The 72,089-nt window shown below is 36.6% G+C and overlaps 3 protein-coding genes across 4 annotated transcripts; all 3 read left to right on the top strand.

The window, feature by feature from the left end:
• The first annotated feature begins 30,041 nt into the window (after positions 1 to 30,041).
• On the top strand, positions 30,042 to 30,584 carry LOC145007048 (uncharacterized). The gene has a single exon (XM_078966052.1). The coding sequence runs from the start codon at positions 30,042 to 30,044 to the stop codon at positions 30,582 to 30,584; it is 543 nt and encodes a 180-aa protein (XP_078822178.1).
• A 3,103-nt stretch (positions 30,585 to 33,687) lies between these two features.
• On the top strand, positions 33,688 to 36,574 carry LOC145037356 (glucan endo-1,3-beta-glucosidase 4-like). Of its 2 annotated transcripts, none has more exons than XM_078986003.1 (5): positions 33,688 to 33,924; positions 34,304 to 34,428; positions 34,594 to 35,811; positions 36,026 to 36,053; positions 36,298 to 36,574. In XM_078986003.1, exons 2-5 carry the CDS (start codon positions 34,365 to 34,367, stop codon positions 36,425 to 36,427), a joined length of 1,440 nt encoding a protein of 479 aa, XP_078842129.1. In that variant the 5' UTR covers positions 33,688 to 33,924; positions 34,304 to 34,364; the 3' UTR covers positions 36,428 to 36,574. The 2 variants fall into 2 exon arrangements, with proteins under 2 accessions (XP_078842129.1, XP_078842136.1); XM_078986010.1 differs by lacking the exon at positions 33,688 to 33,924 and adding an exon at positions 33,965 to 34,199.
• A 5,346-nt stretch (positions 36,575 to 41,920) lies between these two features.
• LOC145007043 (uncharacterized) lies at positions 41,921 to 44,321 on the top strand. The gene is made up of 4 exons (XM_078966047.1): positions 41,921 to 42,057; positions 42,461 to 42,609; positions 42,709 to 44,008; positions 44,069 to 44,321. Exons 1-4 carry the CDS (start codon positions 41,921 to 41,923, stop codon positions 44,319 to 44,321), a joined length of 1,839 nt encoding a protein of 612 aa, XP_078822173.1.
• The last annotated feature ends 27,768 nt before the right edge of the window (positions 44,322 to 72,089 follow it).

Raw genomic sequence — 72,089 nt, 5'->3', positions numbered from 1 at the left:
TCTACCGCTATCCCGAAACTTAGGAAAATCCTAACTTCCTCATACGAAGTCGGATTTTAACGTTCTTTTTATGCATGTTCACGGTTTAGTATAATCTACAACTTTCGTTTAGATATCTAAGGCTTAAAATTATTTTATTGAAATTTCTCTTTTTACATTCGTCAGTGTTTTACCGGTTTTTGACTCGAATTTTAGATTGGTCATAACTTCTTCGTTATAACTCGGATTTTAGTGTTCTTTACATTTCTGAAAACCTTAACACGATAACTATCATTTTAGGCAACCCAATAGAGACTTTTGAACATTGTATCTTTGGTGCTAATTTCATTATATCAAAAGAGATTATAATTCTTGACTTTTTAGGTCATTACATTGATTCGAAATATCGGGTTCTCACATCTTCCCCCAGTTACAGGGAATTTTGTCCCGAAATTTAATGTTAGATAAATATTTGTGGATTAGGGAAAGAGATGCGGATACTTTTGCTTCATCTGATCTTCACGCTCCTAAGTGTATTCAGGTCCATATTTTGCATTCCAGCGGACCTTCACAATGGGTATGCGACTTTGTTTTGTTCTTTTAATTTCCCTATCCAAGACCTCTATTGGTTCTTCTATAAAATGAAGACTCTCGTTGATTTCGATTTCGTCTAGAGGAAGGACAAGGGTCTAGTCTGACAAACATTTCTTCATGTTTGATACATGAAAGGTAGGATGTGCTTATTGAGTTCCTGCGGTAGTCGAAGTTTGTATGCTACCGTCTTTTGTCCGCATAACTCTTTTGTCTATCTCTTGAAGCCTTTAGTCATTCCTGAATTTGAACAATCTTCTTAGTTGTTTCTTTTATAATTTTCGGGCCTGTGAGGGCGCTGTCGGGTACTTGTCCCTTGGCTAGTTGCGTGTCACCCACTTCAGCTCAACACAGTGGTGATCTTCACTTGCAGCCATAGAGGGCTTCGAATGGAGCAACTTTAATACTGGAGTCATAACTATTGTTATACGAGAATTCGACTAGTGGTAAATGGGTATCCCATGCTTTACCAAAATCGATTACACAAGCTCTTAGAATATCTTCCAAGGTTTGTATAATCCTCTCACTTTGACCGTCGGTTTGTGGATGGTAAGCGGTACTCATGTCTAGTCTCGTTCGTAGAGATTTTTGCAGCGACTGCCAGAATTGCGAGGTGAATCTACTATCTCTGTTGGAGATAATGGATATTGGTACTCCATGTAGTCATACAATCTCTCATATGTATGTTCGAGCTAGCTTCTCCATCTTGTCGGTTTCCTTGATTGGTAGAAAGTATGCGGATTTTGTCAATCTATCGACGATCACCCAGATGGTGTCAAGCCCACCCGTTGTCTTGGGTAATTTGGTTATGAGATCCATGGTTATCCGCTCCCACTTCCTCTCGGGTATTTCAGGCTGTTGTAGTAATCCCGAGGGCTTTTGGTACTCTACCTTGACTTTGGTGCAAGTCAGACATTTGCCTACATAGGTAGCAATCTCTGCTTTCATGTTCAACCACCAATACAGTTTCTTAAGGTCCAAATACATCTTGTCTGAACCTGGATGCACTGATTATCAAGTTTTATGATCTTCGTTCATGATAAGGTCTCTTAATCCACCAAACTTCAGTGTCCAGATTCGATCCACGAAGTAACGAACTCCATCGCTCTTGACTTCAAGAATTTTGTCCATTCCTCTTAAGGCTTCACCCGCCACATTCTCTATTTTCAAGGCTTCCTTCTGAGCTTCCTTTATATGTGTGGAAAGGTTTGAATGGATCATCATGGTTAAGGATTTCACCCAGTGGCCCGAGTATTCCTTTCGACTAAGAGCATCAGCTACCACATTCACTTTTCCTGGATGATAACGAATTTCGCATTCGTAGTCATTTAACAGTTCAACCCATCGTCTCTGTCTCATTTTGAGTTCTTTTTGATTGAGAATGTGCTGAAGGCTCTTATGACTGGTGAAGATCGTGCATTTCGTGCCATAGAGTTAGTGTCTCCAGATATTTAGCACAAAAACGACCGCTCCTAGTTCAAGATCGTGTGTAGTGTAGTTGACCTTGTGCGTCTTGAGTTGTCTTATGGCGTAAGCGATGACCTTTCCTCATTGCATTAGCACACATCCAAGACCTTGATTTGATGCATCATAGTATACCACAAAGTCTTATGTTCCTTCCAAAAAGGACAGTATAGGTGCGCTGCATAGTGCTTGCTTCAGTGTTTGGAATGCAACGTCTTGTTTTTCCTCCCAATTGAAAGTTACACCCTTCTGGGTCAAGGTGGTAACTAGTTTAGAAATGTTCGAGAAGTTTTGTATAAATCTTCGGTAATAGCCAGCAAGGCCCAAGAATTGTCGGATTTCCGTTGGGGTTCTTGGAGCTGACCAATTCTTAATTGCGTTGATTTTGTAAGGGTCCACGTGTATCCCTTCTTTGCTAACCACGTGACCTAGAAAATCTACTTTCCGAATCCAAAATTCGCACTTTGAGAACTTTGCGTATAATTTCTCTTTTCTTAGTGTTTCCAAAATTTGTCGGAGGTGTTGACTATGTTCCTCTATACTCTTCGAATAGATGAGTATATCATCTATGAACATGATCACAATTTTTTCCAGGAATGAACGACACACTCGGTTCATTACATCTATGAACACCGCCGGTGCATTTGTTAATCCAAAGGGCATTGCTACAAACTCGTAGTGAACATAACGAGTTTGAAAGGTTGTTTTGGGAACATCTCCTTCCAAGGCTCATGGCTGATGATACCCGGATCTCAAATCGATCTTTGAAAAAAAACTTGCTCCTTGGAGTTGGTCGAACAAGTCGTCAATGCGTGGTAGGGGATATCGGTTCTTAATAGTGAGCTTGTTGAGTTCCCGGTAATCAATGCACAAGCGGAAAGATCCATCCTTCTTCTTTACGAGCAGGACTAGTGCTCCCCAAAGTGAGAAGCTCGGTCTGATGAACCCTTTGTTGAGTAGTTCGTTTAATTGGCTGGATAATTCATGCATCTCAGCTGGCGCTAGCCGATACGACAGCTTAGTTACTCGGTTAGCTTCGAGAATTAAATCGATTCTGAACTCGACTTGTCGTTCTGGTGGAACTCCTGGAAGAACTTCAGGGAAGACATTGGGAAAACTACAGACTTCGGGAATGTCTTTTATGTCTTTCGTTTCTTTTTCTTTATCTACCACGTGGGCTAAGAAGGCATGGTACTCCTTACGTAGGTATTTCTGAGCTTTGACACAAGAGATGATTTGTAAATTAGTACCGAGTTTGTCACTATAAATGACAAGAGTTTTGCCGTTTGGAAAATTTAGGAGAACGACCCTTCACTACTAGAAAAACAGTCTTTTACGACGCTCATTGCGCGTCGTAAAAGGTTCAGACGACGCGCAAGTGCGCGTCAAGGAAGGCCCTATCATAAAAAGAGACGACGCGCTTTTGCGCGTCGAGACAACGTGCATTTACGACGTGTAGTTACGACGCGCATTTGTGACATGCAATGCGTATCAAGGAAGACCATGTCATAAAGGAAGATGACACACATTCGCGTGTCGTAACCTTATGACGCGCATGTTAATGACATGCAATGCGTATCAAGAAAGCCCCTGTCAAGAAAGGCCATGTTATAAATGAAGATGACATACATTTTTGCGTATCATAATTTTAAATGTTTTAAAAAAATATATTTTTTTATAGATTTACTAATTTTCAAATTAAATTTGCATTTAATGCCTCATAATAGAAAATAAAATATCATATACAAAAAATATAATCCATTTCATAAAATTTAATGTCATAAAAAATATCATATACAAAAAATAGAATCCATTGCTTAATATTTTATTACAAATTTGACATTTATTTGTTTTCATACTTTGACAATTTGTGCTGCTGCTGATTCCGAAGCCAATCCGCGACTCCATCACTTGAAATTACAAGCCGCCCACCAGCTTCTTATTGGTTCTTCTTTTTAAAATGCTACTAAAAGTACCAAACTTCTTACTAATTGTAGTTTAAAAAAATGATTATAAGACTGCATTTTTATTTTCAGAAGGCAGAAAAAGAAGGAGATACCTATATTGGCGAAGCTTCATTATTTGTTCTGAATTCAGGTCCACATTGTCAAGTGAATCATTTGATATTGAAATGAGCATGTCCATAATTATTTACAAATGATTCGAAGCTTCAGGACAAAGTCCTTGAAGTTGATTGATGATGCAATTAAACAACTTTAAGTTACATTGTTTATAAAGGCCTTGATTTCAAGAATTTTTCTTAGTTTAAAAAATTATCACGCGCTTTGGCATGTTGAGACCAATTGTCCCTTGTAGGCTTGTCCACATGATTAGAGCCTCCACCAAAGGTTTTTCTACTGAGATTAAACCACAGAAAATAAAACAAATAAGAAAAGAAAAAGAAAAAGATAATTGTTTACCAAGATCTTCCCATGAATATGAAGCAGTTGTACAAGGAGGAAGACAACACCATGAAGCATCACCACCTTCAGTTTGCCAAAAATAGAAGGGTAAAAACATACTTCAGTTTTTAATCCTGCCATGTAGACCCACCCAATTTTATTTAGTGTTTCACAAGATTTTGATTTATTCAATTTGTATTTCATATATCAAGAAAAAAAATTACCTGTATTGGCTGGAAAATGAATTGGGATGAAAGATGACATCAAAACATGAGCTTGTTGTTCCACTTCTTACTTCAACTTTTAGATACAAATATTTTCCGGTAGTTTCGTTTTTCAAGGAAATGTGGATGGACTCTCCATTGGTATCCATCGATTTTCAACTAAATTTTTTACCATGAAGGAAAAGTAAGCACGTGATCGATCAATCAAGCACAGCAGTGATATAATATATTCATAATTTCATATCTAGACCTTCAATAATTCAACTTTGACGGGTGCCTGCCATTTAAATATTAAGAACTTTTTCTTACTAAGACTCTTCTCTTGATAAGGTCGTGGTTGTGCTTGAGGCTTTAATTCCATCTCAACATCCGGATGTATCTGCGCAATTTGCTTATTATGAGTAATTATCAACTTTGTAGAAAAGACTATGGGGTTGTTTGGTTGTTTTTCACAACTAGCTATACATGATTGTTTCTTTTTTACTTAATCTGGAAAGAACGCCTTAATGGGTTAAGTCAAAAAGCTTATGAAACCAACCGTTTACCTATTTTCCCTTTTTATTTTTCCCACCTAAATCCTCTGATGTTAAAACTGATGAATACTGTCTAAAGCGATGAACATTGTGAAAACTGTTTGTTTGAATGTATGGGTAATAGTTAACAGTTAGTCTGTTTACAAATCATATTGCTAAATGAACCAAGAATGTCTGTCATACAAGTATGTAAGAGAACTAACAGTATCATTGCAAAAATCATACTCCTCCAACATGGGATAGTTTAAAGCATTTGGCAAGCACCTCTGCTTTACATTTTCAACATGTTAAGTAATTAATTTTCTTCAATCAATGATGTAGTAAATCTACAAATCACTCTTCGACCTTTTTTTAAGTGAGTAATATAAATAAGATGCACTTCATGAGAAACGGATACTTCGTATCATATACTATACCTGAGTGGGGTCAATTTCAAATGAATGAGCTTATTATTCTTCAACTGCAACTGCCACCTGCAAACACCAATCATATAATAGAATTAATAATTTAATATTTGAATATCCACACATGTACAATATGTTGCTTACAGATTAAGAACATAATAAGCATTCTTGCCTCTAGGAAAGGAGATTCAACTAGGTAACGATTCTTTTTCAGTACAAGCTTTACTTTTCCATAATTGGATGTTGAAGCATGAGTGAAATCGATCATCTCTTTAGGGAGATTGGACTTTGAAAGCTTATTCAACACAGCTATTATGGTTTCAGTTTCTAGACCCACTGACACAGCTGCATAGTGAAACAGTAAGACACTTCCAAAATACCAATTTAAAATAGAATAATCAAATGGTGACAATGATGAATATAAATTTAATTTCTTTGTAGGATTTACAGTTCATCAAAGATACCACACTGCTTTAATACTCTCCCTAGAAACCGCACCTTCTGGCCACTTTAATTTAAATCTTCTGAAGTATTTTTCTATACCATGGCTGAAACAACCAGTAGAAAGAACAAAATCATATTTCAATAATTATATTGAACTTTTTTTTTGCCAAAATAGGTCTGATCTTACTTGTCTCTTTGAACCATATGCTCTGGTAAAGGTCCCAGTACCCTCTCCATCATTGCCAAGTGTTCTAAATTATCATGTGTCTGAAATAAAGCTTCACCATGAAAGATTAATTTCATCATATCTTGTGTAAGTACACGATGAAATGATATATGTAAATCAGTTTATAAACTTACTGAAAAAGGAAGAAGAGAAGAATACAAACCGTAAATTATTCAACAAGTATGCAGCCAATACTCCACATGTGACATGGGTAGCTCCATCCACTTCCTGTGATATTGATAAATCAACCCTAAACTATGCATATCTGCCAAGAAGGGTAATAAAGCTGCTATGATTTTGTTACAAGAAAGTTGGATGTTAATATTTTTCGAGTATAGCTAAATACCTGGATTCCAGCCCATTGTTTCTTGATATCATTCGTTGACCTATCTGACTCGTTTATCCAACCCCATAGTATCCTCCTATTCTTCACACTATCAAAAAATGTCTTGGATGCAGAGAACTTTCCATAATCGTATCTCTAATATGAGCTACTTCCAGTAAGACCTTTATCATCATATATAGATCTATGCCAAATTGGAAGCACATAACTTAAACATGATTGGGGATATTAGTAGCTTAAACATGTGTAGTAAAGAGAGATTAAACATATACATATAATCAATTATTTATCAACAAATAACACATAGATTATAACTTGCATTACAAATAAATAGATAGATTATTAACATCATTCTAAAACAATATCAGAATAATCAACATGAATAGATAACTTTTTAGGTATGAAATAGTTCAAATCTACAAATTATAATATATATTACCCTCATTTTTCAAGAACCAAAACTATTTCAAATGTGGGGAAACATGAATTCCTCTGACCAATTCAAGAACCAAAACTATTTCATACCCCCATTTTTCATTAATTTGGGGAAACAAGTGTAGTTGTTTATATATTAAACCATGTTGACTATGTAAACTTCAATTACTGCACCTGAAAGTCATAATTCAGGTTTTTTAATTAAGATTTATAGTTGACCATGATCTGCTAGATGAACTGTAGTCTACCCATTGTCCTTAATTCAATAAAATTAACGTGATCCAAATTGTGACATAAATCATGAGGAAGAAATAAACTCAGAAGAGATCTCGAAAAACTTTGTTCTTTGGGTGAGTGCTCTTCTTGTCGTTGCAATAACAATATGCTCAAATCTGAGTGTGACCTTTTAGAAACTGATAAATCTCCAACAGATCTTAGCAACAATAAGCTTTAAAAAGCACTAAACAAGGAACAATCGAAGTATGCACATACATAATACTCCTTTAAAGAAGATTTGTGAAAGGATGAAGAGACTTGACCCAACATTTATTATACCTGGTAAAGAAGAAATAATGAGCTTTGCTAAACCCTATCGCACCTATTAATCTATGTATCCTCACAAAATCACATAGGGAGCATGGAGCGATCTCAGAATTCTCATAGGTCTCGTCAATCTGGCCCCTCAGCCAAGAAGAAATCCGATACTGATAAGAAGAAACGAGGCCTCACAGCGAAACCCTAAGGTTTTTTTTGAATTTTTCTTGATTTTACAGAACAAGATAAGAACAAGCATGGTGTGGAATTACAAGTAAGGCTTTAGAGGGGTGAATAGGAGGATGAGATCATAGAAGCGAAGAATAAAGAAAGGGCAGAGATAGTTAGAGACAGCGACGGAGGGCGGCATATGACAATGATAAACTTCATCATCTTCTTCCACTGTCTGGCAGTGTGTGATTCGCGGCGACGACGTGATTAGGGAAAGAGGGAAACAACCATTGAAATAGAGAAACAAAAGGTGAGAGTCGATTGTGAAGATGAAGAAAATAAGGTAGAAAAGAAAGGCGGGTTTTCAAAATTTTAGGGTTTCGTTTCCCCCCGTTATCTTCTCAAGGAGCATTTCCTTAAATTTATAAAGCGACACCTACAGAAGACGCACGTTTAAGATAAAGCACCCTCCGTGTTTTTAATTTTTTTTTTCTTGAGACACTAATTTAAGGGCACGCAAATATGCGTGTCCACTATCTTTCAAATTTTGGAAGTCTGACATTATTTTTAAGGACACCCAAAAATGCGTAACGTGAAACAGCGAGTGTCATTGCTTGCGCGTCATTAAAGGCTGTTTTTCTTGTAGTGCTTTCATGAAAAAGTATATCGGCATGGCGTAGGCTGAGCCAATCCATACCGATGATGACATCAAAGCTCTTTATGGTGATCGTAATTAGATTGATTTGAAAAGAATGTTTGTTTAGAGTTAGCATGCAGCGTATGTACATATCGTTTGTGCTTTCTGTTCTACCGTTTGCCATTTGTACTGTGAATATCTTATTCAGTGATTGAGGGTTCTGTTTTAGTACGTGCTTGAATTTATGACTCATGAAACTCCTCTCTGCACCGCAATCAAAGAGTATGCATGCATAAGCATTATTGAGGAGAAACATACCCGTAACCATCACTCATCCTTCGTTATGCCCGATTGTCATCACTCATCCTATGCCCCCAGCATTCGTTGCCTTTGGGCAGTCCCTCTTGTAATGTCCAGCCTCACTGCACCCAAAACACGCCTGGACCACACCGACTCCAGGGACTTGGGTGATTGGTTGTGCTGGTGCCCTACAGAAACGGGAAGTGTGCCCTTTCCTATTGCAGTTGTTGCAGTGCATCTCTCGACAATTTCCGTTGTGATGGAGATTGCATTTGCTGCATTTCGGTAGGTTCCCAACATATTGTCTTGCTGGTTTAGAGGCAACAGGAGCAACAGTGGGGGTAGTAGCGGCATGGACTACCACTACTTGTTTCTTGGGAGGTTCTTGTGAAAACTGACTCTTCCTCTTGTTCCAAAATTTCTTCTTGCTATTGTTGTTGGTACTATTGTTGTTGTTGTTGTTTCCTAGGGTTTTCTCTGGGGGAGTAGTTGAGAAGCCTTGGAAGACTCCATGGTCAACGAGAGCTTGCGCCAACTGTTTGGCACTATCGAAAGTGATTGGTTTGGATCCTAGTACACTTCCTCGAATCAGGGGTGACAGTCCCCAGATGTATCTCTCGATCGTGTTGCTCTAGAGAAACCATTCCTGGGAAAAGGATTGGCAAATCACTAAACATATTGGTATTAATGTCTGAGCCTACCATAGTAAGGCCCCAAAGTTCCTGCTCTAGCTTTTGTACTTCGCCCCTCGGACAATACTCTTGCATTAACATTTGCTTTAGATTCTACCAGCCCATATAATTTGCCACTACCAGAGTTAGTGACTTGACATTGCCATTCCACCACGTCAGAGCTCTTTTGGAGAATGTACAAGTAACAAACTTTACCTTGCTCCCTTTTAGACATGCACAGATCTCGAAAACCGCTTCTGTTTTCTCTATCCATTGTGATAGAGCCATTATCCATCCGGATCCATTAAAAGATATGGGCTTGCTATTGGTGAAGTCCTTGAAGGTGCAATCCCTTGAACGACCCTGGTGTTGGCCATTCGTAGAGCTATTTACTCCCCCTACGGACCCATTATTACTCATCTGTGCCATTGCTGTTGTGACTGTAGCTGTTATAGCAACTATCAAGGCGACATTATCCATTGATGGAGGTGGTGGTGGTGGAGGTGTTACGTTGTTGCCACGATGTGTATATCTACGAGGCGACATTGTGCTGCTAAGAAATAACAATGAGAGACCATAAGTCTTTGATGATCGAAATTTGAATGTTAGAGGGTTAACTATTTTCAATTATTCATGATTTAGGCTGACTAACACAAGGTTTCGAGTTTGATTCATATTTAGAGTCTATATAATAGTAGATAAACTCATGAATTGGAGTGATATGCAAAGGATTAATACCCAAAAGAAATATTTCATTATATATTAAACATATGCTTGGATTACATTCAAAGTTAGGAAAAATTGACCTTTCTAAAGGTCTTCGATTACAAGAAAGTTAAAGAAAAGTAAGACTTTTAGCTGATAGCCTATTCTATATCAAAATTTGGGAGTTCGGCAAGTACTACTTGCGACGCGGGTTACGCTTGGAGCTTGACTTCGCTTCCGATTGCTTTGCTTCGATAAGACGCCTGTCAAAGGCAGCTTGATGCTCCCTCATCTCTCTTATCTTAGAGAAAGCTGCAGCCAACTATTCCTAGAGGGTGTCGGTGTGGAGATGAGAATTTTCTTGCAACATGTCCAGGCAACGGATGTCAGCAGTGTTACCTTGAACCTCCACGTTGACTTCGCGAATCCGGTTCTCTTGAACTCCGGATTGGTAGGACTGGTTGGCTAGCTTTCCCACCACTAACAGGAGTGCTCTGTCAGTTGAACTTCCTCCACTGACCTCGTAGAAATCCCAACACATACCATAGGGAGGACGTAATCCTTGCTGTCGGCTCCAATGGTGAATGTGACTTCCCCAGACAGGAGTTGGTCCTTGAAAGTTTCCCCTAAATGCGAGAGGTTGGGAGATTGGTGGGTTGATTACTTCTAGCTCTGAGTCTGTCCCAGAGTCTTCACCTTCATCCTCCTCCATGGGTTCCTCATCTTCTTCGGGGTCATCCTCTACCCATCCTCTATTGCCCTAGTTCGGGTAGTAGGGATCCTCGGGTGGATAGAATCCAACCATTTCGACTATACGAGAATAGGGTTATAAGAATTGTACAAAATTTGAAACATGTAACTATAAATATGTAGGTTAAACTATTGAATTTACTAAATACTCCTATAGTATTTAAATTTGTGTGTTCGATACTAGTGTTATTTTGGTTAGTTTTGACTTTTTGCTCACTACGACCATTCCCTGACATACATTAGTCCGATCTTGGATAAATATAGTTGATCAAGCTATATTCGTCCCAAATCTGATTACATATTCTGAGGACTAGTCGTAGTGTCCAACTTGTCTTAATACTTCTTGTATAGTTCTAACTATGAAAATGACTCGTTGTATGCATATATTTGTGCTTTTACGACCCAAATAATTTAAGCTAAATAAAACGAGGTTTAGGTGTAAAAACTTTTTGTCAAAGAGTTTTAGTCCCAATGAATTTATAGTTTGTATATCTTATGTGGTTCGATATACTTAGTTCACTATAAACAATGCTCTGATACCAAGCTATCACACCCCCAAACCAGAACGGCGGAAGCGTTCGAGATTGGATGACTTCATGTGGTACTGTAACAATTGAATACATAGCAAAGAAAGTAAAACAACCATCATATATATAATTTAAAAGTTACATCGTTAAATGATACTGGTTTCAAAAAAATTACAATATGTTGACAAAATGAGTTTTAAACTGACGACATAGCATCACTTCTCCAAAAGCTGAAGTCTACCTGTATTACTGAATCCCTGAAAAATACAAGTAGTTTTGAAAGAGTGTCAACACTTAAGCTGGTGAGTTCATAAGCGTTTATGTATAAAATTTGTAAGTTTGGTATAAAATCACTGAGTTTACTTCTGAAAAATTTAATATTTTTCCATGAGTGTGTGGTAGTTTAAAAGTTCCAAAATTGTAATGCATTAGTAGTTGTCAAGCCTTGAATAATAGATTTATGTATGTATAAAATCAGTAAGACATTTGATAACCCCATAAATCATTGTGTTTTTAATACTCCATGTGAGTTTTATAACCATGCTATTGACTTAGGCTGAATGTAACAACCTTCTACAGGCGTTGGAATGTTATGAAGTTTGTCACCCCAGACCTGCCGGTCTAACTGTAGCTAACTTTTTAGGTTCGGGATTGTTAATACCGTATAGATCTATACACAAGTATCACACTCTCCCTACAAGAGATTATGGTATATAATACAGGACTTTAACGGCATACTTGAAAGTACGTGAAGTTGAATGTCTCACAAAACTTAGTATCAAATGGATTTACGTATGAAAAGTCCATTTGTTCTTGTATATGAAAGTATTTCAGTGATATAGTACCTATAGTATGTAAAATCTCATGATTTCCTTATAAACTATACCTATTATAGTTTTTCCAAAAGTGTATTTCGTTTGTATGGTAAACCCTCGTGTAGTGTCAACTTTGTACGTAAAGTATAACATTTGTAATAACATTATTGAACATTTATACTCAAAATATAAATAAAGTGTTTAATATTTATATAACAACATGTTTCATTTCAAAATGGACAAAGTGTTATCGTGATATGTTGCATGAGAACGTTTTCGTCTGATAGTTATAAATCACATATGATTGATTATAACACAAAGTATAGCAAAAGATTGATCTTATTCACACGAGGATAATCATTTGTTTACTTGTATCCCCCCCCCCCCTGCCCTTATATGTGTATAAAAGCATTTACAAAGCATTTGAAAACATAGTTATAGGGGTATGAACTCACTTGATAGATTGAAGAAGGTGAGATGAAAACCGAGCATAACTTTGACCGGAGAAAGTTGATTTCTCGGGATTCTTAGAAATCCCGGGAGTGTAAGACATTCCTTCGGAACTTGAATGTGAAGACCGGGGCTTCGGGATGGCTTCGAGGGTTAAAACGTAGAGCTTTGGCACGAGAAAGAACGAAAATGAGCACCTAAACCCGAAACCATCGGTTTCTATTTATAGGGGTGAATTTTGAGGATTCACGTCGTGAGCATGGGTGGCTCACATCGTGAGCTCGACCAGTCTCCTCCTGTAGAGTTGACAACTCGTTGATAGGCTCTAGAACCCATCATCCATAGGTTCATGTTGTGAATGTATGGCTTACGTCGTAAGCTGGCTGATAGCCTCGAGTTTTGTGTCTTGAACTTGTAAAATCCATAACTTCCGCGTCTGAGCTCCGTTTTCAACGTTCCGTATATCCACGCGTAGGTGAGATACAACTCTCGTTTAGAATCCGACGGCTAGTTTTGAATTTATTTTTAATATTATATTTTTAATAGGTCGGGATAGGAAAAGTCCGTTAAAACTCAATAACTTCTTCATCCGGTGTCCGTTTTCGTCAGACTTTTTACCGTTGCGCTACTATTGTTCAGATCTTCGATTCTCATTTAGGGTGTTTCGGCTAAAAATCCCTCGATCTCTATTTCGAGTTTTTAGTTGTCTACCGCTATCCCAAAACTTAAAAAAAATCCTAACTTCCTCATACGAAGTCGGATTTTGACGTTCTTTTTATGCACGTTCACGGTTTAGTATAATCTACGACTTTCGTTTGGATACCTAATGCTAAAAAGTATTTTATTGGAATTTATCTGTTTATGTTCGTCAGTGTTTTACCGGTTTTTGACACGAATTTTTGATTAGTCATAACGTCTTCGTTATAACTCGGATTTTAGTGCTCTTTACATTTCTGAAAACCTTGACACGATAACTATCATTTTAGGCAACCTAATAGAGACTTTTGAACATTTTATTTTTGGCACTAATTTCATTATATCAAAAGAGATTATAATTCTTGACTTTTTAGGTCATTACATTGATTCGAAATATCGAGTTGTCACATTGACCGTGATAAAGATCACAAAAGTCTTCTCAAGAATGCAACGCATAATCTCAGATGAGATGAACTCCCTAGTCTGATCATCAAGTTGTTTGGCTCCAGAACCTGAGCCCGAGCCCTCTCTAGCACCAGAACTACCAACTGATATGCCTTGCAATGTTAAAATACTGAAAATAGACCATATAACCCATCAGAATAAGCATAAGAATACATCAATGGATCACAATCCCTACTAGCTTCTTGGTTTCATTTCAACTCTCCTTGATTCGGGCACGGATCCTCTGCTTTCATTAGTACGAGCCTATAGTACCTTCCACATATATCCGTACTTTCCTTAAGTGTTTCCTTGAATCCACCAAGTCACCCTAAATCCATTCAAATAACCCTCAGCAAAATAAGTGAAGAGTCCAGTTAATGGTTTGGTCTAGGCTTTCAGTGTATTTTGTTTGGCATGAGTCTGTAATACTGTTTATGAGCTATTTATCGCATTTTGGATTTTTTGTGTGTTCACGACCGTAAACAGGGTTTACGGCCGTAAACTCTGTTTACAGTCGCAAACTCAGGTCGCAGTCCAATTTAGTATAAATAATGGAGGAGTAGGTCTTTTGTTGTTGTTGATGCCTAGCAGTTCATGGCCGTATTCCGAGTTGCACCTGATGATTTATTGAATATAAACGTGTGCAAGCTCGGTTTCTTTTCATCTTGTTCTTATTCTGTTATTGTTTGTTGTTTGATTGCTGGTAAAGATCCTTATTTGGACCTTACAATTGGTATCAGAGCAGTAACCGGTGTCAAGCTTCATTCAATCAAGATTTGGGGTGCTTAAGCTGATATTCTTATTACTTGAACATTGGTTTTGGTTTTCTAGGGGTTAAAGGATTGGAATCTATTGCAAAAAACGTGTGTTTGAGAGCTTTCTGGGAGTTTACTGCCAACCGTAAACACTATTTACGGTTCTAAACTCAAGATCTTCATCAACCATAATCTGTAAATCTACAAAAACCGTAAACAAAGGCTTCAGGAATCTAAGAACAGTAAAAGAAAAAACCGTAAACTCGCAAACAACATACACATTAACCGTAAACTCGCAAACCACATACACATTAACCGTAAACCTAGTTTACGGTCATAAACTCATCCACCGTAAACCTTGTTTACGGTCGTAGTCATCTGATTTTAATCATTATCAACCGTAAACACCTTTGTGACTTTTTAATTGCTTTAATTTCACATGGAATCTCAAAACATGACAGTACATCAAGAACTTGACTCCATCATAGGAACAACTTCTCAGATTCCTCGACCCTTGAATGCTGAAGGCTTTCCAGAATGGAAATACCGAATCGAAAAGTATATTAAAATGAAAGACTTCAAGATTTGGTGTAGTATACTTAGAGGACCAATTCGAATCACTACAGTAGTGGATGAAGTCATTGTCGACAAACAAATTGAAAATTATACAGATGAGGATTTTGAAAGGGTTGAAGAACAGGAAAAAGCCCTTGCTACGCTTACAATGGCATTATCTCCAGAAATTGCTCAGGGTTTCCGTGAGTATACATCTGCGAAGGCACTTTAGGAAGCTCTAATTGAAGTCTACGAGGGTAATGAGGATATGAAGCAGAGTCGTCAGGACATGCTTCGACAAAAATTCAACATGTTTAACTATATCCTGGGTGAAATCTTGAGAATCACCTTCAAAGGTTCATTATTCTCACTACAGAAGTGAGTTATGCAGGTGTTTCAGTAACAAGATCAGAAATCAACAAGAAATTGTTAAACTCTCTTCCAAAATCCTGGGACATGAATGCCTCAGTGTTTAAGAAAACAAATGACTTAAACCGGCTGAGTTTGGCAGAAACAATGGCTATCATCAAGGCTTGTGATCTTGATGACAAGCAGAGGGAGATTAATCATGTTAATTCTTATTCCACTGCAAATCCAGGGATCCAAACCTCAAATAACAATGCTTTTTCAAGCTTCACAGTTGCACAAGCTCCTAAAGTTACACCAAGTACACATGTTCCACAAGCTCAACCCTTCACGACTAATCGATCGAATCAATCTACATCCTATGTTCCCCTTTCCATGCCACAAGCTCAAGTCTCTCAACCACAGATCATGTCTCAGCAAGTTAATCTCAATGTTGGATCATCTAATGTTGTACCTTCTCAGTATCATGCTTTTAGCTCTCAGATGTCAAACATGAAAGAAAAGGAAGAAAATATGGCTCTTGTCACGGGATTGGTAAACTGCTACAATGCTTTCATGGCTGGAGAACTCTTTCCATAACTTTCATTTGCCGATCTTGATCAGATTCATCCTGAAGATGTAGAAGAGATGGATATAACCTGGCAAATGGCCATGGCTATGTTTAGGGCAAAGCAGTTCTCCAAGAAAACTAGCAAAAACAACTGGAGTTTGAATTCTGACAAAAAGGTTGGGCTTAACAAAGGCAAACTTCGCTGCTATAATTGCCATGAGCCAGGGCATTTTACTAGGGAGTGTCCAAAGCCTGAAAAAAGGGAAAATGTCGATCAAACAGTGGTGCTAGTTACCTATGTCCACAACAACAACAAAGGATCCTCATCTACCAACCAACCTCTGAATCTGGAAATGGTGGCCCAATCCTTTGATTAGGAAGATCAAATTCAAGTCCTGAATATCTCAGGACCTGAAAATACCTTTCTGGCCCAGATCAAGGATTGCAAAGAGAAAGAGACGGAGGCAGATCCCGAAGAAGAAATGATGAACCTCCAGTTTGCCTTTATGGTGCAGACAACTTCTGAGCCATCCAAGCCCGAGGTAAGTGAATCTGGTTGCTCTTCATCTTGTGCTATTACTGTGAATCTTGTTATTTATCAGAACATTATCCGAGAGTTCTGGCAGACGGATAAGATGTCAAAAGTCAACGGAGAGATGACAATTGAAGCTGTGGTTAAAGGTTGCAAGATCAGAATCATGGAGCAGTACGTCAGAGATACTCTGCTAGTTAATGATGAATCCAATTTTCCCACTGAAATTGGAATTGATGAAGTACAACGGGTTATTGGGAAATTGGGATATGAGGGTACCTTTCCTCCCACAGTGAAAAAGCTCTTGCCTCCTTAATAGCGATTCCTGGCACACATGTTTGTGAGCTGCATCTCAGGTAGGAGATCAGGAGCTGATGAAATTTCTCTCAGGAACACAGGGGCGATTGTCTCTTTGGTTGCTGGCATAAAATTCAACTTCCCAAAGTATATTCTTGATGAGTTCCTGGTGAACATAAATGCCATGACCCGGGGAACCAGAGATGCCTTTTTGCTATATCCAAGGTTTGTTCAAGTGTTCATTGACAATCAATTCCCATAGATGATCAAGGATGGTGACAATTTGGATATAAAATCCTTGGGTCCTCACACTGTTGGTCGTATTAAACAAAATCGGAAGGGCAAGGTTGTTTTTCAAGGATTACATCCTTTGGTAAAGTTTGGGAAATTTGCTGAGCTTCATGAAACTTCCGAGTCTCATGGAACACCTGATAAAGCTTTATCTGAGCCCACCTCCTCTAAAAGGGTTGTTTCTGAAGATGTCAACACAGTTTCAGATAATGATGATGACAAAACTCCAGCTGTAAATGCCCAAGTCGCTGAGGAACACGGATTACATCCTGTTCAAGGGAATTACAATGAGGGGTCGGGGACTGAGACTGAGTTGTACGAAGATCTCGATCTCACAGGATTCGATAATGATGAAATTACCTTGAACTTCGGTAGCAATGAAGATATTATGATTGGAGAAAACCTCGATAGGCTGCTTGATAATGTCGATGAAGTTGCTCATCCGACAACAGAGATGTGACAACCCGAAGTTGTCCATCACCGAAACCCATTTCGTCCGTAAAACCCGTCTATAGCGGTTCGTTCCAATTTCGTTTTTGGGCTAAGTTATTTAAACGTATATGTTTATTTTAATCTCATGAATGCTCAAATTCCTTAGAAACTCATGAAAATGGCCCAAAATCATTGAATTGAAAATTTCTAAATTCTATCCTGCTGGATTACAATAACTTAATCGGGTGCAACCAAAAGCCCCGTTTAACGTCGGTATCGGGTAGAATTCCACCGTGTCCCGAACTTACGACTTATTTAAAGCTCAAAAGACTTCATTTGAGGCCTTTCCTCTCTCTCACTACTCTCTCTCTAACCTCTCTCCTCTAACTCAAGATTAAGGTCCAAAAACATCAAATTCAAGCCCCAAATCTTCAAGGTAACCACCCTAACTCCTAGTATAGCATCTTAGACCTTCAAATTTGAGTTCAAATCATGGTATAGGACCAAAGTCATGTGTTTACGTCCCTGGAACACCCTTGGGCCGTGAACACATATAAAATGGGGTTTGGAGCCCAAAAACCCTTCCAATCGACCTTTGGGGCTTAGTTATGACTTAGGGGCTTACCAAAATGGACTTGGAACACCTTGAACATCGATTTAGAGGAGTAAACATGAGTTTACTGCCCAAGAACATTCTTGGGCCGTAAACTCCATATCATGGAGAGTAAGCTCCTTCTAAGGTGTTAAATTGCCATTTAAACACACCAATAGCCTTGGAATAAATTCTAGAATCAACCACAAACAAATTGGAAGCCTTAAACTTAATGAAAATCCCACCCTTAGGAGTTCACGGCCGTAAACCCCCCAAGGATGGGTTCCTGGGCCGTAAACTCTTAATACATGGTCAAATGATGCCCTAAATTCCATCCAAGGCTTGTAGAATGAGTTTAAATCACATGTGATTAATCAAGGATCACCAAAACACATAAGGAAAGGGTATGGGGGAGTTTACGGCCGTAAACTCCTAGTTTACTGCCGTAAACTCCATTAAATGGTCCCTAAGTGAGTTTAATCCATTCCAATGCCCTAGATGTGATCCTAGCTAATTTATCCAATTGATTCAAAGCCATTTTGCACCATAAAACACCCCACCATGAGTTTACGGCTGTAAAATCATGGGGAATGGGACTTAGAATGAAAAATCTAGTATGAGTTTACTCTTGAAGAGTAAACTCCATATCCAAGCCATATGTGTCCTTAAATGCCACCCGGGTCCCTCCAAACGCTTGTAATGGAGTGTTTTCGCGATTAGAAGTGTTTGTCCCTAACAAATAAATAATTCAAGTCCTAATTAGATACAAATGTGTATCTTTTCATAAAACATAGGAATCTTGTGCGTTTGCAAACCCAGAACTGACGTTTAGGATCCAAACCGATGCATTCCTCAACCGGTGAGTTCATACCCCTACCCTTTTTCAAATGTTTTTCAAATGTTTTCAGGGGGGAATACAAGCAAAATCACAAGGAAATATTGTACTTAAATTTATTATTTTCTGTTCAATTGTTTCATATTTTGAATACTTTTAATATAGAAAATCATACTAACCATTTGTTCGAATTGTAGAGTGAATTGTCAAACTAATTGTGGATTCCTTTAATAGATGTTATAAACTAAGTTTCATATTATGTTTTGTATAAGGAATTTTACTAATCATAAACTAAGATTAATATGAATATAACTAATAGGATAGAACGAATACGAAAACGCATAGGATTAGGAATAGGACTAGGAAAACGAATACGAATACGAAATAACGCCTTTGGATTACGCGAAGACTTTGAATATACAGCTTGTATACCCCTTGGTGTCACCATAGTTTCGAAATTAATTTGATAGTACGCCTCTGGATATCGATTATCGACAGAGTTTCGAAAATACGTCTAAGGTACCCTTTTGGAAATCACCAGAACTTCGAAAATACTGTTAATGTGCGCTTCTGAGTGAATCCAAATATTCGAAAATACCTCTAAGTATAGCAGATAATCAACAATCGAACGTAAGGATAACTAAGATATCAGATTACTTAACTAATACTATAAGTAAGGTAGTTACTAGCACATTGAAATCTAAACTATGAATTAAGTATAAAAAGGATAGCTAAATACTTAGGAAAATATGGGATTTTCCAGGAATAACGTAACAACTCGTAAACGAATTAAGTAACAAAATGATAACTAAACTATTTTTACATAAGAAAATATGGGATTTTCTTGGATAACAACTTTTTCAGAAACCAAAAAGGGAACTCATTCTTTTCAAAACAAAACCGCTTATGAACTCACCAGTTTATGTTGATTTTCAAACTGCTTGTATTCTCAGGTCAGCATTAGACAGGTACATCGCCACCTTTTGGAGAAGACGGAGCGTTAGAAGACTCATCTTTGTTTTTGTTCATATGATATATGTATAATACACTTGTATAACTTTTCCTTCAAACAGATGTAAACGATTCTATGTAATGTAATGTTTTGTGTTTACTGTGTTACTATGTACATTGGATTTAATACTCAACGTGGAGTCCGCCCCGGAAATGTTTCCGCCTTTGGTTTTCGGGGTGTGACAAGAGACAAGGGAAGAAGAATATGTTCTTGAAGCCGCACCTCCTCTTACCAATCCATTAGTGGAAATAGCAATTCCTATGGTTACAGTATCAGGGATTCCTCCCCCTGATGATGTCTTACCTTCATATGAGCCAGTGGAAAGTGATCACACCGCTACACAAAACTTTCCTCCTCTGAGTAAAAGATGCAGACTCATAATTAGACTGGCAACTCAAAGTGTTACAGCTCCACAAATGACTCAAAGTGTTACAGCTCCACAAACTACTCAAAGTGTTACTGCACCACCAACAACTCAAAGTGTTACACCTCCACCAACAATCACACCTATCATGGTCTCAATTGAACCCGTCAGTGAAGGTCCTAGTACCTGCTATGAAGTTGGTGGCTCCTCATTCCCAACGAGTTTCTCTCCCTCCAGGCCAGAGGATGATGCTGCCTCAATTAGGCTAACTAGGTTCTTGGCAGAAGAACAATTCTCTATGACTCCCCCACGCGGCAAATGAATCTTTATTAGGGGTGATAGCACATGAGAAGAGACTCCCTCACTTCTTGGACTCCAGAAACATATCAACGCTCTGAATCAGAAAAATGTTGATCTAAATCAAAGAAATATTGAGCTGGATATCAAGGTCGCAGACCTTCAAACTGAATACACAAAGCTCAGTACTAAAGTGGCCGGTCTTAATGAAGATAATGTTCTAAAGACAAAGCAGATTACTGACCTTCAGACACATTTTGGCTTGTTAACTGCCAGCTACTACGAGTTGAAGAAAAAGCTGGAAGATAAACTTGGCGATGAATTCAAGTCATCTGTTGACGAGCCACATATTTATCTTCCCAATCAAGATTCTCCCATTGTTCCTCGACCTACCAGAACCACCACTATTGTGAACCGTTTTAAAAAGGAACCGACTCAAGCTCCAAGTGCAATAGCACTAAAACGTGCCAAATTGGACAAGTCTGATGACAAAGGTCAACTTTATTCAAAAGGAGCATTGATCATAAGGCTCCCTGGGATAAACAACAGATCACCATTACGGATCTGGGCGTGCATCGTTTCAGAGAACTCTATGGTGATAGGTCAGGAATCATCTCGTGGGGATTCCATGACGCCATGAATATGTTTTTTGGTGAGAAGAAAGAGCGGCGATAAAGAACTATACAAAGATGCTCATGGCTTTCATTCGTTTACCAAGATTGATCTTATTGAGCTGTCCAAAGCTCCCTTATCAAATCCATCAGGGAATCCCAGGGCAAGTTAGTTCAAATCTTTTTTGGAAGATCAAGTGGCCAAGGGATTCCCGTCAATGAAGATTGCAGAATCTTTTGTCAAAGTCCACAAAAAGGTCATTGATCCCAAAACCAGTCAGCCACTTCAGTCAGTGATGTGGCCTGCTACTGCTCAAGTTAAGCACATTCATGTTCTTCAAAATTACTCAGACAGTTCTCTCGCATCCATGCTATATTGGGTGTATGATGAATCCTCAAATGTTGCTGTCATCAAGCTTAAGGAAGATTGCATCCGTTTGTGTGACAAAAAGGGATTTGCTTCAATTTGGTGAGTGGGACATACATTGTCTTAAGGCTCATCAGATTGTGGTGGCTGAAGATCTCTTTGAGCCCGCTGCAAAAGAATACACTTCGATGGTGGCTACAGTTATGGAAAAGAGAATGTGGAACGGAGCGATGGGAAGATCTGATGTGCTGGTGGTCGACAAGAGCTGAGTCCAAGCTAGCACCAAACCAAGGGGGAGATTGAAGAGTCCAATTAATGGTTTGGTCTAGGATTTCTGTGTATTTTGTTTGGCATGAGTCTGTAATACTGTTTATGAGCTGTTTATCGCATTTTAGCTTTTTTGTGTGTTCACGACCGTAAACAGGGTTTACGGCCGTAAACTCTGTTTACAGTCGCAAACTCAGGTCGTAGTCCAATTTAGTATAAATAATGGAGGAGTAGGTCTTTTGTTGTTGTTGATGCCTAGCAGTTCATGGCCGTATTCCGAGTTGTACCTGATGATTTATTGAATATAAACGTGTGCAAGCTCGGTTTCTTTTCATCTTGTTCTTATTCTGTTATTATTTGTTGTTTGATTGCTGGTAAAGATCCTTATTTGGACCTTACAATAAGGCTCCCAGTACTAGATATAATCCTAGGTTTTCCTATGGTAAACTTCACACCACTCTCCGCCATCAGTTGCAGAAAGAACTCACGCTAACTCCCTTAATTATGGAGGCTGTGAGCTTGACAGGAAATCAATGTCTGAAGGATGTCAATTTCTTGGTGATCGGCTGGTGTCATGGCAGTGAAAGAAACAACATATAGTCTCTACCTCAACAGCAGATGTGGAATATGTAGCCGCTTCTGCTTGTTGTTCTCAATTTATCTAGATACAACATCAGCTTATGGATTATGGTTTGAATTTTCTAGAAACCCCCATTTTTTTGCGATAATGAGGCTGCAATTCAAATTGCTAAAAATCCTGTCCAACACTCGAAAACCAAACACATCGATATCAAAGTGCACTTTATCAGAGATTGTTTTGAGCGTTCGCTCATTCGGTTGGAACAAGTTCCCACTACTAATAATGTGGCGGACCTGTTCACAAAACCGTTTAACAAAGCTCGATTCGATGTGCTTGTGGGATTTATGAAAATAATACGCTTTCAGGACTAACTTTTGTTTTAGGATAGTTTAAATTTGCGCACTTATTTTTCATTCTCACCCATGCACAAATTTAGGGGGAGAAATAAACAAAAACCAAACAAAAAAAAGAAAAAAATAGTGTCCTTTCAGCAAAGCATTTTTCTGTTGGTGTTGTGATGGGAAGTGATATAAACTTGGTGATAACAGGTCATTTGAATTTGTGTAAAGTGCAAAAGTTAAATTGTCTAGGCTCTGTCTCAATGCGTTGGTAGGCACGAAAGATTTAAATGGACTTGATTAGGATTAGATGAACTTAAGGAATCTAATGACTTGACAAATCTTGACCTAGATAGATCTGTTTAGCCTGACAATATGATGCTCGGATAGGTTGAGTAGGGAGATATACATGAGAATCCATCGGTCACACTAAAGTAATCTGTATCTATAATTGTGGTTCAACTCTTCCTTGATGTACGAACTTTTTCCTTAATTCCGATATTGACAGGGCGATCAGGAAATATCGATAAAGTAGGTATGTAGGAAATTATTTTCTTGCTTTCTTTCTGTCAGTAATATGTTGCTTCCTCTGCATGATTGAAATACATCCGACCTCGACTGCAACATATGTAATTCTATTTTTGTGCATCTTCTATCTATGCTATTCTTTCTGTCTGTTACTCATATGTTGTATCCTTTGCATGATTAACAATCCGACCTGGTACACAGTATATGCACCATTATACTTCTCAATCCTTCTAAATATGGCCACTCATATGTTTCACCCTCTGCGTGATTAGAAGATTCGATCTGGGTGTACAACATATGCATTATAAATCTGTCGTCTCCTATAATAATTGTCTGCTCACCTAAAGTAAGGAGTATCTCGAATTTTCTTGATTATTGGGGTATATCAGGAAGCGGAAAACATGTTTTAGTACACCTAAAATTGAACATTAAAAAAGTTGTCTATAGATCTTGCTGCTCAATTTAAGGAGATAACAATATCTTTGGTCGTCGTCAGCTGAATGGTCCTTAATTTTTTTTTCTAGGAACATAGGTTCACAACGTCTTGTCACTTATAGTATGTCCTAAATCCGTCACAATTTTTCATGTTTAACTGGACCACAATACCGACGATTGATCGAATCTATTCATGAAAAGGAGAGGTACTGATAAACGGATAAAAGTTGTCTAATAACTTTGATCCCAAAATCACAAAAATATTATATGCAGCTGTGAAAAGGAGAAATTAGGGTTAACACATTTCAATTTTATTTTTATTTTTATTTTGCTAAAAAAATCAAAAATCAAAAATATTTCTATTTTAGTTTTTAGATTTTTTTTATTTTATTATTATTATTATTAATTTTATAGGCCTCAAAATGTTTTATTTTTAAAATGAATTGATGTATTGGGCTTGACTTAAAGCATCTTGGGTTGCAGCCCATAGGTGATGGACTGGGTAGGGTCCATGTATAAAAGAAAGAGTTCTTGGACGAGATTAGTTTTTTACTCTCCCTTTCTATTCATGGCCGCAAACTCATCTCTCTCTTTCATCATCGATTTTTTATTCATCTTTTTCTGTGAAATTGTTTGTTTCATCCTGTAGGTATGCCTTTTTCGATCACCCTCATGCTAAAATATTTGAAAAACAACCGTGAATCATGGCCTAAATTGAAGAAAAGGATCTGATCGGCATTCACGGCTCGTTGATGCGTTCACGGCCTTTAAAGGGTTCACGACCGTGAACCCGTTTACGACTGTGCACACCATTTTTAGCCGTAAACCCAATTTTTGGACCTAAATTGTTCACACTTAGTAAATAATTAAAGCGTAATTAAACTGTTTTATGAGAAAAACCTGAAACTTAATTGTTTAAATCATTGGTTTCTTACTTGGCTTGGTTAAATGCAGATCGCTATGGCAAACTTGAAGTTTTCAGACACTCACAACCTTGTTGTGTTCTTGGTTGATCCACCTGCTCCCCATAGTGACTTTAAATCCATGATCAATGGGTTGAAGGAGTGCTGCTTGACCTTTTCTCTTACCGTAAATCCAATTATTTATCAAGAGCCAATGAAACAATTCTGGAAAACTACCACTGTACGCAAAAAAAAATGGTGAGGTTGTTTCAGTGATTGCCACGGTACACAATAGGAAAGTCTCGATCACCGAGCAAATGATTCTTGAAGTTCTTCAGATCGATGACCAACCAGGTTTTCCAACCGAACTTCCATTGGACCAGACCGAAGAAATCCTGGCTCGCCTGGGTTATGAGGGTGTACTTCCACCAACTATCAAGAAATTACTACCACCCTTCTAGAGGTTTTTGGTTCATGTTTTCATTAGCTGCATTTCGGGAAGAAGAGTCGGGGCTGAAGAGGTCTTGTTACACAATACCGGTGCAATTGTTGCCTTGGCTGCCGGATTGGACTTCAACTTTTCAAGATTCGTCTTGGATGATATGGTAGGAAACATTGAAGGGAAGGGCAGAGACAAATTTCTTATGTTTCCAAGATTTCTTCAAATGATTTTTAACATGAAGTATCCAAAAATCGAAAAGGGGGGAGACACAATCGATTTGAAGTCACTTGGTTCTTCAACCTTTGGTCTCATGAAACAAAACAGAAAAGGAAAATTTATGTTTGAAGGGAAACATCCGTTAGTGAATTTTAGCAAATTTCTAGAAGTCGATGGTTCGTCTACACCTGAAAGATCATCTGCATATGTGGAATCTGAGGATAATGTAATCACTACTTCTGAAGAGGAAGAAGAAAGAGTTCCTTTTGTCGCATTTGAGGCTACGTTGAAGGAGAAAAAGATGATGATGATAGGGATGAGTTTAAAGAGAGTATAATGGAAAATGTAGTTGTGATTGATGATGAAGAAGATGAGGATGATCTTTATCATGATATTGATCACTTGGCTTTTGATAAGGACAACATTCCTTTAGATTTCGAAAGCAATGAGTGTCTCCTAACAAATGCAGAGCTCATCACTTTCTTTGACAATATCAATGATGTTGCACAACATGCAATGGAGATACAGGGAGCTGAAGATGTTCAAGAAACAATGCCTCCTACCTCAAAACAGATGGCTGATATCTCAAGTCATAAGGATGAAACTTCAAGGATTCCTCCCCTTGGTGTTGCTATTCCGAACTCTATGCCATCTTTGAGTGATCCTCTGATGACTCAAATCTCCCAGCCTCCAGTGAAAAGGAGACATCTTGATCCGATGCCATGAGTACTTATTTTGGAACAAGCACTGCCAACTCAATCAACATCAACCACAACTGTTGTTGCATCACCTGGACCCACCCAATAAGGTCCAAGCACTGTGTATGAAACTGGAGGCTCATCAGCTACCCAGTGATTGTCTCCTCAAAGGCCTTCACATGATGCTGCTTCTATGAGGCTTGCAATGTACTTGGCACAACAACAATGTTCAGAGCCTTCCTTTCGTTCCAAAGGAATATCTATTGAGGAAGGCCATTCAGGGGATGATGATCCTTTAGTGTCGAAGATTAGAGAAAAAATCGGTGTTCTCAACCAGAAAAACATAGAGAAAGACCTCCTAATTGGACAACATGATGTTCGAATCGCTGAGCTTGAAGCAGATAATGCTCTGAATTCAAAGCGAATTTCAGATCTACAGACACATCTTGGGACTCTAACTGCATATTATTATGATTTATAAAGAAAATTGGCAGAGGAACTTGGAGACAAGTTCAAATCATTAGTTGAAGAGTTCAGAGTTAGCAGTCTTCTCAAGAACCCCCTGCCGACCCGCCTTCTGTAAGAACAACTCAAGTTGTTGATCATTTTGAAAAAGAACCAATTCAAGCTCCTCATGTAATTTCTTTAAAATGTGCTAAATTGGTAGCGTCTTCTAAGAAACAAAAGTTGTTTTTCAAGAAGAGCTCAGATCAAAATGCTCGTGGAGGTCAACCCCAGATCACTATTACCGATCTTGAAAAGAAACGATTTGGTTACAAGTATGGTGATAGATTAGGAATTGTACCATGGGGTTTTCATGACAGATTTAATATGTGGATTATGAAACGTAAAAGCTCAAGTGTGGAGTATTAAAAGGAATTTCATGATTTCAGCTCATAGACAAGAGTTGATCTCTCTGGACTTGCTAATGCTCCCTTTTCTAATCCATTCAATGATCCACAAGCAACTCACTTCAAGCTTTACATGGAGAATCAAGTAAAGAAGGGATTTACTGATATGAAAACTGTTGAGAACTTCATCAAAAGATTCCCTGACATACTGCATCCAAAGACTAACGAACTTTTCAAAACGGTGATGTGGCCACCTACTAGCCAAGTGAGACAGATTACTATCTTGCAGAATTTTTGCGATGGTTCTTTGAATATGCTTTACTGGGTCTTTGATGAATCTACAGCTTTTGCTGTCATCAAATTTCCAAATGGTTGTTTTTGCTTGTTTGACAAAAGGGATCTATTTTAACTTGGAAAGTGGGATATACACCAGCTGGCTCAACATCAAATCTGGATACCTGAAGAGATTTTTGAGGGTGCAGCTAAAGAATACACTATAATGGTAACAGAGATCATCCAGAAGAAGATGTGGCTTGGTGCCATGGGGAGGTCAGATGTGCTTATCATTGAGAAGGACTGAGTCAATGCTAGCTCCAAACCAAGGGGGAGATTGAAAGGTCATATCTATGTGGTTTGGGCAAGTTATTCATTTTGTATATGTGTCTATGTAGGGTTCAGGGTGTTTGTAGCTCTTTTTTTGTTATGTTTGCGGTTGTAAGGGTGTTTACGGCCGTGAACTCGTTCATGGCCGTGAACCCCGTTTGCGGTTAGTATTTGCTATATATAGGAGTCTGTCCGTCTTTTATCAGGTTACGTTGTTAGTCAGTCTGTTAACGGCCTACTGTCTGTATCCAAGGTGTACCAGACGTTTTTTTGTGATATTAACGTGTGCATGCTTGGTTTTGTTCTTTTTCTATTCCATTCTTACATTGTTTGATTTCTACTTGTTTGATCACTGGTTTGGATCCTCTGATTTAGGACCTTACAATAAAGGTCCATTCTTGGTACCAAAAGAGTCCGTAAACTAATCCTAAGAGAGATCTAAGAGAATAGTCATCAAGCTCATGACTTTATACCTTGAAAATATCCGTAGAGAAGTAACAATCCCATATCTAAACTTTCTCTTTTGCACCAACACCTTTCCTTGACCTTTGCTTCCTTGAAGAGTGGATTCAAAACACCAAAATGCTCCCATAAAGCCTTCCAAGCTCCAATAAAACTCAAAGAGGATTAGGGTTTCAACAAAACCATCTAAGGGTGAGAAGGAGGTTAACCCTTGAGGGTATAATGTTCTTTATATAGTGACATACCCTAAAAATTAGGGTTTACGGACTTTGGGCGTACTTCTCGTACTCTGGGCATACGTCTCCAATACCCGTGACTCCTCATCTCCTCTATGTTGGGCGTACCCCAGCTTACGCTGGGCGTACTATTGTGCTGGCCACCTTCCTTGCCACTTTTCTCTATTAAGGACCAATAATGCCAATACCCTTAAAGTACTATAATTTCTTCATTCTGAGTTTGTTTCTAATGAACTTTATATCCACAAAAAGGTGGCAAGAAGCCTTACGCTCCTAGCCACACCCCAAGCCATAAAACCTTTCGAATAAACCTGGGACCTATAAAAGACCGAATCGTCAAATTATGCTTATACCCTTGGCCTCCGAAGACACAATCGAGCACTTTCAAAACCGGGTGTTACAACTCTCCCCCACTTAAATTAGATTTCATCCTCGAAATCATTCCTTACCATTCCTCATGCCAAATAACTAAGGCTTCATGGCCACAGCTCCGAGCATACCATAGCCTTTTTAAGGCAACCGAAACCAATCCTCGAAGGGTTCTAAAACCCGAAAATTAACGAATTCCTTGCAACATGATCACATCTGTTTCATTGGAAATCTGAAGTTCGAGATGGTCTATCCCCCTGACAGACTGCTCACATTAAATCATCATCGAACTGATTCCTCATGAAGACCAGCCTAAAAGAATACTTTCCACCCGTAATACCTTGAGGCTTCCACAAGGACAAAATCACTGGTCAAATGCGACTAGCGAATAACAAGCAATTTCACACACATACCCATCTCACTGAAGTCGCTCCTACTCCTCTTGCTACCACATGGCTGTTTTCCTGAAGAACAATCGGGGACCTCCCTGGCCCCAACCTGGTTGCCAACTGTTCGGAACACCGCACACCTAGATGATTATTGATCCAAAAACATACTCAATCGTTCCCTGCGACCTCCGAAGAATACCTCGTCTAACCAAAACTGCCCTATCTTCTTCAACCCATTTGATCCATCCGATCGAGATAGGCTGACAACCAGTCGCCACTAAATCTGACGGAAAAAGGTGAATACTACCAGAATAGTTGTAGACTTACGTTATACCCTTGGCCTCTGAAGGCACAGTCGATCACTTTCAAAGCCGAGTGTTAAACCTCCAGAAAAGGACTATTTGATATTACACTTGAGGAGTTAAAGTCTTTTGGTCTTGAAATTGATGATATGTGTGGTCAAGGCTATGATAATGGAGCAAACATGAAAGGAAAAAACTAAGGAGTGCAAAAGAGATTTTAAGATATAAATTCGTAGATCATTTTACACTCCTTATGGTTGCCATTCTCTTAATCTAACATTATGTGATATGGATAACAAGTGCGTTAAAGGAATGAACTTTTTTGGATTCATCCAACACATTTATACTATCTTTGCAAATTCTACTAAGAGGTGGGAAATCCTAAAAGATAATGTAAAAGCTTTGAGTCTTAAGTCATCGTATCAAACTCGTTGGGAAAGTCAAGTTGAGAGTGTAAAGGCTATTAAATGCAACTTGTTGATGTACGAGAAGCTTTACTTCAAGTTAGATAAAAAGATAATGATGTTGTAATTGCAAGTGAAGCAACTTCACTAGCAGAAAAAGAACTTGGTGACTTTCAATTTTTTGTATCAACTGTTATCTGGCATGAAGTACTAAACCATGTGAATATTGTAATTAAAAAGTTATAGTTAAAGGATATGCATCTTGATAATGCTATTACAGAAATAAACAAATTGATTGGGTACTTCAAGGATTATAGAGAAACTGGTTTTTAAAAGCAATTGATGAAACTAAGGACATTGCTATTGAAATGGATATTGATCCAATATTTCCACAAAAGCATTTGATTGAAAGGAAAAAATGTTTGATGCGAGTTCGAGTAGCGAAGAAGTTTCATTTACACCTGAAGAGAATTTCAGAGTCAATTATTTCATATACATTGTTGATCAAACTATTTCTTATCTTAAGATAAGATTTGAACAATTCAAAGAGTATGTCAAAGTATTTGGTTTTTTATTTCCATATAATTTGAAGAGAACTGAACATAAAGATCTTAAGTCGTCTTGTCATCGTCTTAAAAAAGCACTCAAGCTTGAAGAAAGATCGGATATTAATACCGAGGAACTTTATACATATTTGAAATTATTTGAGACGTTGGAAACCAATGAATTTATCAACCCTATAAATGTTTCGAAGTTTTTGAAAGAACTTGAATATTTCCCAAATACATGCATTGCATATAGAATATTGTTGACTATTCCAATAATGATGGCATCTGTAGAAAAGAGTTTTTCTAAGTTGAAGTTATTGAAGTCTAACTTACGCTCCACAATGTCCCAAGAAAGACTTAGGTGTGATTTTGTTCGTTGGAATGCATTGGAATTAGAAGGAATTGAAATCTAATTAATTCACTTTCTTTTGTTTGGTTCAAGCTTTGAAAAGGAATTGGATTCCTAAATGAGTTAAATTTTTTTTCAACAAGGGAAAATAAATTCCATCAAAAAAGTGAAGGAATTAAAATTCCTTTTAAGTAAGAATGTTGAATATTAACATATTACCCATTTTACTGTTAACACTACATATGAACCCATTTGTCGCCACCACTATCGCCACCTCCACCATCATTCAACACCCACCACCCCCGCAACACACCACCACCACTTTTATCGCCACCCACCATCACCATCACCACCATAAATACATCCGCTACTACCACCCACTAGCACTATCACCTCCACCAACACTCAGTCACTCATCACCAGCACCACACATCACCATCGTCACCACCCACTATCACCACATCAACCACCGCCATAGCCACCCACCACCACCACCATCACCATCACCATCACTTGCCACCTCCACCACCTCTACCACCCCCACCCCCGCTCTACCACCACGACCATACCATCACTGCCACCACCACCATTATCATTTCCGCCACCACCACCACCACTACCACCACCCTCATCATTACTACCGTTACTACCACCATTGCTACCTCCACTACTACACCACCCACCACCTCCGCCACTACTCGTTGCTGCCACAATCACCATCACCATCAGAATTACTACAACCACCATCGTCATCACCTCCGCCACTACCCCACATCACCTATGTCGCAATCAACACCACTACTGTCACCGTCAACATCACTCCCACCATCACTATCATTTTTTATTTTTATAATTTATATAATATATTTTTACATACAAGTTATAAAACAAAGTAAAAATAAGAAAAAAGGAAACCTTTGTCATTTTATGTTATTTCAATACCATTTTCTGCCAACCAAACATAATATGAAATTATATTCAAATTTAATTACTAACAACTAAACAGAATATGAAATTGGATTAAAATTCCTGACCGATTCTAATTCCTTAACAGATTCCAATTCCATTAAAGACATACTGCGAACCAAACACAACATTAGTGGTTTGACGATGATATCAATTGAGAACAAAATCTTAGAGAGTATAGACTACGAAGAGTTGTTTAACTAATTTGCTATCGAGAACGCTAGGAGAGCTTCACGGATCATCCGTTAGCTTTTACGATATGTAATTATTCATTAAAATACTATGATTTTGCCGTGTTTGTTACTATTCAGTTTATCGTTGTTTTAAAAAAATTACTAGTTTATGTAATTTTAATTCGTTACACTTTAAAGTCTAAAGATTTTTTTTTGGCTCATCCTGAGCATTTGAATTCTCAGGATTGACCATGACTATTCAAGTAATTTACTATGAATAAAAAGAAAATAAATACATAAAGTAGTTTCTATATAAAATTTACACAAATAATAAAAACTATAATTTCTTAATTTAATTATTTATAAAATTGTAATATATATATATATATATATATATATATATATATATATATATATATATATATATATATATATATATATATATATATATATATATATATATATAGGTTTAGGTTTTATGGAAAATAAAAAACACTAAAAATCATTAAAATACATTAAAAAAAAATTTAGAGATCACAATTTTTTTTTGAACTTTTTAATCAAAAAATCGCAACTTTTAGGTCAAAATCGCTGAAAAAAAAAGTTTGAAATTTTTTTTTTACAAAAAAAAAAAAAATTGATTTTTTTATTTTTTTTTCAGCGAAATTCTAAAAAATACTGCAATTTTTTGATAAAAAATTTCAAAAAAAAAGTTTTGTGTTATCTTGGTATTTTTTTATGCATTTTTAGAGTTTTTTTATTTTTTTGTTTTCCAAATAACCGTTATATATATATATATATATATATATATATATATATATATATATATATATATATATATATATATATATATATATATATATAGGGTTAGGTTCATTTGAGACCACCTATATTTTGTGAGACCGTGAGACGCATTTTTTTTTTTTTTTAGTTAATTCATGTTCCAAAAATAATATTTAAAAAAGAATTTTTTAATTTTTCCATTTAATTTGCATTTTAAAATTATTTTTAGAATATGTACAGAATATTTCACGTATTTTAAAAAAAAAATAGAATTTTTTAATTTTTTTTAGTTAATTCAAGTTCCGAAAATAATATTTAAAAAAAAAATTTTAGATTTTTTTATTTATTTTGCATTTTAAAATTATTTTTTAGAATATGTCAGTGTAATATTCTATTTAGAATATTTTACGTATTTTTCAAAAAAAAAACGGAATTTTTTTTATTTATTTATTATTTTTTTAGTTAATTCAAGTTCCGAAAATAATATTTAAAAAAAGAATTTTTGGATTTTTCCATTTATTTTGCATTTTAAAATTATTTTTAGATTTGGTCTCACGGTCTCAGAAAATTAGAATGGTCTCAAATGAACCTGAACCTATATATATATATATATATATATATATATATATATATATATATATATATATATATATATATATATATATATATATATATATATATATATATATATACGATGAATAATCCACTTCTTTCATCTCTCAATTGTTTTTTTAGTCTACGACGTTCATTTATAATCCAACAAAAGCCCATATTTTGTGGTATATTTTATATCATATTCGTCCTTATTCTAACTTTTTATTATTATAAAGAAATAGAAAAAGCGTTGAAGAACCAGCCCACCCCACACTCACACTATATTTCTAACATTTTAATATTTTGAGGAGTTTATTATTTTTCTATTTAGTAAATATATATTTTGTACAACCAAAATCTAAATTAGATAAGCCAACGAGGCTTGCCAACGAGGCTTACCAACTCCAACAGCTCCATCTACTTTAGATCCCATATTCTCATCCAAACATCCATAAATTAATTTTTTTGAAAAAGTTAAAATTTTAATGTATTTTTTTCTCATCCAAACATCCATAAATTAATTTTTTTGGTCTTTACTATAAATCAAACTATAATCAAATATTCGAAGCTTCGAGCTTCGTTTCTTCCAATGTATTTTTTTCTTTTATGTTATTTGGGTGGTGGGGGTACGAATGTCCATTTATGTCCTGCACAATTATTATGCAATAAGTGAAAAGAAATTTGGAATTATGTCGATATAGGGTTCTAAAAGACACTCTTCTATTCTCTTTCTCAAAAGCTCACACCTTTCATAAAATGCTTCATTAAACCAGTAACAACTTGCTTTAGATTCTCTCCCAGATTTCATTCCCATTCGTCTTGATTTCTTGAAGATTCCGCCATCGAAGAACTTGTACACTAGTGATAAAATCTTTGATTAAACTCCTGGTATTTACATCTTCTTTATTTCCTCTGTTCTTTTTTTCAAGGGTTCTTGAATTCTGTCAAGAAACCTATTTGGGTTTTCTTGAAATTGCAATAATTGTAAATAAAAGAAACCTTTTTTTGATTTGGGTATTCTCTGGTTTATGTCAACCCGTGGGTTTCCTCAATTTTGTCAAGAAACCATAAACCTTTCTTGATTTGGATGTTCTTCTTTTTTTTTTTTAAAGATTGACCTAAATTCGGAAAACGGACAAGAATTTCAAGCGTCCTCTATTAACGTTTGTAGCGTTACTATACACTTTATGCTGTTTTTCATTCATTTCTTATGACTCAGAAACCTCAAAGTTAGCTTATTTGCTCAATTATTTCCAACGTGTAACAGACTATGATAAAGTTTCGGAGAAAATAAGGTTGATGTCCGACAATATCGGCGGTTTGGAACAATGAGGCTCGAATTGTGGCTTGGAAGTATCTTGTTTATATTTGGAAGTCTATCCAATGTAACAGGTAATGTTATCTGTTCTTGAAGGTTGACTTGAGGTCAAACTTATTACTCCCAATTTTGAATGAAATAGTCTTGATAAAAATCGGAGCTTTAACAAGAAAGATGTAGGTTTAGTATAAAATCTGGTTTTCCCTCTTCAATTTATGTTTATATTCTTGGATTTGCAGTTGCCTTTGTGGGAATAAACATCGCCGGCGAACTTTCAAACCTACCGTCGCCGGAGCAGGTGGTGGCGATCCTTAGAGCCCATAAAATAACACATGTTCGGCTTTTTAATTCCGATGTTCGTTTGATTAACGCATTAGCAGACACAGGGATCGAAGTTATGATTAGTGTTGCTAACTCGGACATCATGGGAATCGGAAAATCACCTTCAGCTGCCGCCTCATGGATTAACACACACGTTGCAGCGTTCAAACCCGCCACCAATATCACCGCCATTGCTGTCGGAAGTGAAGTTATTTCCTCTACTTCAACCGCCGTCCCTTTTCTTGTTTCCGCCATGAACTATCTTTACAAAGCTTTACTCGCTTCAAATCTAAACGACGTTAAAGTCTCAACCCCTTTATCAATGGATTTAATTCCGACGCCTTTTCCGCCGTCCACCGCCACTTTTAACCATTCATGGAATTCAACTATTTACGATATTCTTGAGTTCTTGAAAAACTCGAATTCCTTTTACATGTTGAACGCGTATCCTTATAAAGATTACATACAACACAATGGTGTTTTTCCGATTCAATATGCTCTTTTTCAGCCCCTTCCGGTGGTCAAACAAATCGTTGACCCAAACACTCTTTTCCATTATGAAAGCATGCTTGATGCTATGGTGGATGCCACGTATTACTCCATAGCTGCTTGTATTACTCCGGTGATCCCGATTATAGTGACGGAAACAGGATGGCCATGGGCGGGCGCCGCCAATGAAAGTGCCGCCACGGTGGAAAATGCAGAGACTTTTAACAATAACTTGATTAAGCGTGTTTTGACCGGGTCTGGCCCACCGAGTCAACCGGGTATTCTTATGAACTCGTACATTTTCGAGTTGTTTAATGAAGATGATAATCGAAGCTATGGTGTGTATTTTAGAAACGGGAGTGCGGTTTATAGTCTTGATCTTGGTGATTCTATGGAGAATAATACGGGCGGGTTTTGTATTGCGAGAAAAGGGGCGGATCCGGATGGGTTGCAAAGCGGGTTGAATTGGGCATGCGGGCAAGGGCAGGCGAACTGTAGTGCTATTCAATCCGGGCAGCCATGTTATCTGCCCAATACGGTTCAAAACCATGCTTCTTATGCTTATAATGACTATTACCAAAGAAAACGGATCGAAGGTGCAACATGCGACTTTGGTGGCACAGCTATTATAACAAATATTGATCCTAGTAAGTGTCTAAAACTCTTTATTCTTTTCGTTAGAGTTCTGTATTAGGGGAAGATGGAAGACTCCAACATATATATAAAGGCAGATAGGATCATGTCATGTCTAGCTGACATGGGACTAGACATTTTTAGATCGGAGGTTAATATTGTAAATGAGCAAAACCCTAATTTTTTTTTTTCGGATTTGTAACGAATTATCTTGTCTTTCTCTTGCAGGTTACGGATCGTGCATATTTAAAGGAAGGTGAGATAAATATTCTTGGATCAATGATTTATGACAAGTGTCTTATTTTGATAGTCAAATTTAAATTAAATTTAATGACACTTGTCACCATCTAAAATAGGTAGAAGGAATTTAAAATTTAATGACACTTGTCACCATCTAAAATAGGTAGAAGGATATTAGGAAAAACAAGTAGGAGACTATTTAATTTCTCATTTTGATATCTTTGACTAGATTTTTAATGTGGAAAGAATGTTTTGAACAGTTCAAATTCGAGCGCCGGTAGGGTCAGCCCGCCAGCATTTGGACCGGTGGGTCCCACGGGAAGTGCATCACCAACACATCGAGTTCATGAAATTGGATATTTGATGTTGGCAACATTGCTTTTTTGCTAGATGTGCATATGTGTAGATTTTGTGCAGATTTGTATAGTTGATTCCATTGGGTCTCATTATGCTTAATGCAAGTGATTTTGTTTAATGTTTTGTGTTGATATGAGTATCATCATTATATTCAAAATAGTTTATCCTTCGAATCATTCATACATGTTTTTTGTTTGGTTGTACCTTTTTTCAGAGGTGTTGTCAAAATCATATTTGTATAGATGATTACATATTTTGTTACCATTTTTTTTTCAACTGAGAATCAAATCTATATACTTGAACAAAGTTAATAACTATGAGATATGTGAATTTGTTAAGATTGGATTTAGTTGTTGTTCAATATGTTTGTGTCTTATCATTTGATTAATAGAATATTAACCATTGTGTTCTATGGAATGTTAATCATATATTACTATGATCATGATTTCATAGGTAGTCTTGATTATTTAATACGGTCATTATTTAATAAATCAAATATTGGTATGTGGATACTTAGTTTGGTAATCGACATTAATTAATTATAAATATAGTTTTTTATTTAACAAATGTCAGTTTTAATATAACATCAAATTCGGATTAATAGTATACAAATAACTATTATGGTTATGGATATCATGTAATAATATATTTTATATTTTATAAAGTCTTTTAAAAGAACAATGTAAATAAACAGGTAAAAAAACTAATATGTTGAGTTGTTTTTGACAATCTATAAGTTAAAAAGAGAAAAAATATATTGAAAAATATACTTTAAAAAAAAAATTCAACATTATTCTCAGTGTAAAAAGTAGTATATGCTCGCAACATATTTTTCAAGACCGTTGTATTTTTATTATAAGACTCGACGGTAGCTCAAATTTATAAATGAGGCCCAAAAGTGCATTGAATAATTTTTGTTTGGTAATGTTTAACTAAGGCTATTGGGTGCGGTATACGTTTTTATGCGTAAAGTTGACGGGGCAGGGGGGTTCTACGCGTGAACACCGTCCCCTAGTCCGTAAACGTGATGCGGATTGAAGCTATGCACGCGTTGTTACGACCAATCAATGCAAAAGTTTTGAACGGTCAATATTTGAGCTGTTGTAAATTAAAAAATAAAATTAACTTTTTAAACTTATATAAATACCAAATAATTTTAAACCATTTTACACCACAACAATTCTTTACATATCTCTCTATTTTCTGTTAAAAGTATGGAGCAACATCAAAATACTTCTACCACTCCAAGCACCCTAACAACCTCAATCGTTTCAAATGATCAATATCAATGTTACATTCAAATGCTAACATCCCTAATACAACAACAACCTCTATTTTTATTATAAGACTCGACGGTAGCTCAAATTTATAAATGAGGCCCAAAAGTGCATTGAATAATTTTTGTTTGGTAATGTTTAACTAAGGCTATTGGGTGCGGTATACGTTTTTATGCGTAAAGTTGACGGGGCAGGGGGGTTCTACGCGTGAACACCGCCCCCTAGTCCGTAAACGTGATGCGGATTGAAGCTATGCACGCGTTGTTACGACCAATCAATGCAAAAGTTTTGAACGGTCAATATTTGAGCTGTTGTAAATTAAAAAATAAAATTAACTTTTTAAACTTATATAAATACCAAATAATTTTAAACCATTTTACACCCCAACAATTCTTTACATATCTCTCTATTTTCTGTTAAAAGTATGGAGCAACATCAAAATACTTCTACCACTCCAAGCACCCTAACAACCTCAATCGTTTCAAATGATCAATATCAATGTTACATTCAAATGCTAACATCCTCAATACAACAACAACCTCTATTTACCAATATTTCATTTCAACCAAACTACTTCCAACAACAAAGACCGCAACAATTCAATCAACCCCAATTCCATGGTTTTCAACAATTTCAACCCCAACAATTCCAAACATAACCATCTCAACAATTCCAAACACATCAATAAGTCTCTTTTTCTCAATCCCCACCTATAAATCTGGACAACGACGACGACGACCGGGTCGAAGAAACACAACCATCTAGGCGAAGGAAATCAAAAGGAAAAACTACAAATGAAAGAGGAACGACTTGGATCGAAGAAGAGGAGGAGGCTTTAGCTAAAGCTTGGATTTCTATATCGTGTGACTCGAGGACGGGCAACGCGCAAACATGAAACAGTTTTTGGCTTCGTGTTTTAGATCACTTTCACTCGCTTTTGGGAAGGCAAACAGGCCGAATGTACGACGCGATCAATGGAAAATTGTGTGAATTACGAGTGGTGTGCACCAAGTTTAACAACATATTTGAAAATCTAAAAAATATGCATAAAAGTGGTAGCAACGATTTCAATATTTTATCAACCTCTTGCCAACAATTCAAAGTTACCAATGACGGTAAAGCGTTTGGCCACCAAAAAGCTTGAGAAATTTGTCGTAAGGGTCCAAAATGGGTCCTTAACTCGGAGAATTCGCATTAGAATCGACCACCGGCTCCAACAAAAGGCCAAGAACTTCCGAGTCAGATGTGGGTTTCGGTGTCGGCCTCAATGACGACTATGATGGGACCGAAGGGGAGGGTCCAACGGAAGTCCAACTTAGTCGATCATCGGGAAGAGATAAAGGGAAAAAAGCGGCGTCTTCAAATGGGAAAAAGACTAATGAAGATTACTTGCGGACAAAATTGACAAAACTCTAAGTTTTTTATAATATATATATATATATATATATATATATATATATATATATATATATATATATATATATATATATATATATATATATATATATATATATATATATATATATATATGAGTCAACGGAGAAAACTCGACGTTGGAAACAAGCACTCACCGATCTTCAAATTTTAAACACGAAGCCGCAACTGGATATCGACCTGGTAAATTTAGTTGCATTTCTGAAACTCCAACAAGTTCGGGAAAAGTATGAACCTTAGGTTTTAACGTTTTTAATATTTATGTTTAATTTCTATGGTTTTTAGTAGTTTTTAATTTTTATGTTTTATGTTTTTTATGTAATGTGAAATATCTAATTATGTTATTAATTTAGTTTTTTTTCTTTATTTTAATCTAAATATAACAAAAAAAAAAAATTTTAAAAAAAACATTGTAGAGTGATATCCATTTTCATGGCTAGTGAATATATAGTGGGATGATGTGGTCATATCACTTTTCTATTTCTATTTATTTAATTATTTTTATACTTATGCTTTTATCATATCATACTATATTATAAAGGAAACATTTTTTCTTTCACTACATTCATTTGAAACTCTCATGCATTTTTGTTTTCACTACATTCATTTGAAACTGTTATGATTTTTTAGTTTCTTTCTAATAATGATTATAAGTTGGTTAGTAAGATTAAATAAATATCAAACTTAAAGTGTAATCATATAAACTAAATTTCAATGTTAAAAGAATATATTTACTTCTACTTAGAAAGTTATGTTTTTTTAACTTTTTAATATTATACTGTATTTATTAGTTTTAATATACTGTTGGATGTAAACTATTATCATTTTAAAGCTACAACTTTTGAATAATTAGTATAAAATATTTGAATTATTAATCTAAATATAACATTACAGGACCACCTTAAATATAAATTTTAGTTTAACATAAACAACCCAAATAATATTTTGTAAATAGTTAAAAGTGATAAATTGTAGTGTCTTTCTAATAATAATTATAATTTGGTTAATAATTTTAAATAAATATCAAACCTAAAGTGTAATCATAAATAAATAAAATTTCAATATTAAAATAATATTTTAATTATACTTATAAACTTATGTCTTTAACTTTTACCATATTATACTTAATTTATTAGATTTAATATGTTGTTGTATGCAAACCATTATCAATTTAAAGCTACAACTTTTGAACAGTTTGAACAAAATACATAAATTATTAATTTAAATATAACATTACAGTGTTAACTTAAATATAAATTTAAGTCTACTTAAAAACTCAATGAATATTTTGTGAAATAGTTAAAAGTGATAAATTGTAGTGTTAAATGCAAAAACTATATTATAATATCAATTTAACTAAAATATTTCCTAAAGATATTTGTATAATCGTTAAAAGTTTTCAAATAAGTAACTTAAAATAACTTACAATAACAATAATTAAAATTAACTCTATATAAATGATTATATTGTTAACTTTAAAATCAAAAAACAATATCTGATGTTTTAAATAATTATAATGATAGAAATTAAAACGTTAAGAAAATAAATTTTAAAAAATTAATTAACAATAACAAAAACTATAAATAACATTAAGCCATATATTATATTTAATTTTACTCATGAGTAACTCGCGGGTAGAAATCATTCAACGGTTGAGATTATACAGTTATAATAGATGTATATATTATCATATAATTCAAAATAATCAATATATTATATCAATTTAGTATACGAACTATCATATCAAACTTAGCAACAACGTTATTGTTATATTAAAATAATATATATTTGTAAAAATTTCAACTATATAGGTGTTTCTACGCAACGCGCGGACATTTGCATAGTATTAAATAATTAAAAGAAAAACAAAACGTTAAAATGACTCATGTATATATTAAAGCACAAAGATGTCGAAAAGATAAATCATATGCTTATAAACTAAAATGTTGTGTGGATTTCATAGCTAGAGATAGATAAACTTGAAGAAATATGTAACACATACAATTAACTTATAAGGTGAAGCAACCAATTTTTGACTAATGATTTTTGTCAGTTATGCTTATAAACTAAAATGTTGTGTGGATTTCATAGCTAGAGATAGATAAACTTGAAGAAATATGTAACACATACAATTAACTTATAAGGTGAAGCAACCAATTTTTGACTAATGATTTTTGTCAGTTCTATCAATTTTATAGATGTAGCTGACGATAATATAATAATCCTTATTGAAAGAGATGTCACGGATCTAGAGAAAGTCCATTATCACCAAAACCAAGGGCGGAGGCAACACAGGGGCTAGCAGGTGTACTGCCCCCCTCCCCCCCCCCCCCCCCCCCCAACTTCCTTTACTTCCATTATATACTAATAAATAGAAATTTATATATATATATATATATATATATATATATATATATATATATATATATATATATATATATATATATATATATTGTTTAAACCCAAAATAAAATTCAATTTAAGCCCATGCCCCTCCTATAGCCCACTTAATTTAATAAAGATACAAAATACATCACTTACCACAATTTTAGGTGACGACAATTGCTGCCAGCAATTACTTCAAAGGGGGAATATCTTCAAAGGAGAGCATCAATTACAATTTAATTCATTGGCACTCTCAAGGTAAATGGTTGCTTTATGTTTTTCGATTTCCATCTTAACTATGATTCAAATAGTTATATCTAACATTTGTAACTTGTGATTAATATTTATTTTGAATAGTATAATTCGTAATTAATGATAATATTATGATTGGTTAATTGGTTTGTTAATTTTTATAATTATAGGGTAAACCATGAGCGAAAAAAGAACAATTGATTATTTTTTCAAACGACAAGAAGATGTTAATGACCCACAACCCGAAAGAAATAGCAATATGGAAGAGCCAATTAATGTTGAACCTGAAAAAATGATGTTTCAAATTCAAGAGAGGTAAACATAGATTCTTTGATCCGTGATCCCGGAGAACGACCTTTGATCTCAAGTTATCCAAGTCACCAACGTGATGAGATTAGACGATTATATATTAAACTTGGATCATACTAAATTCAAAAATCAAAGTATCCTTCAAGTCCTAGTGGTCCAAATGGTTCTATGCGTACTTTTCAACAAGCTTGGTTTAAAAAATTTTGGTGGTTGAATATTCTGAGAAAAAGGATGCTGCATTTTGTTTCCCTTGCTTTCTTTTCAATAAGAAACCTATTGGACAAGTCGGGTCAGATACATTTACCGTCACGGGGTTTAATAAATGGAAAAAAGTGAATTGTGGAAAAGATTGTGCTTTCATCTTCCATGAAGGTAAGACCCCGGCCTCAGCACATAATTTTTCTGTCAGATGCTATGAAGATTTAAAAAACGAGTTGTGTCACATAGAGAATGTGATAGAGAAACAAACGACTAAACAAGTTATGGATAATAGATTACGCCTTAAAGTTTCTATTGAGGCTATCAAATGGCTTACATTTCAAGCATGTGCTTTAAGAGGTCATGATGAGGGACCTGACTCAAAAAATCAAGGGAATTTCCTTTAACTTATAAAGTTGCTTGCTTCTTATAACAAGACTATTGATGATGTTGTGTTAGAAAATGCTCCTCAAAATGCAAAGTACACATCACCGGATATCCAAAAAGAAATATTGCGTGTTTTAGCTACAAATGTACAAAAAGCAATTCGTGGTGAAATCGGGACTGCAAAATTTTGTTTGATAGTTGACGAGTCTCAAGATGAATCTAAGAAAGAACAAATGGCTATTGTTGTGAGATTTGTTGACCAAGATGGACATGTCAAAGAAAGATTTTTGGATTTGATTCATGTCAAAGATACAACTTCATCGATCGTGAAAAATGAGATAATGTGTTCATTGTCTTATCATAAACTTAGTGTCCAAGATATTTGGGGTCAAGGATATGATGAAGCTAGTAACATGCGTGGAGAATGGAATGGGTTGCAAGCTTTATTATTAAAGGAATGCCCTTATGCTTATTACATACATTGTTTTGCTCATCAATTGCAATTGGCTCTAGTTGCAGCGTCTAAAGATGTGGCCGAGGTCTATAACTTCTTCAAAACTTTAAACTTTATAGTTAATGTCATAACTTCTTCTTCCAAGCGTCATGATCAATCGCAAGATGCTCAAATTGCTGAAATTTCTCATTTAATTGAGGTTGATGAGATTGAGAGTGGAAAAGGAAAAAATCAAATACGAACACTACAAAGACCTGGAGATACTAGGTGGAGTTCTCATTTTAAATCAATATGTAGTTTGATGAGACTTTTTGGTCCATCTTGTGTAGTGTTGACTGACATTGCTACAAAAGGTTCTACATCTTCTAAAAAAGGTGATGCAATATTTGCACTTAAACATGCAATGTCATTTGATTTTGTCATTGTTTTGCATATGATGAAAGATATAATGGGGATAACTGACAAGCTTTGCCAATCTTTACAACAAAAATCTATAGATATTATTAATGCATTGGCCTTGGTTTCCACAACAAAAATATTGCTTCAAAAACTGAGAGATGAAGGTTGGCAATCACTTTTGGATCAAGTGGTTTGTTTTTGTAAAAGAAGTGACATTTTGGTCTCTGATATGAATGAGACTTACAAATATGTAATTCAGACACAGCGTGATAAAGACAATATCACTGTAGAGCATCACTACCGAGTTGAATTGTTTATTGCTGCTATTGACAGTCAGTTACAAGAGTTGAATTCTAGATTTAATGAATCTGTAACAGAGCTTCTCCATCTCAGTGTTGCACTAGATCCAAAAAAGTCCTTGAATGTTGAAGATATATGTAAATTGGCAATAACTTATTATCCTTTGGACTTTACAGAGCACGGAATTCATTTGTTGAAACTTGAGTTACGACATTATGAGTTAGATGTGCCCAACCACCCATAATTGAAAAATTCTTCTACACTTTCTGAGTTGTGCAGGGGTCTACATGAAACTGGAAAGGCTGGTACTTATCCTTTGTTTGACAGATTGATTCGCATTATATTGATGCTTCATGTTTCTACTGCGACATCTGAAAGAGCATTCTCAGCAATGAAAATCGTGAAAACGCGACTTCGGAATACCATGAATGATGATTTTCTTAAAAGTTGTATGCTTATTAACATTGAGAGGGAGATTGTTGATACATTTTCCACAGATAAACTTATAGATGATTTTTCTTCTATGAAGTAACGATGGGAACAACTTAGAGTGAGAAAGGTACTATTAGTTATACTTTTACAAAAAATTTATTTTTATTCTTCTAAATTGAACATAATATCATATGTATCTATGTTCTAAGTCGTTCTTTTAATAATAACAGGTTAATGTATGAGAATCGGTGCTTATGATCGTTTGAAAACTTTTGAAGATTGGTTCTTTATCACTTTTTCTTTCAATTTTACAAACTCGATTATGTTATTTGAATATATTTTTTTTAAATTATATATAAGCCCCCTTATCTTTAAATCCTGGCTCCGCCCCTGACCAAAACCAATCTCATAGATCGTGGGAAGTTAGGCAGCGTAAACCTCTCAATGTTCATCATAAGCAGGAATGGAATGAAAAAAAACAGGGTACCCCAAAAGAATGAAAATGACGTTTTTTTGGAGGAATCACACTCTCACCGTAATGAACCATTCTTTTACATACTAATAACCAAACATGATTTTTTATGGTAACTGAATGATTGATTCCATTCCTCCCTTCATTCCACTATACCAAATGAGTTTGAGATAGTTGTTGGCAGATTCTTAAAAATAATAAAAATATATAACGGAGGGTAAAATGGTAATTTAAAAAGATTGTAACAGATGGAATTGTATGTAAGGTATTTCCCCATGAATAATACTTATCATTAAGTTGGTATAAATAGTATTACAAATAAAAGTTGGTTGTATTACAAATACAATCATAACAAATGCGTTATACTAAATATATAATATACGCTAACAACCCCCACAGTTGGAATCGGAGGATCAAAGATATTTAGAATGGACCAAAAATCAATGAACAAAGAAGATGGTAAACCCTTTGTGAAAATATCTACATATTGCGACAAAGATGGGACATGAAGAGCACGGACTTGTCCTGAGGAGACTTTGTCATGAATAGAATTGAAGTCGATCTCTATATGTTTGGTTCGATGATGTTGAACCAAGTTGGTAGATAAATACAGGGTTGGCTCAAGTGTGTACCAAACTAAGCAAAGGCTTAGGGCCCCAAATTCTAAAAGGCCTCCAATTTTAAATCTTATTCATTAATTCTAGTAAAAAAAAGTCTCGATCATTCGATTGTTATGCACGCCCGAGGGAAGCGGCGATTCGCTTTCCAAAGAAAGGTAGAAAAACCACGCAGAAAAAATGCAACCTTCTGCTGAATGATCTCTTCAAGTGTTCTTCTTGGTTTTAGTTTTCTTCCTTCTCGGATCGATGACTCCTTCTCGTGTCCTCTACTCCTCCGGCCACCATTATAAAATATAGTCGGAAAGTGAAACAAAGAAACACAACAGCCTTCTCTATTATTCCTTCCGTTCACTAATTCAGAGATTGTGATTCTCCATGGAGATTGTGATTCTCCACTCTTCAAAGGCTTCAAAAGGACAAGGCTGATGGTTAACTAAAAGTCTGAAATGGTATGCGTTTTAGTGATTCCAATTCCATTATCTGATAATCTGATTAATGATTATCTTAGACTTCTAATTCTAGTTTTGAGTTTGCATGTGCTATATAATTAACATTTCATATCTTTTAACCTACAATTATAATGATCTTTATGAGTTTGAATTATAGAATTAGTCTATCTATATGCTTTTATGGTATAAAGTTTAACCAGGTAATCAAAAGCTTCTATAAGTCTATAATTCATATTGATTATAAGCTAGAATTATAACTCAGTCACATCCAAATTTAACTGGATGCCTTTTGAACTCGTATACTAAATAAAAGATAGATAACAATTAGTAAGTGGAGCTATATATGAGCTTTACTAGTTATATAATCATTAGGGGCAAGGACACATCATCTTGACCATTATAATAGAATGTCAAGCAACTATCGGTTAAAAAAATAACTCTGTTTATAAACTTTTTAGTTTATTATTGCAGGTCCTAAACCCGGATAAAGGATGAAGGTTTATAACATGAAGTATAGTAAATGCTAAAAGGCACCAAATTTTTTGTTCGCTTACAACCCCCAAAATGATGAGCTGCCCCTGGATAAATAGATTGCACTCACGTTGTCACAATAGACAATTGTAACCATAAAAGTTGGTTGATGAAGCTCACAATGTAAGTTACGGATCCATCAAGTTTCAACAACAACATTGACAACACCTCGATACTCAACTTCAACACCATACCTTGAAATTATCCCTTGCTGTTTGGATGACCATGAAATTAGATTTTGTTCCAGAAAAACACAATAACTGGAAGTGGAATGTCTGGTGTTGGGACAGCCGGCCTAATCAGAATCAAAGTAGGCAATGAGGCTGCATGCTGGAGAGACATACAACTGAAGACCATGATCAATAGTGCCTCATGGATAATGTAATTGTAACCACTTGAGGCATCCACATTACTGGTGCTAGGCTCTAAAACTCCAAGCAATCAACCACAAAAGAAAGGTATGTTATTCTACTTAAAGTTCTGTATTACAAGTACCCCATAACATGCTAGTTAGGCTATAAACCTTGGAAATCAAATTTGCATGTATTCTATAGAAAACATAGATCCAAGGTTTCTAGGGTTGCATGTACACCATAGGAGTGTTAGAATGCTCAAAACCCAACAATGGCATCAGAGCCTAAGCTTATTTTCTTGATACTTGATGCAAACTTTTTGAAAAAGCTCAAAAATATGCTATCTGCTGCATGAACTCACCGAGTCCATGGGGGGACTCGACGAGTCCATGTGATAATTCATCCTACTCGTCGAGTAGGTTCTTGCACTCGACAAGTAGGAGCCCCTGAGTGCAAATTTTCAAGTTTTGATGCTGGAAATGGACTAGAAACATTACCCTAAACTGTTTTGGTGCTTTAAAACTTGTTTTAGATTGTGTAATGGTTGTGCTAATCCATTTACAATGGCTAATATCAAAATTCCGTGTTTTATATGTGTTAATATGATTCTTGAAAGTTTGATATGAATGTTCATGTTCTTATGAGTTTTTGTTAGATCATAGGAGTTATTTGATGAATTGTTTAATGATTAATTCTTGATCAATTATGTGTTTAATGGAATCCATAATTTGTCTTCAAGTTATGGATTACCAAAAGTCACTCTTTTAAAGTCCATATTAAAACACATAGGTTACATAAAATTAAAGGTGGCTCATTTTAATAAACCATTAACTCATAAGTTATGTAGTTGAAAGGTCTTGAATAGTTTCAAAACTTGCCTTCAAGTTTAGAATTTGTAAAGTCTCACACATTAATACTTTAATTCCAAATTAAACCTTAAAATTTTAAAAGCTTAAAATTCAACCCTTATACTTCTATAATATTAAAAGTTTAATTATATATATATATATATATATATATATATATATATATATATATATATATATATGTATAAGAATAAGTCAGTCTTACCGTTACTAGGTCTCATTCACGAAGCCAGTCTATAAAGGGGTATAAGGTTACTGCCTATAAAATGGCGGTTTAATGGGTGTCCACTCTCACCCACCGCTTCCTTGACTGGTGGAGGGTCGTTATCCGAACGGATAGGATATGACCTTAATCCTCATTAAAAGTATAATGAAATTATAAAGTAACTAAACATTTATTAATTCCCAATCTTAGTTACTTTAGGAAAGTGTGAAATTGGTGCTAACCCATGAAACTACACTTTGTACCTTACCAAGTCGCTAGTGAAGCGTGTGTGGTTAACCAGCACACTAACAAGGACTAGTAAGAGTGGCAAAGAGTGACTTAAGTTTTATCATAGATCGGTGGAGCGCGTGTGGTTAACCGGAACATCGATTGGGTGATAAAATTAAGGGTACCAAGTTAATTTGCATGGTTATTCACACCTTGTTTGTGATCCTCGACATCCCAATCACAAACTTGAGAGGGCACAATCGAGATTTAAACATGCCATTGAAGGTTCAATGTATCTCAAAGGATCTAGGAGTTTCAAATCCAATTAAAACTTAATAATTTATTTTGTTTCGAATGGTGGAAATTGGTAAATCGTCATTTACCTACTTTCAAATATTTTATACCTTGGATTATGACATCCCTCTTCCAAGTTATGAAATAGTTTGTAGGGTCCTAGCCTTAATATTTCATTTGGGTGACTTATTAAGGACTTCTTATCTAATTAAAACTTGCATTTCTTTTCTTTCAGATGTCTTCCAACACTGCTGATGGCTCAAACCCTACAAGCTCTTTTTCCCTTATGAACTTGTGTGGGAAAGTCACTTTTGATGGTTCTAATTTCAATGAATGGATTAGGAACATCAGAATGATTACCCGATATGAGGACAAGGAATATGTCCTTGACAAGGAGCTCAAGGTTGTAAATGAGTCCATTACTACTTCTGAGGAGATTGCGGAGTTTGCTGCACATGAGAGGGATGCTACTAAAGTGTCATGCATTATGTTGGCTACTATGACTCCCGAACTCTAGAAATCCTATGAATATTTCTACCCCTATGAGGTTCACCAGGATCTGATGGAAATATACCATCAGAGCGCACGTAAAGAGAGGTATGAAGTCATCTCCTCCATGATAACAGCCAGGAAGAAGGATGGTGAACCCATCACCGATCACTTGTAGAAAATGCAAAGATTCGTGGATTGGTTGCTAAAGCTTAATGTGGACTTCCCTGAGGACACAAAGATTGATATCATTTTCCATTCCTTACCTCCAAGTTATGATCAGTTTCGTATGACTTATCATATGAACAAGGAGGAAGTCACGTTTAGCAAACTTCAAGGACTTTTAAGGACCGCTGAAAGTGGCCTTAAAGGTAAATCGGTTGTTACTTCTACTCCTACTCCTACAACAGCCCCTGTACTAGAAATTGGGCAAGGAAAGGGGAAGAAGATGAAGACCCCTTCGAAGGGTACCAAGGGAAAGTCTGTTGATGGCTCCTCTTCAAGTGGGACCAAGAAAGGTCCCATTCCTCCTTCTTCAAACCCAAAGGAAGCACAATGCTTCTACTGCCATGAAAAGGGGTACTGGAAGCGAAGCTGCCCTAAGTACTTGTAGGATGTAAAGGATGGGAAAGTTAAACCCACCCATGCAGGTATTTATACCATATTGTCTAAAAACTCATTCCATACTAACTCTTGGGTGCTTGATACAGATTGTGGTATTCGCATTTGTACTGATTTTCAGGGCCTAAGAAGTAGTGAAGAAGTGGAGCACGGGAAGATAAACTTAATCATGGGTAATAGGAAAGCATCACATGTAACCAAGATTAGAGTTTATTCTTTATTGCTTAATAATGGGCTAACTTTAGATCTGAATAAATGTTGTTACTCGTCAAAAATGGCGAGAAATATTATTTCCCTTCATAGTTTGTACAAGCAAGGATTCTAATTTTCATTTTATAATAAAATTAGTGTTATTGATGCCTTTTATAATGACGTGTTTTATTTTAAATCATTACCTTGTGATGGTGTATATGAAACTATGTCAATTGTAGACAACTTAGGAAATAATGTATTTCATATTGATTCTTCGATTACCTTGGATAAAGCATCCTTGTGGCATTGTGGTCTTGAACATAGGAACAAGAAGCACATAGGCCAACTCCAAAAGGCTGGAGTTTTGGAATCATTTGACCTAAAATCAGATGATAGTTGCGAGTCTTGTTTACATGGAAAAATGACAAAGTCACCCATCAATGGTACGTGTGAGAGGGGTGAAGGTTTGTTGGACCTCATACACATAGATGTGTGTGGACCCTTCAAAACCGCCACAAGGGATGCTAATCGCAACTACGTGACTTTTACTGATGATTATAGTAGATATGGATATATCTACTTAATCAAGCATAAGTCAGAAACCTTTGAAAAGTTCAAAGAGTTCAAGCAGGAAGTGGAGAATAAATTGGGCAGGAACATCAAGATGCTCCGATCCGATCGGGTAGGAGAGTATCTTAGTATTGAGTTCCTTGACTATCTTAAGGAATGTGGGATTGTCTCACAATTGACAAATCCTAGGACACCACAATTGAATGGTATAGCTGAGTGGCGCAATCAAACCTTGTTGGACATGCTTCGTTCCATGATGAGTTGATATTTGTTACGAATATCATTATGGGGTATGCCTTAGAGACTGTCGTCCATATCCTTAATCTAGTCCCTACCAAAAAGGTTGCCAAAAAACCTCACGAGATGTGGACTGGGAAGGTTCCAAATTTAGACCACATCAAGATTTGGGGTTGCGAGGCTTTCGTGAGATGCGAGTCTCACGACAAGCTCGAACCTCGAAGTGAGAGGTGTATTTTCATCGGCTACCCACAAAAATCCTTTGATTACCTCTTCTACAGACCCGGTGAGAATGTGGTCTTTGTGGCAAGGAGAGGAATCTTTCATGAGAGAGAATTTATAAGCCAAGGAGGCAGTGGGAGGCAAATTGACCTTGATAGCCTCAAGATTCAAGCGGTGAAGGAACCTCAAACACTAGTGACCAACCTGAGGAGGAAACTCCTGCTGAGCCGATAGATGAGTTCGTACCTCCGAGGCGTTCCACTAGAGTTAAGAACACACCTAATTTTTATTATGGTTTTCACATCACTACTGAAGGTGATGCATTTATCAGTGACAGTAAACTGATAGATTTGGATGAACTTAATAATTACAAGGAAGCCATGGTAGGCCTCGAGTTTGCTAAATGGAAAGAGGCAATGAACAACGAGATTCAGTCCATGTATGACAATTGGTTGAAAATATACCAGGTCGTAAGATAGTTGGATGCAAATGGATCTTCAAAAAGAAGATTGGCATGGATGGGAAAGTTCACACTTACAAAGCGCAACTGGTGGCGAATGACTTTACTCAAACTCTGGGAGTTGACTATGATGAGACCTTCTCACCAGTAGCAAAGATTAAGTCTATTAGAGTTCTGTTGGCCATAGCTGCATTTCATGATTATGAAATATGGCAAATAGATGTCAAAATTGCTTTCCTTAATGGAAAGTTGGCTGAGGATGTTTACATGGCTCAACCAGAGGGTTTTTGTAACGCCCTATTCTAAAATACTCATTTAGGGATTTTTGAAGCCAAGGCTAAGGGTGTTCTGGTCATTGATGGGCTTTGAGTTTTATTCGAGAAGGTTTTGGGCCGAGGTATGTTGCTAGAAGCGTAGGGCTTCTCGCCACCTTTTCGTGGATATAACGTTCGTCGGAAACAGACTTAGGATGAAGGAGTTATAATATTTTGAAGTTGTTGTCATTTATGGCCCCTCAATGGAAAATTTGGAAAAGAAGCCATGCATGGAAAGTAGGAGGCCCGTGGGTACGCCCAGCGTATGAAAGGAGGTGGACGCGGGAGCTTTTTGGCGTACACCCAGCGTAAAGGATGTACGCCTAGCGGATGCTCAGTGTCCAAAAACCCTAATTGTATGGCATGTCACTATATAAGGAATGTTATACCTTTAAGTTTCAACCTCCATTCCACCCTAAAGAGCTGCTATGAAACCCTAACCCTCCTTTGACTGTTTTTGGAGCTTTGGAGGCCTTTGGAGAGTATTCTAGTGTTGTAAAGCCATTTCCTCAAGCAAGTGAAGAACAATGAAGGTGGTGGACTGAAGGAGGAGATATAGATATGGAGTTATAACTTCATTTTAGACTTCGTGGAGGTATAAAGTTCATGACTTTACTTAAGGGTGCGTAGATCTAGTTTTGGAGTCATTTTGAGTCCCAAGATTTGACCTTTATGATGGAATCTCGTTTTTTAACTTAGTGTTGCCACCCTCAAGGGTAAAAGTATTCCATAAGCAGTAAAGTTTCAAACTTGTTGGTCCATTCATAGTCATGAATGAGATCTATCCCTCTTTATGAAAGTAGAGGATCATTGTTCGAGTTTTAGTTGTTTGGGGCCAAGTAAAGTCACCAAGTCAGTGACTTTATGGATAAGACATGGAAAACAACTTGGATTCGAGTTTGTAGCCTCTGGAGTGAAGTAATAAGCACCTAATGGAAAAAGGACTTAACAGGAGGATTACATTGAGCATATGTGCAGGTACGCCCAGCGTACTCACCATCAGGTTAGTACGCCTAGCATACATAAGGGTACGCCCCGTGTACTCTGTCTGTATTGTGGTTTGTGTATTATGCCATGCTTTGGGCCATGCTTTGAGTCATTGGACTGGTGGGCCATCAGGAGCCAGTTAGTTTGGGCCCAATAGAGCATATTGGGGCCATTAATGGCTACTAGTACGCTTAGGAAGCTTACTTAGTTTTGAGCCTTGTTTGTGGGCATTAGATATGGACCAATATGGACGAGGGGTGGAATGGTCATTTTACCCTTAGATGGATTAATGTATTGGACTAAGTGATATTTTGTGTTGTTAGCTCAGGAAGCCAAAGGAGTAGCAGTTCGGCAATTGTCACATAGCAGCCATAGGGATATCAACAAGGGTTCGACGGTGCAAGGTGATTCTCCTCATTGTGTGAATGGGTCTACGGCCACAATTCCGACGCATGTAGTTTATGAGTAGGAAGACATGGGGGTTAGCCCTAGGCATTGTATGCTAGTATGTGATTCCGGATTAAGGTCCAATGCCAGGCGGGTTCCTGAGAAACGTTTGCATGATAATTTATACTTGATGTCTGTGTGATACTTGTATGTGCCTGGTAGGGAGGTGGGTGTGGGCGAGGTCTCGTACCCCACCATTAGCAGAGTGTGGACGGGGTTCCATATCTCATTAGTAGTAGATCAGGGGCGAGGCCCAAGATAAGAGGATGGTGAGTGTCGACGGGGGCCCGTATCTCACTAACAACAGGAGCTTGGATGGGGTTCCATGTCTCACTAGTACCAGGATAGGGGTGAGGCCCAAGACAGGCGTGGCCTTAGGACAGTAATGCAATAGGGTATGTTCAGTTTATGTGTTATGTGCTATGGTTATATGTTTTCATGTGTTTAGCAGGCAGGGTATAGAGACAAGTGGGGCCTAAAGTAAAAGAGATCTATATACCGAGCGGGGCTCGAAGCCAGGAGGGGCCTAGGATCAGGTAGGGCTCGATGTAGCGGGAGAGCCTCAAAGTAGCAGGCGTGGCCCAGTACTTGCAGTATGTGATTATGCATGGTATGTGGTAGGTTGGGGAACTCACTACGCTTCGTGCTTACGGTTTTCAGTTTTGGTTTCAGGTACTTCCGGTAGCAGAGGGAAGAGTTCTGGGTGATTGCATAGCACACACCATTTTTTATTCAGCCTGGGATGTTTACTCTGATAAAATAAAATAATGTTTTGGACATGATACTCTGACGTGATATGTTTGGTATGAATGGTTGACACTTGTGTTTTTTTTATTAAATTAAAAATGAAATTTTTGGTTTGGATTTTTGGGTCGGTACAAGTTGGTATCAGAGCCTTGGTTTGAGGGATTCGGGCACGCTCTCGGGTGTTTCTAAATACTAATTGCTTCTTGTTACGTGGATAGAATTGCTTGATTATGTTCTGGTTAGATTTCCCTTCTGTCTGAATGCTACTTGCTTTGTGCTTTGTGGGACTCTGAGTGATGGGAGTTAGCCATTAGGTGAATGCATCAAGTCACATGTGACCAGGGTTGAATAATCTTAGAGTGTTGGATTTGGCCCTATTGCGCAGCTAATGTCTGAGTCTAACCATTGTAGGGATAAGTCCTTTACTCAAAGGATTATCTAAGACTCATCACATGTGATGGTATTCAGGCAGTGGCTAATTGGCATTATAAAGATACCTTCAGTAGCTGAGGACAGGGTGTGGGTTGGAGCTTACCTTAGGGAAAGCCTAAGATGAGATTTGTGTTGGGATCAGTGTTAGTAGGAGGGAGTTGGTGGAGTTGAGGAAATTCTTGAGGAAAGTACAGATAGATGTGGAAGGTAGTATGGGCTTGTAGTACTGAAAGCAAACGATCCGTACTCGATTCAAGAAGGGCCAAGATGAGACCAGGTAACTTATAGTGAGTGTGTGATCCCTCGTTAGTAAGGAATATCCTGATAGTTGTTATGATATGTTTTCAGCATGGTGACGTTGCGTGAGAGGCCAGTGGGCGGATCAGGCGCTGAAGAGGGATTTGGCTTAGGATCAGGGGCCGAGCAACTAGAGGAGCGGATGAGGGAGTTGATATCAACTGAGGTTATGTGCGGTACTCTAAACCAGACTCCTGTGATCTTTGGTTCGGTTAAGGAGGGTATTTTAGAGCTTCTTGATGAGAAGCTGGGGGCTTTTCTCACTGAGAAGATGGCTCTGGTGGGGATGCGTACCTTGACATTCCGAGATTTCAGGGCTTGTGGAGCTCCAAATTACCATGGGGCCAGGGACCCCATTGCTAGCAGCAAGTGGTTGGCTGATGTCGTCAACGCTTTCCGTACGATATAGTGTCCCGAGGGGGACAAGGTCTGACTTGCCTCGTGTCTTCTAAAGGACGGAGCACGGGATTGGTGTGAGGAGGTTGGACATGCTATTGAAGATGATGTCGCGTTGGACGTGATGTCATGGACTGATGTCTCGGCTAGGTTCAAGGTCGAGTTTGCACTAGTTATTGAGGTGCAGCAGTTAGCACGAGAGTTTTAGGACCTCCAGCAGACTACTGAGATAGTGGCGGAAATCACTGCCATGTTCAGAGAGTGGGCTCTTCTTTTTCCGCAGTATGTAGTGGACAAGGAAATAAAGAAGGCCCAATATCACGATATGCTAAGGAGTGACATTACGGAGTTTGTGAGCAGGTCCAGCTGCAAGACGCTGGAGGATATGACTGCTCGGGATAGGGAAATGGAGATCGATCTGGAGCACATCAGGAATAGGAAGTCAGAGGATGTGCAGGTAGTCGCATGTTCAGGTAAGAGGCCCAAGGGGTCGGATGTGAGATCGAGGGATTATCAGGGCTGCAGTCGTTGTGGCAAGTGTGGTAGGACGCACGAGGGTGCGTGCAGGGGTGACAGTGGGGGTGATTATGGCTGCTTCAAGTGTGGCCGGACTGGTCCTTTCAGTAGGGATTGTACTGCTACCACCACTCAGGGATCAAACTTGATATGTTTTCATTACAGTCAGAGGGGCCACAAGAAGGCCCAGTGTCTGAGTTTGCTTTCGGCAGGACAGGTGATGGCACCTACCCCTGCAACCTTGAGGATCACGGACGGCTGTCAGGGCCGAGCAGAGGCACCTGCGGTGAGGTGCAGGGCTTTCTAGTTGTCTACAGTGGAGGCGCGAGCAGCACCGGGCGTTGAAGGTGAGTATCTTTTGATTTCATGTCAGTTTTATTCTTGATTATATTGTTATGGTACTGCAATTAAGTTAAGTGAATATATGTAATGATTTTCCTGTTGTGTTCGGATTATATGCCATCTACATACCATGGGTTTCGGTCGGTAGTTCATAGTGGTACCCTTTTTTCTATCCGGTTTTTAAGATGTAGTCGTAGTAGCAGGTGTGAGTGGGGTTCGGGAAGTACCTTATTAGTTTTCAAGAGTGGTTCAATATTGGTGTTGGTTGTTGCTAGCAGTGGTAAGTGTTGGATGACAATAGATTGACCTCTTTTGATAGAGAAAAGGATCATGAATCCTTCTTAAGTTGGGGAATATAGTGGTTTAGTCGAATCGAAGTGGGGGAGAACTATTCCAAAAGTCAGGATCGGGAGTAAGTGCAATTTGGGATGCTTTTGGATTAGTAGTCAGTGGTATAGTCAGTATGGAGAGTGTAGTAAGACTGCGGGATAGCTGCAACATTCATTAGTAGCCAGTTAGAGGAGTGTGAGCGAGGGCCCATATCTCCTAAGTCATAGGAGTGTGGGCATGGGCTCGTATCCCCTAGTTAGTGGAGTTTGGGCGAGGCTCGTATCTCCTAGATAGCAAAGTAGGGATCAAGAAAGGATAGTTCGTTGGAATTTAGTATGGAGTTGGTCGGCATAGCCCTTGAGAGGTGAGACCTTGGGAGAGGTCGCTCTAAGATACAGTAGGGCGAGACCCGTGGGCGAGGCCCGCATGTTAGTATTAGTATCGGTGAGACCTAGGAGTAGAGTAGCTCAGTATAATGGTTCAGGTTAGACCCGTGGGCGAGGCTCGTGTGATTATAGTGATACAAGTGGGACCTGGTAGAGTCCGTAGGGTCAGGATAGGGGATCAAGGATCCCAGGACCTGTAGGGCCAGAGTAGCATGGTAGATAGAGCAGTTATAGATTGCAGGTTAGTTTTCCGTAGCGGACTTCGAGGATAAAGTCTAATTTAAGTGGGGGAGAGTAGTAATGCCCTGTTCTAAAATATTCATTTGAGGATTTCTGAAGCCAATGCTAGGGGAGTTCTGGTCTTTTATGGGTTTTGAGTTTTATTCGAGAAGGTTTCGGGTCGAGGTGTGTTGCTAGAAGCGTAGGGCTTCTCACCACCTTTTTGTGGATATAAAGTTCATCAGAAACAGACTTAGGATGAACTATGAAGGAGTTATAACATTTTGAAGTTGTTTTCATTTATGGCCCCTCAATGGAAAAGCTGGAAAAGAAGGGTCATGCATGGAAAGTAGGAGGCGTGCGGGTACGCCCAGCGTATGAAAGGAGGTGGACGCGAGAGCTTTTTGGTGTACGCCCAACGTAAAGGATGTATGCCTAGCATACGCTCAGTGTCCAGAAACCCAAATTTTAGGGCATGCCACTATATAAGGAATGTTATACCCTCAAGTTTCAGCCTCCATTCCACCCTAAAGAGCTGCTACGAAACCCTAATCCTCATTTGAGTGTTTTTGGATCTTTGGAGGCCTTTGGAGAGTATTCTAGTGTTGTAAATCCATTTCCTCAAGCAAGTGAAGAACAAGGAAGGTGGTGGACTGGATGAGGAGATATAGATCTGGAGTTATTGCTTCATTTCAGACTTCTTGGAGGTATAAAGTTCATGACTTTACTTAAGGGTGCATAGATCTAGTTTTCGAGTCATTTTGAGTCCCAAGATTTGACCTTTATGATGGAATCTCGTTTTTTAGCCTAGGGTTGCCACCCTCAAGGCTAAAAGTATTCCATAAGCAGTAAAGTTTCAAACTTGCTGGTCCATTCATAGTCATGCATGAGATCTAGCCCTCTTTATGAAAGTAGAGGATCATTGCTCGAGTTTGAGTTCTTTGGGGCCAAGTAAAGTCACCAAGTCAGTGACTTTATGGAACAAGACGTGGAAAAGAACCGGGATCCGAGTTTCTAGCCTTTGGAGTGAAGTAATAAGCACCTAATGAAAAAAGATTTAACAGGAGGATTACATTGAGCGTATGTGTAGGTACGCCTAGTGTACTCGCCATCGGGTCTGTATGCCTAGCGTACATAGGGGTACGCCCCGCGTTGTAACACCCATAAAATTTGAGCCAATATAAAACATTTGATTTCAATCAAAAACCATTAAGTTCATACATACTGTTTTCAAAATAGTTTAAACATCAGAGTATCCCCCAGAACCATATTACATAAATCATAAAAACATGAGGAACCGTACGATCACGCCTTCGTCTTGCCACAATCTCCTGAAGTACTTGAAACAATACACTGAATTGTAAGCCCGAAAGCTTAGCGAGTTACCCCCAAAATACCAACCGCACATAAACATACTCATGACATATCACAAATAGAACAGCCATGCACATCGGGTCTATTGTGTGACTGGTCCGCCCGCACTAGGCCTTCAGTCCACCTGGTCCACCCTCTGAGTCTAGCCATGTACTTCGAGTCTACAGTTTGATTGGTCCGCCCGCACCGGGCCTTCAATCCACCTGGTCCACTCTCTGAGTATACAATATTATTGGTCTGCCCACACCTTGGCACGTCTGGTCCGCCCTCTTGGGGCCTTCAGCCTATCCGGACCGCTCGTTGGGCTTTCGGAATATCCGCTCCGCCCTGGTTATGTTGGCCTACATCACAAAGCAAGACCCGCCTCAACCCAACCCCCGTCAAAAAACCATGTGGACATAAAACAATTAATCACATAACAAATCCTTAACCAGACAAACAGTCCAACAGATCACATAGCATATCAACATCCTAACTAGGATTCCGACCTAACAGGTCACTAGCATAACATTACCCTATATACCGGGTACCGACCTTAACAAGGTCACTAACAGAACACCATCCTGAATACCAGGATGCAGATCTAGCAAAGAAATAACATAACAAACAATACCTAGATTTCCATCCGATAAAGGGCTGACCTTGGAGCCGTAGACCCTGTCAATATAGTGAGGATAACTCACCTTTAATTGCCGACTGAAGAGATAAGACCAAGTTGCTCTGACCACCGACACGAACTTCACCACAGAACACTACCAAAGAACCAATTCCATAAATACCAAAATTACCAAAATACCCTAGGAAGTCAAACTGCTCAACTCTTGGTCAAAGTCAAAGTCCTCAGTCAAAGTCCTCGGTCAAAGTCAACCTTCCTGGTTGACTCTAGTCGCCGAGTCAACCCGTCGACTCGTCGAGTTGTTATACTCAGAAAACTCCCATAACATGACTCAACTCGCCGAGTCGCCCCAATACTCATCTAGCTTAACGATCTCGGAATTCCATCCTGTCTAACTCACCGAGTCACCAACCGACTCACTAATCCAAAGCTTTAACCAAAAGAGGTTGGGTTCTGCGACCAGACTCACCGAGTCCAAGGCAATCTTCAACAGACTCGCCGAGTTGTTCTTCCAACTCTCTGAGTCCATGCACATGTTCATACAACTCGTCGAGTACACCCATGTGACTCGCCGAGTCTCTCCAGTTCTTAATCCATACAATGGCTTTTCGAGCCATGCAGGGGCTCCAATCCATAGATCCACTCTTCTACAGTCTAACCCTCACATAAAGTTGCAGACTTTACGTGAAACCAAGGAGATATAGGCCCAAAACACACTAGGGATAGGGTTAAGGACTAGTGAGCTTCACCAACAACTCATAGACATGAGCTTTATGACATTCTAGGCCATCGTAAGTCTAGATCTGGAGTAGCAACCTTAGATCTAAACTCCAAATCCAAAATAGGTCTTAAACAAGCTAAGGAACTCCAAATCAACCACCAAGGATGAACCAAAAAGGAAATAGCTTAAGATAATGGATCCTTACCTCTAAGATGTGACCAAAATGATGTAGATCCCAGATCTACACAAGCCCCTTGGTGCTAGCCTCTAATTTCTTAAGCTCCTTCCACCAATTTCCTCTTCCAAGCTCCAATCTCCTCAACAATGGAGTCTCACACGAAAATTAGGGTTTTTGGATCTCAAAAGGGTAGCAAAGAGGCTGAGGGTGGGTTATAATATGCTTTATATAGGGCACAACCCCCAGGATTAGGGTTTTCTCTCTTCACCACCAACTCGTCGAGTCCAAGCCACTGACTCGGCGAGTTGGCCACTTAACCCACAACATAATCCCGCTCCAACTCGGTGAGTAAGCATGCCTACTCGTCGAGTCCCTTTTCTTAATTTACACTTTAAGTCCTTGAATAACACCTCTGGAATTTGGGTGTTACGACTCTCCCCCAATTAAATTAGGCTTCGCCCTTGAAGCCTACTGTAGTATATGCTTCAGAACAAACCCCACTGCACTGCGGACTTCGATTTCTCAATCAACTCATGCTTTTATAAAGCCTACTTCTGCATCTCTCTTAAAATGGATTATTCTCACGTGGCATCCTTGCCACTACCCCAAGACGACCATCGGCCTTTCAACTCAAGAGCACTACATATTAACCACGTATCACCCAATGATACCATCCCTTCAAGTCATGAACACACCTTCGCACCCCTGCGAATGCTAGATACCACAAACACCCACTGAGCTCTGCCAAGACACTAATCCTTCTTCCTTTGCCCAAAATTGGCGGTAACCCTGATAACTTGCAGCCTGGAACAAATCATGTTCCACCCTCTGGTTCTATCCCTTATGCGCTGACAGGATACTGCATCCCTCAGCTCCCATAACCCAACAACCAAACATATCGCGTAACCACTCGTACCTGGCCCAATCAGCCTCGAGCTAGAATACCAACACACCAGGTCCAATCAATCATGGGGTCCAGTCATCATCACGATGGAATACCCCAGATTGGAATACCTCCACATACATAACTCAAACCTACAACCATACTCGGAACTAAGGACCTTGTCCTTGCGTCACCCTCGAACCCTTCGATTCGACACAATGGAGTGCAACCCACTCACACCTCCCTATGATAATATCTAGGTCCTTGACCTCTGACTGTAATATCCTTATACAGTCCTCATCACCGGTCCAGACTACTCCCGAGTATGTTATCCTACTGATTCACCTTCCTCTGACCCAATCTCCAATCTGGAACCACTATCCTCCTCTTCTAAGGAGACTGAAAACATGCTTGCACATCATCCAACATTGCTACAACCTCAACGGGCATCCAACCCGTATGTGCTTCCATATATCTGGTACATCCCCAGTGCTTACTACCAATAACTGAAGCACTTTCGATCATCCATTTACTCTGTTGCTTCCTTTTAGAGGACCCACACTCCTTACGGAGCTACATACCTTTCCTTTCCAGTAAATCTACTCAACAACCCTTACCGCACCTATAAGTGCCACTGAGCTAAACTCCACTCTACACTATTGTGACATCCTTATTTTCACATCCAGAAAAGGCCAATTTTGTTTATGCTTTGTTTAAAAATCAGAGTAACATTTTAAATAAAAGTGTTGCGGAATTTGTCCCAAAACAAAATATGATAAAGATTTATCAAAAGCATTTCTAAACAAATGTATTTCATTAAAAGACTAGGGATGTCATGTTCGATACAGATCAAAAGCATAAACAGTACAATATAAGCCTTACTACATTATTTCATATCTACAGGCCCATATCCGTAATCCTTCATCCAAACACCACATCTATGCTCGTGCGCCACTACGTGGAATACAAGAAACTGAGTGGGTCAGGCTTGGGACCTGGTGAGCACATAGGTTTTTCAACCCACAATAAATAAGTTTATTAATTTCATCAATCAACAATAATCCGATTACCCGTTCCCGTTATCCTCACTTTACGTCCCTAAACACCTATCATAAGGGACCTAACCTAAGGATCATCATCGGGATGGACACTACTGCTAAGGGGATTCCTTAGCAATAAATGTCCTAAAGGCAACCATGTGGGGGATGGAGTACACCGGTGAACACCTCGTTCACAACACCCACAGGTTGCGAGCTTTCCAGCGTTCCACTTGACTGTCTAGAAGAGTCTGTGGTCGTCATCTATACTCTGCTAGATGAATGAATCAACAACAACAACATCGAGGCCTCTCATCATTTTATCACACATCGTCTTAATACATCTACCCATGTTTTACCCCAATATTTTTGTAGATATAAAATACATATACAGTTTAAATCATTTAAAACTTGTATAAAAACATTCATCCAACATAGATAGCAAGTATTCAGATAATATGCACACATAGCATGTAATTTATAGAAAATACTTCATATCTATGTGTAAGCTGAAAGTAACTATACACTCACTTGAAAGGTTGTGACTCAGCACTCGGACATCGCTTCGATACTCTCAAAACAATTTTCCTTCGATAAAACCTAGTATCAATTCCACTAGGGTTTAGTCTAACGATAACCGCGACAAATTAATAGTCTAGCTATTATTATTATTATTATATAAGCGTTAAATAACACTCAATATAACTCATAATAATAGCCCAAATAATTATTTTAAGGACCTAATAACATTACTATAATTATTTGAAAGCTATATTAAAAATTGCGTAAGCGTAACTCACTTACAGCGGATTTTAAAGAAAATCCAGCTTTGCTCGGAGCAGCGTTTCGGAACCGAAAGACCCTTTTTCTCGGGACTCCGGGAGCCTCAAGGCTTCCTTTGGGTGCTAGGGAGGTTCCCTAGGGCTTAGGGGGGTTAGGGTAGGCTAGAGAGAGAAAGATGTTAGAGAGAGAAGTGAGAAAGATGCAAGAAATGAGGCCACCTCAGCCCCCTTTTATAGCTGCGAGGGCCTTGCTACACTAGGTATTCAGAAGATCTACACGGGGCGTAGCTTCGGATAAGGCTGCCAGGTGGTGACCTCCGGGTGGTGCGACGTAGCGAAGTCTTGGACTGCACAAGAGCGAGGTACGCTGGGCGTACTTCAATTCGGACACAGGGTGTAATGCGAAGGGTCTACGTGGCCTCATCCGGTGTGACGCTTGCTTCAACGATGGATGGCCTTGATGCCGCCATGTCATCGATCTTGCTCCAGCTTCGCAATTTTTCCTTCCGACTTCTAAAAATCATAACTCTCGCATACGAGCTCCGTTTTCAATGTTCTTTATATCCATGCGAAGGTGGGAACGTACTCTACAACTTTCATTTAGACTCCGTCGACTAATTTTGGCTCTATTTTAAAAGTTATATTATTAACAGGCCGGGACAGGATTGGTCCGTTAAAAATTCATAACTTCTTCATCTGACGTCCGTTTTCGCCCATCTTTTTCTCGTTACGCTACTCTTAACGAGATCTTCGATTCTCGTTTAGGTCGTGTCAGCTAAAACCGCTCGTTCTATTGTTCGGATTTCAGGATGTACACTGCTAAGCCGAAACTTCGAAAAAGTATAAGTTCCTCTTACGAAGTCAGATTTGGGCGTTCTTTTTATGGAATCTCTTGGTTTAACATATTATATGAATTTCGTTTAGATCGCTAAGGCTAAATCTGGCTCTATCGTAAATTCACTATTTACGCTTCCCGGTATCGTGCTGGTTCCGTCGCGAAACTTCAACGGGTCATAACTTCTTCGTTATAACTCGGATTTCGGCGTGCTTTATATCCCCGGAATCCTAGTTTCGACCACTACAACTTTATATAAAGATATTGGGCTTATCTCACACTTTAATTTTGATGCTTATTTTTTTTCTTTATTAATTATACATTTATAATTAAATAATAAGCACATAAATACACATAATTTTACATAATACTAAAATATTTCATCTTTATTACTTCAAAAAGAGTTAAAATAGTTGACCTAGACTATTACATTGTCAAAAATGCTTAGCTCCAAAACCCGGGCGTTACAATTCTCTCCCCCTTAGGATGATTCTGTCCCGGAATCATGCATCAGCAAACAGATGTGGATAGCGACCCATCATGTCATCCTCTGTTTCCCAAGTGAGATTTGGCCCATTTGAATGTGTCACACCTCGACCATCGGCGGAAACACCAGGCGGTGTAATGTCATTTATCGTATCATAGTTATCAACTTCCTGAAAACACATGTAATTTAAAATACGTCAACATAAAGTTGGTGAGTTCACAGGTTTTGACTCCATAAAATAATACATTTTTCAAGTTCAAAAGTATAGTTTTGAAAGTATCATTTTGACTCTCAAACATTTAGTATATATATCCTAGGTATAATGGTTTACTTATCGAATAAGTGTTATACCTAAACAATCCTTGAACCTAGAGTATAAGTATAAATGTTTGTAATTCCATACAAACTAAGTTGCTACGTATAAATCGTATTTCAATTCTATACGAGTAAGTAGGATAGGTATAGTGGTCTACTTAATATACAAGTAATATACCTACTAGATTCTTATACTTAGAGTATAAGTCTTTGGGAAACTTATACTTAACATTCATACTTGTATATCGACAAAGTATAATGCTTCTAAGCTTACGCTAACATGAGTCTGTGGCTACGACTGTATGGATTAGTTTTATACCTCTGGTTATTATTACAATGATCACACATGGCGGTAGTACAAGTATTACACCTTGAGGTAGTACAAGGATTACACTTTGCGGTAGTACAAGGATTACACCTTGCGATAGTACGAGGATCACACCTTGCGGTAGTACGAGGATCACACCTTGCGGTAGTACGAGGATCACACCTTGCGGTAGTACAAGGATCACACCTTGCGGTAGTACAAGGATCATACCTTGCGGTAGCACAAGGATCACACCTTGCAGTAGTTTCCACATGTTTCATCGACGCCGGAACAATAACAAATAAAAGGATAGCTCATCACTCGCTTTTGGTTGACTGTAGCTAACAGTCACAAGTGGGGTGGTCAACCCGTGTACTAATTATACACGAATTCCTCGCTCACACAGAATTAACGAATACATGTCAGAGGAATTTCAATAAGATCCCCAATCTTAGATGATGAATACAGTAGATCAGGCAGACTTTGACGACGTTCTATAGTTCTAACAACAAAAGCATCTTCATGTCTAAAACATTAAGTTACTATACTTTGCTTTTAAACATTACTCCTAACTTCATAATATTTAGGCAGTATAACAGCTATATCTTGAAGTAAAAACCAGGTTTTATCTTGACCTCAAACCAATAATAACAACATATAACGTTTCTAGTTTTATCTTGACATAAAACTATCAATAACAATACCAAGTTTTATCTTGACATAAAACTAACAATAACAAAATATACCATATCCAGTTTTATCTTGACATAAGACTATTAATAGCAACATACTATATAACTTAACATTTAGAGCTTTCGAATATTACTTCGGTATTATATCGCACACAACATATATGTAGAATCCTAAGTATAACTCCAGATCTACATTAGTAAATTAACATACTGATAAGTTAGTAATAGTTGTATGTATTCAAAATGTTATATTTAGAACTATCATATCTCGATTATCATAACTATATACTATCATATAGACATAATAATAACATATATACAATGACTAGCATGCGTTTTCCCCCTAAATATTAGAAAGTGGGGCAGTGAAACTCACCTTAGTAGCGTGATTATAGAATCTAAACGGTCAGAGGCTCATCATAGTCAAGCTCGGGAAGGGAAAACGGCCTTCGGAAACGAGAGAGAATGAAAGAAGAAGGTGTAAGGATTGAATGAGCTTTAATCGCTATTTATAGGGTGGTCTGGGTCCATTCACGTCGTGAACATGATAGGTTCACATTGTGAACTTCCATGAGTCATCCCATAGCCTTAATGCGTGTTTTCTAGCTCCGATTAGTGTCTGTTGACTCCTCATGTCGTGAATTTTTGATTCTCACATCGTGTGTCAAATTAGGGTTCTAACAGTTGCATCTTCGGAAGCCATAACTTTTGCATACGAACTCCGTTTTTGATGTTATTTATATCCACACGTAGGTATTTATGAGCACTGCAACTCTCTTTTATACTCCAATAGCTAATTCTAAGCCTATTTTAAATTCCTTATGTTATAGAGATTTTATAGTGTTCGGTTTACCATAACTTCTTCATGCAAAGTCAGATTTAGATGTTCTCTATATTTTTGGAATCGTATGGATGTATACTTTGATTTATACCATTAAGTATGTATGAAAGTTCATATTTATATTAGAATTATCATGAAATACATAGTGAGTTTACTACATTACTAGTTTTAACAAAATCACATTACATGATTGGTATAATAACATGTGATTGTTATTGACCTATTTTGACTAGTGTTACAGAATGTTTCCATCGGACTAGCACTAAGTCGACCATCTTGCATCGTAACTTCTTAGTCTTACGGTCAACAATTGCCTCAGGCTCTTCGATCAACCTTTTATTCTCATCCATCTTTAATTCTGAGATTGGAATTATGTCGAGAACTTCTCTCGTGAATTTCCTCAAATAACACACATGGAAGGTGTTATGAATATCATCTAGTTATTCGGGTAATTCAAGCTTGTAAGCTTGGTTCCCAATCTTCTGAAGAACTTTGAACGGTCCAATAAACCTTGACTCAAATTTCCTTGTTTCTTGAATCGTATAAGTCCCTTCCATGATGAGACTTTAAGCAAAACCGAATCCCCAACTTCGAAGGTCATCGGTCGTCTTTTCTTGTCAACATAGCTATTCTGACAATCATGAGCTGCTAACATACTTTCCCTAATCACCTTTAGTTTCTCAGCAGTTTCATGGACTATCTTGGAGCCCATAAACTGTTTCTCTCCGGCTTCAAGCCAACAAGACGGCGTACGACACTTCTGTCCATACAAGGCTTGATAAGGTGCCATTTTGATGCTCGAGTGGAAACTGTTGTTGTAGGAGAATTCTACCAGAGGTAAGTGCTCGTCCCAATTCCTTGGAACTCAAGGGTACATGCTCTCATCATATCTTCCAGTGTTTAAATCGTTCTTTCGCTCTGACCATCAGTTTGCGGATGATAAGCAGTACTCAAACATAACTTTGTACCCAACTCCTCTTGTAGACTCCTCCAAAACCTCGACGTGAAACGACTATCACGATCTGATACAATCGTAAGAGGAACACCGTGAAGTCTTACAATTTCCTTCACGTAAGCATTTGTAAGCTTATCCATAGACCACTTCTCGTTGGCTGCTATGAAGTGTGCACTCTTGGTGAAACGATCCACAACCACCCAAATCATGTTGTGACTGTTGAAGATGAAGATTAGTAGAAATCGACCGAACACTTGAACTTCTACCTTGGATGAAATCGATGATCACATAGCTAAAATCGATAAAAATCTTGTAATGAATTGCTGACATCGATAGATGAACATAAACCTCAATCACCCAAATCAAAGCAAATAGAAGATTCATTAGTGTGAATCGAAGATGAAGGAATGTTGATCGATTAATGTGAATTAGTAGAAAGAATCAAAGCAGCTGGGTTTTGTGATACGTGAAGATAACAGATCTGATGATCTAAAATTTAACCTATTGCCTAATCTACCCCTAATTAACTAATCTTTTAGATTGATTATTGTTAATCACGTTTTCTTATGAGCCACAAGATTGGTTTTGATCAAAGGCTCAGTTTTGGTCCCCATGTCTCACAAAATATAGGTGGTCTCAAATGAACCTCTACACACACACACACACACACACACACACACACACATATATATATATATATATATATATATATATATATATATATATATATAGGGGAGGGTTCAGTTGAGAAAAAAAAAGTTGAATAGACATGTGTTTTCTAACTAAACATATTTTCTTAAACTATGCTAATCATTACCTTAATATATAAAAAAACATAGTTTTTTTTCGTTTTTTTAAATTTTTAGATGCTATTTTTATCAAAAAATGATTTTAAATATACCAAAATTCATGATTTATTATTCTCTAAAAATAGACATCCATATTGATATAGTTTTAAGATAAAATAATTTTTTTTATTTTTTTATTTATATTTTCAGTTATCAAATAAGTGATTAAAAATGCATATGGTTTTATTACAGTACATTCGTTATTCACTTATGAATAAAAAGTATGATTTTTTTTTTAAATTTAAGTATCATTCATATATGAATATAGCATATAATAAATATAGTATATTCATATTTTAATATTGGACGATGCATTCACTTGTGAATATTAACATAGTATATTCACTTGTGAATATTAGATGATATATTCACTTATGAGTATTAAATGATATTTCATATGTGAATATTACATAGTATTACATGGTATATCACATGTCAATATTACATAGTATATTCACTTGTGAATATTAGATGATATATTCAATTATGAATTTTACACAGTATATTCACATTTGAATATTACAAGGTATATTCACTTGCAAATATATTCAGTTATGAATATTTGAAGGTATTTTGACGAATATATATAATTTTTATATGTTATTCACATATGAATAACATACAGACTTGCATATTGGTTTTGTGTTTTTAATAATCATATATTGATTCAGGTGAGAAAACATATTCATATGTGAATATAACCTGGTAATTTAGTTTATGCATTTCATCAAACAGTTTGAGTGCATACAAGTTAACTATTTTAAAAATGTTAAAAACATCAAGTTATCAATTCCAAATCATCATATACTTCCGATTCCGACTTCAGATGCGACATCCTATGTCTGATCGCTTTCACATTTTGATTTTGATTTTCGAAAATCCGATTGGAACCTGTGAGTACCGATTCTGAGTCCATTAATGTTGACTGTGACTGCGAGTCCAGAACTTCGATTCCAATTTCATGAACAGCGAAGAAATTTCAGTTTAGTTGAAGAAATCTGGATGATTATTGAAGGTTGAAGGGAAATTTTTTATGATGAATGAACTGTTATCGAATTCTATAGTTACGTATTTGAGACTGAAGGTTATTAAAATATTTACAAGTTTGCCACCATGTCTTTTTATGCTTAGATTAAATGAGTAGCTGAGAACGATTCCCCTATTCTCAACATTATTTATTTTCTTAATTGAACTCACCTCTCTCTCTCTCTCTCTCTCTCTCTCTATATATATATATATATATATATATATATATATATATATATATATATATATATATATATATATATATATATATATATATATATATATATATATATATATATATATATATATATATATATATAAGTTCAGGTACATTTGAGACTATGCTAATTTTGTGAGATCGTGAGACCAAATCTAAAAATAATTTTAAAATGCAAAATAAATGAAAAATTCGAAAATTCTTTTTTTAATTATTATTTTCGTCACCTTAATTACCTAATAAAATAAAATAAAAATTACTGTTTTTTTATTTTTTGAAAAATATGTAAAATATTCTAATAGAATATTACACTGTAAATATTCTAATGTGATTTTTAGAATGTTAGAATATTCTATTAGATTTGTCAGATATGTAAAATTTTATAATATTCCACTAGAATATGTAAAAAAAAAGGTTTTTTTATTTTTTATTTTTTTTGGTATTTTTTAATGTCGAAAAGAATATTTGAATTTTTTTTTGAAACTTTTCAATTATTTTGTATTTTAATGATTTTTTATCTACAAAATGATAGGATAGGATTGCGTCTTACGATCTCACAAAATTAGATCATCTCACATGAACCTAAATATATATATATATATATATATATATATATATATATATATATATATATATATATATATATATATATATATATATATATATATATATATATATATAAGGTGAGATCGGTTGAGAACTCATAGTTTTACGAAACCTAAAAACTAAAGGTGGAACGTTAGATCAAAATTAACTCATTAAGAGCATCATCGTAATCTTACCGATCTCATGTAATGTTTATTTTTTGTCTTATTGGACAAAATAAACCTAATAAATCAAATTTAGGATTTTTTATCTTTTAAATAAATTTTGACTTTTAAAAAAAAAATAGAGATTTTATAATTTTTTTTTCAGAAAACATGAATTTTTTAAAAAAATTGAAAAAAGTATTTTAAAAAAAAATTGCAATTCTTTTAAAAAAAGTTTTTTTTTTACATAAAAAAACTGTAGTTTTAAAAAAAAAATGCAATTTTTTCAAAAAGAAAAAAAAAAAACTAAACAACTGCATTTCTTTCAAAAAAAATTTAATTTTTTTTTACAAAAACTACTTTTTTTTTTCAAAAAAAAGCAAGTATTTATAAAAAAAACTGCAACTTTTTCAAAAAAAAAACCCCTAGAAAATTTAAAAAAAAAAAAAAAAAAAAAAAAAAAACCTAATTTTTTTAACAAAATAATCAACGTTTTTGGTGCATATATGTATATTTTTTCAAATGCATATATGCATTTTGTTATACTACAATATTCATAAGTAAATCATAAAATATCTTATTTTTATTAATCAATCTATAAACATAATAGTACAATAATTTTGTTCGATACAATATAAAAAAATAAAAAAATAAAAAAAGCTACAAAAATTCATAGTGTTATCATTTCATTATATCAAGATTTCCATATTTTCTTCAATTTATCACTTTTTACATCTTCAAAATTTTCCACAAAATATTTCAAATCTACAAGATAATAATAAAAAAAAGATTTATGCAAGAACATTCACAAAAATACATATGTATATATCATGTGATTTACATATGAATCACTTGTGATTTACTTGTGAATTATATGTGATTCATGCAAATTACATATGAATCACATGTAACTTATATGTGATTCACTTGTGATTTACATGTAATTCATGTGTGAATCACTTGTGATGTACTTGTGAATTACATATGATTCATATGTAAATTACATGTGAGTCACTTGCGATTTACATGTGAATTACATGTCATTTACATGTGAATCACATGTAAGTCACTTGTGCTTTAATTGTGAATTACATGTGATTCATATGTAAATTACATATGAATCACATGTAACTCATATGTGATTCACTTGTGATTTACATGTGATTTACATATGAATCACTTGTGAATTACATGTGATTCATATATAAATTACATATAAATCACATGCAACTCATATGTGAACAATGTGATTCACTTTTGATTTACATACGAATTACATGTGATTTACATTTGAATCACATGTAATTCATTTGTGAATCACTTTTAAATTTTGCCATACTATGTGAACTTTCCCCAATATAAAAGTTACATGATTAATCTTAAATTTTGCAGATTCACATCGTTTTGGTTCATGGGTATTTTGAAATCCATCATCCCTATCAATCGTCTTGCAACTCTATCAGCCCACCCAACACATATCGCTTGCCCCAAAATCTCCTCTTCATTCAACATCAGTTTGAATGCTCGCAATTTCCATTATGTCTTAGTAATCCATATAAACCATGATTAATCTTAAAAACTTAAGATAAGAAATCCAAAATAGCATATAATATAACTTACGGATCACAGATTCCACTTTTTTTTATTCAGCTTTGCAACAGGACAATATACACCCAAAGGGCATGCTTCAGTTACAAAATTTTCAATAAATTAAAGGCATAAAAACAATATTTTATGCATAAATTAAAATTAGTTTTGCACCAAGAAAAGAGGTCAAACATGTCCATCTGTTAACTGCTTCATGAGCAGCTTTAATCGCTTCCTCTAATTCAATCATAAAAATTTCTAAATTTAGTAGAGATATGGATGCAACTATTTAAAATAGAGAAAATAAATAAGAAAAAGGAATATAAGAAAAAGTTTGTAGTTAGTTATATGATTCCTCATTTCTTTAAATGTTGCAGGATCATTGTCTGCATATTGTTCCATTTCTTCCAGAAATTTAATTTATTAACTCCTTTCACATATGTAAATTTGACTAATGATTAAAAGATGATTTCTAATGAAATGTTACTTACTTTCAGATTGTTATACTTCTGTTCACTGGCTTTGAGCTCACTTAAAGCCTCTTCTCGTGTATCCTTGTTTCCAGCACAATTTGATCATGGACAAGCACAAAGCTAACAAGTGAATTTATGCAAACTATTAATTGAGGCAAAATTAGGGCATAAAACGAACCAGTTATTCCACTGATTCGATGTTAAATTAACACCACACATCCATAGATCAGACATTTAGGAAGTATCACTATCGATTTATGAGCCTATTACAATGGCATATGATTCGAAAATCTAAAGAATTTTATACGACTATGATGTGGGTTTATGTGGAAATCTCATAACAAATTTAACAAACAGATTAATTCCACACATATTCATGATATACATCGGAAAACAAAATCAATATGCAATAACTATACAATCAATCTCGATTTCAAAGTTTCAGCTGTCAAACAAATGGATTATTATGTGAATGAAATATTTGCAACGATTATGACCGAAAAACATATTAATTCTCCAATAGATTCACAATATACATCCAAAAAAAATTAGCACGAAATTGTTATACATACCATCTAGAATTTCGATATTTCAGTTGCGGGTGTAAATGGATTAATGTTGCCCATGAAGCAGCTAACAGATCACACCTTCATCTTGTTTATAATTAACATTAATGAAACATTGATCAGTGGTAGATTTCAGATGAATTGATAATCATTGGCG

This window comes from Lactuca saligna, chromosome 1 (genome assembly GCF_052625555.1).
Source record: "Lactuca saligna cultivar CGN05327 chromosome 1, ASM5262555v1, whole genome shotgun sequence".
Taxonomy (NCBI): Eukaryota; Viridiplantae; Streptophyta; class Magnoliopsida; order Asterales; family Asteraceae; genus Lactuca; species Lactuca saligna.
Note: the sequence above shows the minus strand (reverse complement) of the source record. Positions and strands in the feature narration are given on the sequence as shown.

What these genes read in the sequence shown, in the direction of transcription:
- LOC145007048 (XM_078966052.1), top strand. Translation starts at nt 30,042, where the DNA reads ATGTTTGATGCGAGTTCGAGTAGCGAAGAAGTTTCATTTACACCTGAA.
- LOC145037356 (XM_078986003.1), top strand. Translation starts at nt 34,365, where the DNA reads ATGAGGCTCGAATTGTGGCTTGGAAGTATCTTGTTTATATTTGGAAGT. An exon ending in TATAACAAATATTGATCCTA is followed by an intron (nt 35,812 to 36,025) that starts GTAAGTGTCTAA and finishes TTTCTCTTGCAG; the next exon opens with GTTACGGATCGTGCATATTT. An exon ending in TCGTGCATATTTAAAGGAAG is followed by an intron (nt 36,054 to 36,297) that starts GTGAGATAAATA and finishes TGTTTTGAACAG; the next exon opens with TTCAAATTCGAGCGCCGGTA.
- LOC145007043 (XM_078966047.1), top strand. Translation starts at nt 41,921, where the DNA reads ATGAGCGAAAAAAGAACAATTGATTATTTTTTCAAACGACAAGAAGAT. An exon ending in TCAAGCATGTGCTTTAAGAG is followed by an intron (nt 42,610 to 42,708) that starts GTCATGATGAGG and finishes ATGTTGTGTTAG; the next exon opens with AAAATGCTCCTCAAAATGCA. An exon ending in CTTGAGTTACGACATTATGA is followed by an intron (nt 44,009 to 44,068) that starts GTTAGATGTGCC and finishes TGAGTTGTGCAG; the next exon opens with GGGTCTACATGAAACTGGAA.